The sequence below is a fragment of the Lolium perenne genome, chromosome 7 (genome assembly GCF_019359855.2).
Source record: "Lolium perenne isolate Kyuss_39 chromosome 7, Kyuss_2.0, whole genome shotgun sequence".
NCBI classification, from domain to species: domain Eukaryota; kingdom Viridiplantae; phylum Streptophyta; class Magnoliopsida; order Poales; family Poaceae; genus Lolium; species Lolium perenne.
Window position 1 is genome coordinate 31,828,416 of NC_067250.2, and position 72,089 is coordinate 31,900,504.

General features: G+C 44.8%; 1 protein-coding gene across 1 annotated transcript; it reads left to right on the forward strand.

Moving 5' to 3' along the window:
• The first annotated feature begins 17,102 nt into the window (after positions 1 to 17,102).
• LOC139833552 (uncharacterized) lies at positions 17,103 to 58,179 on the forward strand. Its single transcript, XM_071823853.1, has 4 exons — positions 17,103 to 17,131; positions 57,281 to 57,635; positions 57,845 to 57,980; positions 58,052 to 58,179. Exons 1-3 carry the CDS (start codon positions 17,103 to 17,105, stop codon positions 57,875 to 57,877), a joined length of 417 nt encoding a protein of 138 aa, XP_071679954.1. The 3' UTR covers positions 57,878 to 57,980; positions 58,052 to 58,179.
• Positions 58,180 to 72,089: the final 13,910 nt, after the last annotated feature.

Below are 72,089 nucleotides of genomic sequence, written 5' to 3' on the forward strand. Positions count from 1 at the left end.
AATTGTGCCAAGCAGGGCCATTAGTGTTCGGTGTTTGGTGGGAGGCAGGACACCTATTTACAAGTACGACTGTGAGTGTGTGCACACTAGAGGGTAATCATACATACTTATGGTTCATGATTCATGCACTTTTATTTAAAAATAATTAACATGTAAAAGGACCATATATTTCTTTGGTTCAAAATATTTAGTTTATCAGAATTTCTAAGAAGTGAACGGTCAGAATATAGAAAATAAAATAAACTAGTTGCTAGCCGCGGTCATTAAAATCGAGGGTGGATTGCAACTACCAAGTCTCACGTTGCCACGCGGCAACTCTTGACTCGTACGCTCCGCAAAATATTCGCTCGATATTGGAGTCCTAATTTACATACCAATATAAAAGGTTTGAGTCATAGTTAGCGGAAGGATCTGAACAGTCCATCCAACGACTACAACTCAATCCTCACTAATTCAGTTGTATATGCAACCTTATTTGGATGCAACTTTCAAAAAATAACCTTCAAAGTTCAAAAGTTCAATGCTATCATGCATTCACTAGGCTATTGAACAATATTGTTTCTTTTACTAGATCGCTCCATGGACGTGGATGATAGGATGATATGGTTTTTTTGAAGGGATATGATGATATGGTTTATTGTGTTAATTACTATCTGTTTGACCATATGTTTCACGAGTTATGCAATTTCCATGATTGTGATGACCTAATTTCAATGTCAGAGTTAAGTTGATAGTGTTTGATATGAATGGATAATTGAAACATGCATTTGTCGAGCACATATAACTTGAAGTTTGTCAAAATAAGTTGGATCAATGGTGATGTATGAGTGAATGCATCTATACAACACAGCCAGTTTTAAGAAATAGATTGCAATATTTTTTAATACTTCGATCAGCTCTTTAAGTTCCTCGGTTTGGAAATGTAGGACACACTTGCTTTCTAAAACTTTGATGATGTTGGATTCAAGCAATCTTGTATCGCATAATCACATTTGTTAATCTATGAGGGCATCTTTGAAACTCATGAATTCGAAAACATAGAAATTGAAGAAAAAAGTTTATAGGGTTGACATGTCAAATACACTGGATTCCTACAGCATCTTAGTACACATGCAAAAAGGATATACCTTTAGATGGTGCAGACGGTGTATCTTAGGGCATGTGCAATGGTTGATAAGATTGCCTTATCTTAGTCCTGCCACGTAAGCTAGATATAACAATAAAACATGATCTACAATGGGTTATTTTTTAGTCTTATCTTTCCTAATGAGACATCCTAAATTTATGGTGAGAGAGATTATGCTAAGAGGTGATCTCTTAGCTAAGAGAAGGCAAAGTCTTTTTTCATCTTTCATCTTTCTCTTTTCTCTACCTCAGCGTTTATCCTACATGACATTACTAAGATATCACCATTGTACATACCCTTAGAGGAACGAAAAGATAGAGAAAGATCTAGATAATGCACGACGCTAGATGTGCCTCTTAGTACAAATAAAATAATGTTTAATACTTTTGTGAAATGGGAGGCAAACACATTACGCAAAACTTAGTACGGAGCCCCCCTCTATAGAAAACAATAATTTTACAACCAAATCATGTATGCCAAAGAACCTGAAAAAGTTCATAATTAAAAAGTGAAATATTCCAATAAAAAGGAAAACATTCTACAATTCCAAGATAAATAACGCCTCAGATCTTAATCTTGAAAGAGCGTAGCAGGTGGAACAACCACACGTACCCACTTTAACAGATCGATCCATGGAGGTAACTTCTCAATTGGCAGGCTGAACGCTAGGTGTCTGCAGGCGTAATCAATTTCGTTAGCAAATTAGACTGCAGTCTCTTTCGTTATTTTGCAGTGGTTAGCTTGGCCTAATTTCGACCGTTGTAATCGACTTCTTGGCGCTTCTTCTTTAGCCAATCGATAGATAGATAATGTGCACGCAGTTCTGTTTGTCTGCATGCTAGAGTGACGGCAGACGATTCGTTTCCGGCAAGACAATAAGCATACACTACAAATGATTGGCATAATCTAAACAGATCCATAATCTGCACAGGACAAACACATCCATCATGCTATCCTTATCTGCGAATGCAGGAACGGTACCTTGACCACACGGATGGCCTCAATGTCCTCCAAACAAAAGGGAGACCAACCAACAAGATCAGCCCTACATATATATGCTTAGGGTTGCTTATGCTTAGCCAACTAACGACAGTTGCTCCATCACCCAGGCAGGGTCAACCAAGTTGTCATAGTCTCGTAGTCGTCGTGACCATGTTAGCTGAAGCCACGGCCAGTGCCAGTTGCAAGCAAGCAAGCTTGACGCCACAGCCAAGTGAGGTATACATAACAGAATTGTTAAGAACAAAAGAAGTTCAGAAAACATAGTTTTGGCATAGCAAAGAACAGCTACCAACCTCCGAACACAAAACCAAATATTCCGTGGAAATTGAAGGAATGTACATGACGTATTCCTTGCATACTATTGTATACAGAGATTCCTTGCTTGCATACTACTATAATTTAGGGCAATGAGACAGCCTATCCGCTTCTTTGTATACACGAATGGAGTATAAAAAAACCTGGCAATATATCCATTGTTCATCCTTGTAGTGGCACGGATGTACTGATGAATATAGGGCTTTTTCTCTTGCCACGTCGGTTAGTCTGGCTCAGTCAAATGGTCGCCTACCACTTTGGAGTTCATGCCTAACCTGTACGACTGCTAAGCCCACACATATATAACATACTGCCTGGCCGGTAAGTATACACAAATATTGACATTTTTTCAAAGGTGGGTTTAGTAGTAAGTGGTACTTTCTGAAAAATCTAACCGTTGGACGAAACTAATGCCTCATCTATCAGTCGCAGAACTATTTCAGTAATCTACCCCCCCCCCCCCCCCCCCGAGCACGGCGCTAAGGAAGGGACCGAAGTTATGTGCAGGTCGCTCCAATGAGTTTCGGCAGAAAATGGCTCAATGGGTTCTACGCGAATGAGTGTGGCATCAACGTAACCACGGCGCCGTCTGTTGACTGTTGTGGCGTTAACCTCACTTCAGCAACGATCATCCTTAGCGTTGGCCTGCACAACTTTAGCTCCAACATTGCTGACGCCAAAAACCAGGGATTAATTCCAAAATAGTTTCGTCCGGCGGCTGCATGGGGCATTACGCCCAGGGCCAGATTTGTCAAAAATACTAATAAGCGAGGATAAAATTATTGTATGTTGAAAAATATAGACAAGTATTCAGATAACTCTCGGATTACTGGGTGATAAATTTTGAGGTCAGAACTAAGATTGTCCAGGTATATATCCCTAATAAAAGCTATTTTTGACATGCTCGAGAAAAAAAACATTTCAATGCTTTTGTAGTAGAAGGAATCTTCACTTTTCGGTTCGGTGTGCGTGCAAGCAAGCAAACACGAAGTGAGTTTGCCGCGCGCCAAAAGTCGAGACCAATGGCCGATCGTAAACAAACCATACTCCGTGAACGTGTCTGTTCTAGAGCAAATCTAGCATAAAATTGGGACAGATTTGCGGTTTCACAGATAGACCATTCATCTGCAAGGCGAGAGCATTTGTCAGTTTCGAACCCGCCAGCTAGCCATACTTATCCCTCTTTACTCCTATTTCAGCCGCCACCCGCATCCTTGACCTAACTCTGCTTATGGAGACATCGGCGCCCTCCACCCTGCCTGAGACCGTACCGGATGCCACACTCGTTGTCGAGGCCGCCCGATGCCACATATAGGCTAGTTAGTATATAAAAATACTGCCATTTTTTAAAGGTGGGTTTAGTAATAACTAGTATGTTCTAATAAATCAAACGGTTGGGCGAAACTATTGCCTCATCTGCCCACCGGCAGAACTATTTCGGAATACAACCACCGAGTTCAGTGCTAACAAAAGAGCCGAAGTTGTGCAGGTCAGCTCCAAGGAGTTTCGGCAGAAAATGGCTCAATGGGTTCTACACCATGGGTGTAGCGCTGACCTACCTTTGGCGTCGTCTGGTGTGGCGCCGACCTCACTTTAGCTCCTATCATCCTTGCTTCATTGGCAACGGCCTACACAACTCGCTACCATCGAAATTCAAGGGTCGTCTGCCGGCCCAATAAGGTATTGTTTTCGCTAAGTGATAAGATTTGTCAAAAAAAAAATAGTACTAAGTGAGGATAAAATTATTGTGTGTTGATAAATATAGACAAGTATTCTGATAACTCGCAGGTTATTAGCTGTTAAATGTTGATGCCCGAACTAAGATTGTCTAAGTATATGTAACTAACAAAAGCTATTTTCGAAACACTCAACTGAACAAAATTCCGTTCATAAGATTAAAAAAACAATATCCAATGCCTTTGCAGTAGAAGGAATCTTCACTTTTCATCAGCAAACCCGGTTTGGTGGAGTGAGTCTGGTCTCTCGTGCTTAAATCCTCTTCGGTTTGCAAGATTTTAAAAAACGTAGTACTAATAGGAAATATTCTGAGGAATATAATCCTGTAAAATGCCTATGGAATTCGTTGGAACCAAAGATGATCTTAGCTTTTAAAGATGTGAAGATAGCGTTGGAGATTCGCTGCGGTGGGTTAACCGACCGCCCCTGTAGACTATCCTAGGCAGAATTCCGTGCTTCAGACATAATGCCCGGCGTGGAGCTAATTAATATGAACAAGCAGGTACAGTAGAGAAGACGTCCCAACAACGAGCTGACCAGTTCTGCATTCGCACTCGCACACAAACTGTGCGTGCCGGTTCAACAAGCCATATCCAGGTATTGTTTCTTGATTCGGAAACTAACCATTAATTGGCTACGTGTGAGTTGGCTCATTGTTAGCTGCGGTTGGTAGACAATTTTATACAGTACATGATAAACAATGAAAATACCATCAGAAAACATCGTCACGCGCTTGCCCTCAGATACATAATAAGGATAGAAAATTATGTAGAGGCTTGCTCCACTACAAGCCCTTCCCAAACTCAGTTTGAGCTCTTCCGTGATTAGCCAATCAATTAATTGTGAGCCAATATTATTCTATATTTAAATTCAGTATACCCATGTATGGGTATTACCGTACACCGCAAGGAAGTGTTCTTCTAGCGATTGTGGTTCATCGCCGCCATGATCTCATCTCTGCCCGTCACCGACGATCGTGTTTGCCGACTAGTTGATCTGCGTTGAGGCCAACCGCTCCTCCTTCGTCCTTATCACCTCTGGCGAAGGTGGTCGCGTAAACTCCGATCTAACCGTTCACAAGACAGTCCAGATGTTAGCCGCAAGACAGTCTAACGCGTGTCTAGCGAGACTGTCAAAAATGAAGTCAGCTGGCTAGTCTCTGTTGAATTGATGCACTAGCCAGCTATTTTAAAAATCCAACCTTATAGAAAGAGATAGGCTATTAGGTTAGATTAACAGGGAGACACTAGACGTGGGTAATCGGCAGGAGAAAGGTTATTTTAAGTACATTAAATAGTGAATTTTCGATAAAGGGAATATATTAATATCAAGAAGATACCAATTACACCCGGCCTCTGCAACAACGCACCACTCTAATGGCACTACGGATGCACACAACCAAAAAAAGAAAAGAAAACTAAGAAGCAAAAGTCCCGCTACAGTATCTCGGGCCTAACAACAGCAATACATCCACCGCCAAGACAACAACTGAATTACAGAGTCTCCAAAAAATTACGCCTCCAAGAAGGGAACAGTGCTTAAACGCCGTCGTCGCCCGATCAAAGATCTTAGGTTTTCACCCTGAAGATAGTCCCCGCTCTCAAAACAATGCCTCCACCAAGGCCATTGCCAAACACAACCAGTTAAGGCCAGACCTTGGGTTTTCACCCTGAAAGGTAGGACTCTGCACTTCACCTGTGTTGTCGCCCCCACTTTCATACCGCTGTTGTGAAGCCCGGAACACCAAGCAAGTCTCTCAACAGCGCGGAGACTTGAACCTCCCTTAGCTAGTCCTCCCCTCCGGCCTTCATGAAATTCTCTTCTTCCGACTTTCATCATGGATCCATAATCACTTGATGTCAACACAGAAAAAGAGCTTCGCGCCGCTCCCTTCAGAACCAATCGGTCGGAATAAAAGCATGGGTGCGCACGACCGAATACCTCCGATCCAGCAAACTCCAGGCAAAGCACTGTTACATTCACCGGCGGAGCCTTCCGGAACTCAACCCACCGGCTAGGTCACGAGTCCAGGCCTCCGGTAGGTCTTGCTCTTCACGCAAGAGAGGCCCTAGGACCGCCGCATTTATACAGGTCGGACCCCCACGTCGGCGACCATCCCGGGCTGGCCAAACCAACCCTCCACCGGCGACACCATCGCCGGCTTCCATGCCCCTCCATCTCGCCGCCTGATCGCGATGATAGATAAAAAGATCCACCACCACCAACCGCAGGCCGACCCTCTCCGGCGTAGAAGAGAGCCACCTCCTCCGTCGAACCCAAGGCTGCTGCCCCGGGCGCCCTCGTGACGCGGAAGAAGCCCGAGATCGCCTCCACGCACCGACGAGAGGCGGGGGGAGGGCCTGGCTGCCGCCCACCACCAGCCCCTGCCGGTGTGCTGCGGGTGGAAGCCTACGGGAGGGGAGGAGGGACCGCAGCGTAAGAGCCGCCGCCCATCACCATCCGCGCTGGCCGCCGCCGCGTGTGTCAAGGAGGGGAGAGCCCGTTGATACGTCTCAAACGTATCTATAATTTCTTATGTTCCATGCTACTTTTATGATGATACTCACATGTTTTATACACACTTTATGTCATTATTACGCATTTTCCGGCACTAACCTATTGACGAGATGCCGAAGAGCCAGTTGTTGTTTTCTGCTGTTTTTGGTTTCAGAAATCCTACAAAGGAAATATTCTCGGAATTGGACGAAATCAACGCCCAGGGTCTTATTTTTCCACGGAGCTTCCAGAAGACCGGAGAGCATACGAAGTGGGGCCACGAGGCGCCGCCACCATAGGGCCGCGCGGCCAGGGAGGGGCCCGCGCCGCCCTATGGTGTGGGCCCCTCGTTAGCCCCCCAACGCTGCCCTTCCTCCTAGTTATTCCCTCCGTCGCGAAAACCCTTTTACCGAGAGCCACGATACGGAAAACCTTCCAGAGACGCCGCCGCCGCCAATCCCATCTCGGGGGATTCAGGAGATCGCCTCCGGCACCCTGCCGGAGAGGAGAATCATCTCCCGGAGGACTCTTCATCACCATGATCGTCTCCGGATTGATGTGTGAGTAGTTCACCCCTGGACTATGACTCCATAGCAGTAGCTAGATGGTTGTCTTCTCCTCTTTGTGCTATCATGTTAGATCTTGTGAGCTGCCTATTGAAGGAGATATGCCCTAGAGGCAATAATAAAGTGGTTATTATTTATATCTTTATGTTTATGATAAATGTTTATATATCATGCTATAATTGTATTAACCGAAACATTAGTACATGTGTGATACGTAGACAAACAAAGAGTCCCTAGTATGCCTCTTAAACTAGCTTGTTGATTAATGGATGATTAGTTTCATAATCATGAACATTGGATGTTATTAATAACAAGGTTATATCATTGTATGAATGATGTAATGGACACACCCAATTAAGCGTAGCATAAGATCTCGTCATTAAGTTATTTGCTATAAGCTTTCGATACATAGTTACCTAGTCCTTATGACCATAAGATCATGTAAATCACTTATACAGGAAAGGTACTTTGATTACACCAAACGCCACTGCGTAAATGGGTGGTTATAAAGGTGGGATTAAGTATCCGGAAAGTATGAGTTGAGGCATATGGATCAACAGTGGGATTTGTCCATCCCGATGACGGATAGATATACTCTGGGCCCTCTTGGTGGAATGTCGTCTAATGTCTTGCAAGCATATGAATAAGTTCATAAGAGACCACATACCACGGTACGAGTAAAGAGTACTTGTCAGGAGACGAGGTTGAACAAGGTATAGAGTGATACCGAAGATCAAACCTCGGACAAGTAAAATATCGCGTGACAAAAGGAATTGGTATCGTATGTGAATGGTTCATTCGATCACTAAAGTCATCGTTGAATATGTGGGAGCCATTATGGATCTCCAGATCCCGCTATTGGTTATTGGTTGGAGTGAGTACTCAACCATGTCCGCATAGTTCACGAACCGTAGGGTGACACACTTAAAGTTGGATGTTGAAATGATAGAACTTGAATATGGAATGGAGTTCGAATATTTGTTCGGAGTCCCGGATGAGATCCCGGACATCACGAGGAGTTCCGGAATGGTCCGGAGAATAAGATTCATATATAGGATGTCATTTTTATGTGAATTAAAATGATCCGGAAGGTTCTATGGAAGGTTCTAGAAGGTTCTAGAAAAGTCCGGAAGAAACCACCAAGGAAGGTGGAGTCCTGGAGGGACTCCACCTCCATGGCCGGCCAACCCTAGAGGGGGAGGAGTCCCAAGTGGACTCCCCCTATGGGGGCCGGCCACCCCCCCACATGGAAGGGGGGAATCCCACCCCAAGTGGGATTCCCACCTTGGGTAGGTTTCCCTATCACATGAAAGGTTTTGGGTTCGGGTCTTATTCGGAGACTTGTAGTCCAACACTTGGGGCTTCCACCTATATAATGAGGGGCCAAGGGGAGGGGGCCGGCCACCCAAGAACCACAAGGTGGCCGCACCCCTATAGTGGCCGGCGCCCCCTCTCCCCAAACCCTAGCGGCCTCTCTCCTCCACCGCATCCCACACGCTTAGCGAAGCTCCGCCGGATTTCTCCACCACCACCGACACCACGCCGTCGTGCTGTCGGATTCAAGAGGAGCTACTACTTCCGCTGCCCACTGGAACGGGGAGGTGGACGTCGTCTTCATCAACAACCGAACGTGTGACCGAGTACGGAGGTGCTGCCCGTTCATGGCGCCGGAGGGATCGTGATCAAGATCTTCTATGCGCTTTTGCAAGCGGCAAGTGAACGTCTACCGCAGCAACAAGAGCCTCATCTTGTAGGCTTTGGAATCTCTTCAAGGGTGAGACTCGATAATCCCCTCGTTGCTACCGTCTTCTAGATTGCATCTTGGCTTGGATTGCGTGTTCGCGGTAGGAAATTTTTTGTTTTCTATGCAACGTTATCCTACAGTGGTATCAGAGCCGTGTCTATGCATAGATGGTTGCACGAGTAGAACACAATGATTTTGTGGGCGTTGATGCTCTTGTTATCTTTAGTTTGAGTACTTTGCATCTTTGTGGCATAGTGGGATGAAGCGGCTCGGACTAACTTTACATGACCGCGTTCATGAGACTTGTTCCTCGTTCGACATGCAACTTGTGTTGCATAAGAGGCTTTGCGGGTGTCTGTCTCTCCTACTATAGTGAAGATTCAATTTACTCTTCTATTGAAAACATTAGTATCAACGTTGTGGTTCATGTTCGTAGGTAGATTAGATCTCTCTCGAAAACCCTAAACCACGTAAAATATGCAAACCAAATTAGAGACGTCTAACTTGTTTTTGCAGGGTTTGGTGATGTGATATGGCCATAATGTGATGATGAATATGTATGAGATGATCATTATTGTATTGTGGCAACCGGCAGGAGCCTTATGGTTGTCTTTAAATTTCATGTTGAGTAGTATTTCAAAGTAGTTGTAATAGTTGCTACATGGAGGACAATCATGAAGACGGCGCCATTGACCTTGACGCTACGCCGACGATGATGGAGATCATGCCCGAAGATGATGGAGATCATGTCCGTGCTTTGGAGATGAAGATCAAAGGCGCAAAGACAAAAGGGCCATATCATATCACATATGAACTGCATGTGATGTTAATCCTTTTATGCATCTTATTTTGCTTAGATCGCGACGGTAGCATTATAAGATGATCCCTCACTAAAATCTCAAGATAATAAAGTGTTCATCCTTAGTAGCACCGTTACCAAGACTTGTCGGTTCGAAGCATCTCGTGATGATCAGGTGTGATAGAATCAACAAGTACATACAACGGGTGCAAGACAGTTTTGCACATGCGGATACTAAGGTGGCCTTGACGAGCCTAGCATGTACAGACATGGTCTCGGAACACGTGATACCGAAAGGTAGAGCATGAATCATATGGTTGATATGATGAACACTTTGAGTGTTCGCCATTGAAATCACACCTTGTCTCGTGATGATCGGACTTAGGTGCGGTGGATTTGGTTCGTGTGATCACTAAGACAATGCGAGGGATATTGTTTTGAGTGGGAGTTCACCTAGATTTTTAATTATGTTGAATTAAAATTTGAACTCAATTTGTCATAAACTTAGTCTAAACTTTTGCAAATATATGTTGTAGAGATGGCATCCCCAGTCAATTTTAACCAGTTCCTAGAGAAAGAAAAACTTAAGAGCAACGGTAGCAACTTCACCGACTGGTTCCGTCATGTGAGGATCTTCCTCTCTGGCGGAAATCTGCAATATGTGCTTGATGCACCGCTAGGTGACCCTCCTGCAGAAACTGAAACCGATGAAGTAAAAGCTGTTTACGAGACTCGGAAAACTCAGTACTCTCAAGTTCAGTGTGACATCCTGTGCAGTCTGGAATCCGATCTTCAAAAACGTTTTGAGCACCACGATCCTCATGAGTTGATGAAAGAGCTGAAAGCTATTTTTGAGACTCATGCGGCCGTGGAGTGCTATGAAGCATCGAAACATTTCTTCAGCTGTATGATGGAAGAAGGCAGCTCCGTTAGTGAGCACATGCTCGCCATGACCGGGCATGCGAAGAAACTCAGTGACTTGGGAATAGTGATTCCTAACAGACTGGCGATTAATCGTGTCCTTCAATCACTGCCACCAAAGTTACAAGAACTTTGTGATGAACTACAATATGCAGAACATGAACAAGGAGTTACCTGAACTCTTTGGCATGCTAAAAGCTGCTGAGATTGAGATCAAGAAAGAGCACCAAGTGTTGATGGTCAACAAGACCACCAGTTTCAAGAAACAGGGCAAGTCTAAGGGAAAATTCAAAAAAGGTGGCAAGAAAGCTGCCACGCCTCCTATGAAACCTAAGAATGGCCCTAAGCCTGATGCTGAGTGCTATTACTGCAAGGAGAAGGGACACTGGAAGCATAATTGCTCCAAGTATCTGGCTGATCTGAAGAGCGGCCTTGTCAAGAAGAAGAAAGAAGGTATATCTGATATACATGTTATAGATGTTTATCTCACTGGTTCTCGTTCTAGTACCTGGGTATTTGATACTGGTTCGGTTGCTCATATCTGTAACTCGAAATAGGAACTAAAGAATAAACGAAGACTATTGAAAGATGAAGTGACGATGCGCGTTGGAAACGGATCCAAGGTCAATGTGATCGCTGTCGGCACACTTCCTCTACATCTACCTTTGGGATTAGTTTTAAGCCTAAATAATTGTTATTTTGTACCCGCGTTGAGCATGAACATTATATCTGGATCTTGTTTAATGCAAGACGGTTATTCATTCAAGTCTGAGAATAATGGTTGTTCTATTTTTATGAATAATATCTTTTATGGTCGAGCACCAGAAAAGAATGGCTTATTTCTGTTAGATCTCGATAGTAGTGATACGCATATACATAACGTTGATGCTAAGCGAATTAAATTGAATGATAATTCTACTTATATGTGGCACTGTCGTCTTGTTCATATTGGAGTGAAACGCATGAAGAAACTCCATACTGATGGATTACTTGAATCACTTGACTTCGAGTCACTTGATAGATGCGAAGCATGTCTAATGGGTAAAATGACTAAGACTCCATTTTCTGGTATGATGGAGCGAGCTACTGACTTATTGGAAATCATACATACCGATGTGTGCGGACCAATGAGCATAGCATCGCGCGGTGGTTATCGTTATGTTGTAACCTTCACAGATGATCTGAGTAGATATGGGTATATCTATTTCATGAAACATAAATCCAAAACTTTCGAGATGTTTAAGGAATTTCAAAGTGAAGAAGAAAATCAACGTAACAAGAAGATTAAATTTCTACGATCTGATCGTGGAGGTGAATATCTGAGTTATGAGTTTGGCATGCATTTAAAGAAATGCGGAATACTTTCACAATTGACACCGCCGGGAACACCACAACGAAACGGTGTGTCCGAACGTCGTAATCGAACTCTCTTAGATATGGTTCGTTCTATGATGTCTCTTACTGATTTGCCGTTATCATTTTGGAGTTATGCATTAGAGACAACCGCATTCACTTTAAATAGAGCACCATCAAAATCCGTAGAAACGACACTGTATGAATTATGGTTTAATAAGAAACCTAAGCTGTCGTTCCTGAAAGTTTGGGGTTGCGAAGCCTATGTAAAGAAGTTACAACCGGACAAGCTAGAACCCAAAGCGGAGAAATGCGTCTTCATAGGATACCCTAAGGAAACTATAGGGTACACCTTCTATCACAGATCCGAAGGCAAAATCTTTGTTGCTAAGAATGGAACCTTTCTTGAGAAATAATTTCTCACTAAAGAAGTGACTGGAAGAAAAGTAGAACTCGATGAGATTGATGAATCTATACTCGTTGATCAGAGTAGCGCAGTACCGGAAGTTGTACCTGTACCGCCTACACCGGCAACAGAGGAAGCTAATGATAATGATCATGAAACTTCGAACGAGGAAACTACTGAACCTCGCAGATCGACAAGGGAACGTGCCACTCCTGATTGGTATGATCCTTGTCTAAATGTCATGATTGTGGATAACAATGATGAGGACCCTGCGACGTATGAAGAAGCGATGATGAGCCCAGATTCCAACAAATGGCAAGAAGCCATGAAATCCGGAATGGGATCCATGTATGATAACAAAGTATGGACTTTGGTAGACTTACCTGATAGCCGAAAAGCTGTCGAGAATAAATGGATCTTCAAGAGAAAAACAGATGCTGATGGTAATATTACTGTCTATAAAGCTCGACTTGTCGCAAAGGGTTTCCGACAAATTCAAGGAGTTGACTACGATGAGACTTTCTCACCTGTAGCGAAGCTAAAATCTGTGAGGATTTTGTTAGCAATAGCTGCATTTTTCGATTATGAGATTTGGCAGATGGATGTCAAAACGGCGTTGCTTAATGGAGACATTGAGGAAGAGTTGTATATGGTACAACCTAAAGGTTTTGTCGATCCTAAAAATGCTGACAAAGTATGCAAACTTCAGCGTTCAATCTATGGACTGAAGCAAGCATCGAGAAGTTGGAACCGACGCTTTGATAAGGTGATCAAAGACTTCGGGTTTATACAGTGTCATGGAGAGGCCTGTATTTACAAGAAAGTGAGTGGGAGCTCTGTAGCATTCCTGATATTATATGTAGATGACATATTATTGATCGGGAATGATATAGAACTATTAAGCAGTGTAAAAGGTTATTTGAATAATAGTTTTTCAATGAAAGACCTTGGTGAAGCATCGTATATATTAGGCATCAAGATTTATAGAGATAGATCAAAACGCCTAATAGGGCTATCACGGAGTACATATCTAGACAAGATTCTAAAGAAGTTTAGAATGGACGAAAGTAAGAAAGGGTTCTTACCTATGTTACCAGGCAAGGTCTTGAGTAAGACTCAAGGACCAGCTACGGCAGAAGAAAGAAAAAGGATGAGTAATATCCCCTATGCCTCGGCAGTAGGATCTATCATGTATGCCATGCTATGTACTAGACCGGATATAGCACATGCTGTTAGTTTGACTAGCAGATATCAAAGTGATCCAGGAATGGAACACTGGACAGCGGTCAAGAATATCCTGAAGTACTTGAAAAGAACTAAGGATATGTTTCTTTGTTATGGAGGTGACCAAGAGCTCATTGTGAACGGTTACACCGATGCAAGTTGGAACACTAATCCTGATGACTCTAAGTCACAGTCTGGGTACGTGTTTATATTGAATGGTGCTGCAGTAAGCTGGGCAAGCTCGAAGCAGTGCACGGTGGCGAAGTCTTCAACAGAATCAGAGTACATAGCGGCTTCAGAGGCTTCATCAGAAGCGGTATGGATGAAGAGGTTTGATACGTCTCCGACGTATCGATAATTTCTTGTGTTCCATGCCACATTATTGATGTTATCTACATGTTTTATGCACACTTTATGTCATATTCGTGCATTTTCTGGAACTAACCTATTAACAAGATGCCGAAGTGCCGATTCTTGTTTCTGCTGTTTTTGGTTTCAGAAATCCTAGTAACGAAATATTCTCGGAATTGGACGAAATCAACGCCCAGGGTCCTATTTTGCCACGAAGCTTCCAGAAGACCGAAGAGGAGACGAAGTGGGGCCACGAGGTGGCCACACCCTAGGGCGGCGCGGCCCAAGCCCTGGCCGCGCCGACCTGTGGTGTGGGGCCCTCGTGTGGCCCCCTGACCTGCCCTTCCGCCTACTTAAAGCCTCCGTCGCGAAACCCCCAGTACCGGGAGCCACGATACGGAAAACCTTCCAGAGACGCCGCCGCCGCCAATCCCATCTCAGGGGATTCAGGAGATCGCCTCCGGCACCCTGCCGGAGAGGGGAATCATCTCCCGGAGGACTCTACGCCGCCATGGTCGCCTCCGGAGTGATGAGTGAGTAGTCTACCCCTGGACTATGGGTCCATAGCAGTAGCTAGATGGTTGTCTTCTCCCCATTGTGCTTAATTGTCGGGTCTTGTGAGCTACCGAACATGATCAAGATCATCTATCTGTAATTCTATATGTTGTGTTTGTTGGGATCCGATGAATAGAGAATACTATGTTATGTTGATTATCAATTTATATCTATGTGTTGTTTATGATCTTGCATGCTCTCCGTTACTAGTAGATGCTCTGGCCAAGTAGATGCTTGTAACTCCAAGAGGGAGTATTTATGCTCGATAGTGGGTTCATGTCTCCGTGAATCTGGAGAAGTGACAGAAATCTCTAAGATTATGGATGTGCTGTTGCCACTAGGGATAAAACATTGGTGCTATGTTCGAGGATGTAGTTACTGATTACATTACGCACAATACTTAATGCAATTGTCTGTTGTTAGCAACTTAATACTGGAGGGGGTTCGGATGATAACCTGAAGGTGGACTTTTTAGGCATAGATGCATGCTGGATAGCGGTCTATGTACTTTGTCGTAATGCCCAATTAAATCTCACTATACTCATCATAATATGTATGTGCATGGTCATGCCTTCTTTATTTGTCAATTGCCCAACTGTAATTTGTTCACCCAACATGCTGTTTATCTTATGGGAGAGACACCTCTAGTGAACTGTGGACCCCGGTCCAATTCTCTATACTGAAATACAATCTACTGCAATACTGTTCTACTGTTTTCTGCAAACAATCATCTTCCACACAATACGGTTAATCCTTTGTTACAGCAAGCTGGTGAGATTGACAACCTCACTGTTTCGTTGGGGCAAAGTGTAACATCCCAAGAATTTCAAAATAAAACAAATGAATTTCACTAGTTCCAAATTTTGGAACCAACAAAAACTTTTATTAATTAAGTAGGATACATAGTGATCTTGCTTAATTCTTGTGCTATTGCTATGATTGCTTGTTATTAGTAATGGAAGTGATCTTAAACCCTAAACCTCACCCCTCTTTTCATCACCCAAGTTAAAATAAAATAAAAGGAAATTAAATAAGAAAAAGGTATATGTGCCTATGGCTATTTTTACAAAACTCTACCCTAAGCTTTTCTACTTTGCTTAGAGGTTTGGAAAACCTTCACACACCTTACTTAAGGCTTATCAAACCAAATCCAAGTGGTTTCCAAAGAAAATAAAAAGAAACTAAAAATGCCATAGAGGCATATGAGAGTAAAATAGCAAATTTGTGAATTTAAGGATCTTGACCCTAAGACATGTTGTGAATGGTTGGATTGCTTCTCTATACCATTTCAACACTCAACAACACCAATTGGGTCAAGCCAAGTCAAAGTAAAACACAAATGCAACATATGCATAGAGGCATATGTGACACATAGCCTTTTCACCAAATTCTTGCCCTATGACTTTAAACCTTGACCAAATGTTGGGAAACCATCTCTCAACCTATTATAACACTAAATTGACCCTAACCCATGTCCAAGTAAAGCAAGGTGAACCCTTTACAAAAATAATGAAAAGTGACACATCCCCTCTTATGTGTTATGGCCATTTTTGCAAATCTTTGAACAAGACCATTTGAATTGGTTTCAATGGTTGGAAAATGTTTCTAAACTAATAAGAACCACATTAGAGTCAACCAAAGTCAAATCAAATGGAGAGAAATCACATAGTGAGAAAATCCCCAAAATCCACTCACATACACTTAGCCAAATTTGCAAATCTTTAACCAAGGCCACCATTGCTTGATCTATTGCTTGTAGAATACTTATATATGATAAACAAACACATTTGCATCAAAGAAACAAGAATCAAATCAAAGGAAAACTCAAAAACCATCTCACATGTGATGATGGTCATTTGGGTGATTTTTAACATGATCCCCTCTTTACCCCTCTGGCTTTGACTTTTCCTCAACCAACCCTGGTCAACTATGACCATGTCATCCAAGACCATGTCAAGGTCAACAACTTTCATGTTGACCATCACTGCTGAAGTTGACCAGGTTGACCAGTAGAGAATTGCCAAGTGGAGACTTTGAATTAAAGAGAAGATGATCCACTTTTTGAAACTTTGCAAATCTTCACCAAAATGAACACCACCACTACCATTCCAACCCTTTATTTATATGATTAAGCTCCACCAAAAAGAAATCCAAAATTTGAACAAAAGCTTCATGCGGCCATTGTGTCGAGCACCTTGTGTGCATAATCTGGAAATCTTGTTACATGCTATTACACACTGGATTTTCGACTAAACCTTGCATGGTCAGAGGTGATCATCACTCCCCTACCTCCCCTGCATCTCTACATGTACTGCCTTGGTTGATTAAAGTGAGAAAAGGGGAGAGAAACCTCATGCCGTACCCATGCCGGCCATCCTCACTCCATTCCTCTCTGGCCTTCCCCTCTCACTTTCACCATGTCACAGAGCTCCCCTAGCACACAAGGACGACGCCTGTACCCTTCCCTAGCTCTCCAAGCCACAGCATTGGCCGAACCAGGCGCGCCCATGCACGCCCAGAACGTGCCAGGCACGCGGTGAGCGCGCCCAGACAACGTTCTGGACGCCGCAGTCCACGTCCTCGCCCCGACAGCCTCGTCCTCCCCTGCAAGGTCTAGAACTGCGTCGAGCACCGCCTCACCACCCTCTGCAAGCTAGACAGCGTCGCTAGCCTGCGGCCGCCGTGTCACCGTCGCCATCATCAAAACTCGGCCGCGCCATACCGAGAGCACTCGAGCGTCGCCTGCACGCCTCTGTCCACCATTTGACGTGCCGTCGCGCTCAATAGCTCCGCCTAGCAGTCGCCTACACGCCGCGCATCGTAGCTTGACCCTTCGCGCCTCAGAACGCCGGCGCCATGGACGACCTCCACGGGCACCCACAGCACTCACGCGCCACTATAAATAGAGGCCACCAGAGCACTCCTCTCTCACACCAATCTCTTCCCCTCTCATCACTGCCTCTCCTCGACCACCCAATTGAACCCCATCTCGCCGGAGCCGCCCCAATCGAAGGCTCGTTCCCGCCGGAGCCCGCGGACCCTCTACCTCGACTGGAGCCGCCCCGAGCCTCGCCGCTGTACCAGGAGCCTCTTCGTCCTCGCCAACGACGCCTCGCACCTCTCCCTCGACCGCCGGCGGCCCAGGACGCTCCCCGACCCCCAACCTCCGCCGCCAGCACGCCCTCCTCTCGCCGGAGAAGAAGACCCCCCTCAACCGCACGATTCACTTCTAATCCGACGGCCAACATTGACAGGTACCGCTTCGGTGAAGTAAAGTCGCTGACAGGTGGGACCTTATGTCAGCAGGCCCGAACCGTTACTGGGCCAGTTCCTTTATTCAAACCATTTAGGCCCATCTGTTCCCGCGCAGCCCAACACTTTAAATCCTGTATTAATTCATTTCAGCAGTTATTCAATTCTGGTCAGTGCTATAAATTAATTAGTTCAAATTCTACAAACCCAATTTTAGCAAATCCAAATGTTCTGGAAAGCTTATGATTTGCTCTAACTACCCCACTGGATTCAACCTCATATGTTGTGTAGTTTTTGAAAAGCAAAAATAACAAAACAGATACTTTTCTGTATTCAAATAAATCTTAAAAATCAACCAATTTGAATTTTGCAGTGAATCCAATTACAATAATTCACATTTAACAAACCCTAATTTACTATGTAAAAATATGATATGGGTTCTGTACATGATCATGGGCTAGAATCAAAATATTGGCTATGTAGTCAATACTAGCCCATTTAAACCATATCCAAATCTTAGAATTTAAATCTATGAGGTGTAGCACCTCATTTAAATCATTCTCACAAGTGATATGAAGTAAGGTGTTGACCTTTAAATGCTTAGGCTCATACTTGCCCACTTGTAGATTTTTAAATCTAAATAGTATTTAAATTGCAAAGGTTAATTAAAACACATGAGATGATGAATCTCATTTAAATCCCTTTTCTCAAATACTAAGTGTGAAGTGTTGACCTTGGTCAACATGGGATCATCCCTGGTTATTTGAGAGTATTAAATCACCTCAATAGTAGTTGTTATTTAAATTAGTTACAACTATGTGTTAAATCATGTGAGAGGTTTTACTCTCATTTAAATCTTGTTTTCAAGTAATTCAACATGAGGTAGTGACCATGGTCTATGTACTCTCATATTGAGTTATTTGGTGGCATTAAATCACTACCATGTTAGTATTAAATTGCATGAGGTATGGAACCTCATTTAAATCGTTTCCTCAAATGATAAGTATGAAGAGGTTGACTTTGGTCAACCTAGGTCATATATTATTCATAAGAGAAATTAAATCTTAAGAAGAATTCAATGAGAGGAAATTATTTCTCCAAACCAAAGATAAACCCTACTTCCAATTTTCAATGAGAGGAAATTATTTTCCTAATGTTAAATAAAGAAACCCTAGTATAATTTGTGAATAAATGTAAGTAGTGATGCTAGATCAATGGTGTGAGCCATTAAGGCTAATTAAGACTACTTAAGTGTTGTTTGGTGATTGTATCCTCGTATTCGTTTATAGACGCTAGTACCGGAGACTATCAAGAGGAAGAGGTCTTCTACCAAGAGGAAGAGCAAGAAAACTTTGATCACATCACCAATCAAGGCAAGCTAACACTCTTGCAAGGTTCCCTTGTGCAAAGCTCTACAAGAGCAAGGCACCATTACATTTTACTTTATGAACCAATCCCAAGTTTTTACTTTACAAGCTTTACTTGATTTCATTTATCAAAGTTACTTTTTGGTTTATGATCCACTTGGTTGAATTATAGAGTAGTACAAGAGCATCACACTTAGCCTAGCAAGCTCCAAGATACTTAGCACCCCTCATAACTAGTTGCTAGTGCTCAATATTACAAGTGACTACTCTAGTTGGGAACTTGTGAATTGAAATGACTTTGAAAACCTTGGAATGATGAGTCCTTCTATTGAGAGATTTTGAAGGTGAATATGACTGGTGAATGACTTGGTGAATTTTACAAAAACACTGATGGTTGGGTTCGGATGCGATACCATTCCAATTTTACAAGTACCCCCACAATACCTGAATCTGGGTAAGGCTTAGCTGGAAACTTATGTATTTTAGTATGGGTTCCCTCTGAACAAGCGTCATAGGGGTTATGCCGAGGCTGCCTCCGTACTGGTGAAGTGATGTGAAATGACGTGAAATGAGGTGAATGTCCGGCCCAAGCCCTGTGCAGTTCCGGGTTGTTGCGGTTTTCACCGGGAGGCCAAGCTCATGGGGAGAGGTGCCTATACTAGAGTATGTAAATGAAAGGTTAGGATTGGTAGTTCGCGTACTGCGTACGATAAATCAGGGCCGATTACCCCGACGAACTATTGCAATTGTTGTGGCACAAGTGTACACCCTCTGCAGAGTTAAACCTATTCGAATAGCCGCGTCCGCGGTTATGGACAGTTGGAAAGGCCATACTGTTCCGTCATCAGAATTTTTCTAAAAATATGAATGGTGACTTGTGATTTGAATTGAAAGGTGACTTTGACTTTGAATCACCACTGAGTTGTGGGAATGACACTAATGTTCCCACTTGAGTTAGTTATTTGAAAAGGGCTTTGATTATTAAAAGTGCTTATGAAATAAAACTGGCTTTATGCAAATAAAACTAGAGCTTAGAACCCCCTTACTATAGTTGATAGGTATTTTACCTTAGTATTAGTTTGCGGGTACTTTAAAGTACTCATGGCTGTGTCCCTGGCTATTCAAATGGCCAGACTATGAAGACGAGTACCAGACCCCGGGAGAAGGACAGCAGGACGTCTACGACAACTAGGATCACTCCTGACGTCAACAGTTGCCTGTGGAATAGATGGACTACTACTTCGCTACTTTCGCTTCCGCTATGTGTTATGTAATGAATAAATAGAACTTCTATTATTGTAATGAGACTGGATCATGTGATCCTTTATTTGTAAGACGATTATGGTATGTAATGAATGATGTGTTGTGATATCAATCTATTATGTCTCGCAAAAACAATATTCCTGGGATTGCGAGGAATGGCATAATAGGCATCTGGACTTAAAAATCCGGGTGTTGACAAGTTGGTATCAGAGCCATTGTTGACCTTAGGAGACCCTAGTTAGAATGGACGTCTGAAAATTTTAGTTTCAAAACAAATGAAATGACTATTTAAGAAAACTTATTCTCCCTCTTATCATTGAGATCTTTTTCAAATAAGAAAGTTATGCTCTATTCTTCTTATACTATTACCTAAAATTTTGACACACTTCTCTAACTTACTCATCATAATTCTTCACAGATGGAGTACAAATGGGAGTTCTATCAGCTTGGTCACGGAGGAAACCTGATGTTCGAGAAAGACTTGAAGCAACTAGTGGACTATCTAGGACGCCCGTACCCCGAGTTCTTCGGAACACCCCTCAACAATCACTCCGGAGGACCACCTCGGTGGGAAGTTTCTGCCGATCTACGAAGGAAGCCTGGAACCCCAATATGGGAAACCATATGGTTTTCTGTAACGGGAAACACTTGGAAGGAAGGACTAGTCAGAGCTATGCAAGAAGCAATTTCTCGTCTGTGTGGACAAAATGAGAACAAGATTAAGAACACTCGCTTCATCTACTACCCAAGACATGACCCCACCGGAAGACCGATGACCATGCCCCCGCACACGGAGATGAACCACTATGTAGCACACCTCGACTTCATGCTGTACAAGACCCGCAAGGAGTTAGACAACGCCCTCGCTTTCGCCAAGCACATTACCTGTGAAGACGAAGTATTCCCCCCTGAAGAGTAGTTTCATTTAAAGCACTTTCGTATGTGTGAGTTGTATCAGGATCCCCTTGTATCGTAGAGCGATGAATGGTTCTTCAAACCACCGGTGTGTTAGCTTTGTAATGTATGATGCTTGGTATGAATGAAAAAGTGTTGTTGGTTTTTACCCCCGCAACACTACTCAAGTTTTCAATATTATGAACTTTTTAAACTTAACAAAACAAACCATAGAAATTTCCCTCTTACCTTATCATCTACATCAATGTTCAGATGGCCCCTCCCAATCGCACCAACGACGCGATGATGCAATTGCTGCAAACCCTGCTTGCCGACCGAGAAGTCGAGAGAGCTGAACGCCAAGCCAACATTGCTGCACTGCAATGTATAGCTCGTAACAATCAAGGCCACGGAAACCACGATCACCCTGGATCGAAGCTGAAGAACTTTCAGCACACCAACCCTCCGATATTCAACAAGACTGAAGAGCCCCTTGATGCTGATGACTGGCTCCAGACCATGGAGAACAACCTCGAAGTTGCGGGAGTTGAAGCCGCAGAAAAAGTGCTGTTCGCCACCCACTATCTGTCAGGACCTGCCAGAGCCTGGTGGACAAGTGCCCGTGCAATGAATGCGGGACAGATGATGACATGGGAAGACTTCAAGCTGAAGTTCAGCAAATACCATGTGCCCCAAGGACTGATCAAGAAAATGAGAGACGAGTTCCGGGAACTCAAACAAGGAAGGATGTCCGTGGTGGAATACCGCGACAGGTTTCTTACTCTGTCGAGGTACGCCCCGGATGAGACCGACACCAACGAGAAGAGAAAGGAAAGATTTCTGAACGGACTGCATGACGAGATGCAAACTGTGTTAGTGAACATTCCGTTCGCTGACCTCGAAGCCCTAGTAGACTCAGCCATTCAGATGGAAGGGAAGCTGCATCAAGCCAACGAGAACCGCAAGAGAAGAATGATGAACCAGAATGGGCCCAACAATGCCCAGAAGTACCGCAACAACTCCTCTGGAGGATTCACCCCAAGATACAACAAGCCCCCTGCTCAGAATTATCGCCCCAACTACACCAACAACAACGGAGGACCCCCAAAGCCTGGAGGCAACAACAACAACAACAGCCACAACAACAACAACCACCACAACAGCAACAACAACAATGGAAACAACAACAACACCAATACTGCCCCAAGGACTGGAAGCAATGCTACCCCCGTCATCCCCAAAGACAAGTCCACCGTCAACTGCTACGAATGTGGAGTTGTGGGTCACTTCTCCAATGAGTGCCCCAAAAAGCTTGCCAGGATTGCCGCCAATACCGCTGCACCTGCCCAGCAACAGCGCCGCTTCGCAGGTAGACGGAACCAGAACAACAACAACGGCCGTCTCTACCACATGACTGCCACTGAAGCTCAGGAAGCACCCCAGACCATGCCAAGTATGTCTTCCTGTCCATAAAATGCTCAATCTCTCTTAGGAACCTACTTTTCTTAAAATCTCGGGACGAGATTTGTTTAAGGGGGAAGGGTTTGTAACATCCCAAGAATTTCAAAATAAAACAAATGAATTTCACTAGTTCCAAATTTTGGAACCAACAAAAACTTTTATTAATTAAGTAGGATACATAGTGATCTTGCTTAATTCTTGTGCTATTGCTATGATTGCTTGTTATTAGTAATGGAAGTGATCTTAAACCCTAAACCTCACCCCTCTTTTCATCACCCAAGTTAAAATAAAATAAAAGGAAATTAAATAAGAAAAAGGCATATGTGCCTATGGCTATTTTTACAAAACTCTACCCTAAGCTTTTCTACTTTGCTTAGAGGTTTGGAAAACCTTCACACACCTTACTTAAGGCTTATCAAACCAAATCCAAGTGGTTTCCAAAGAAAATAAAAAGAAACTAAAAATGCCATAGAGGCATATGAGAGTAAAATAGCAAATTTGTGAATTTAAGGATCTTGACCCTAAGACATGTTGTGAATGGTTGGATTGCTTCTCTATACCATTTCAACACTCAACAACACCAATTGGGTCAAGCCAAGTCAAAGTAAAACACAAATGCAACATATGCATAGAGGCATATGTGACACATAGCCTTTTCACCAAATTCTTGCCCTATGACTTTAAACCTTGACCAAATGTTGGGAAACCATCTCTCAACCTATTATAACACTAAATTGACCCTAACCCATGTCCAAGTAAAGCAAGGTGAACCCTTTACAAAAATAATGAAAAGTGACACATCCCCTCTTATGTGTTATGGCCATTTTTGCAAATCTTTGAACAAGACCATTTGAATTGGTTTCAATGGTTGGAAAATGTTTCTAAACTAATAAGAACCACATTAGAGTCAACCAAAGTCAAATCAAATGGAGAGAAATCACATAGTGAGAAAATCCCCAAAATCCACTCACATACACTTAGCCAAATTTGCAAATCTTTAACCAAGGCCACCATTGCTTGATCTATTGCTTGTAGAATACTTATATATGATAAACAAACACATTTGCATCAAAGAAACAAGAATCAAATCAAAGGAAAACTCAAAAACCATCTCACATGTGATGATGGTCATTTGGGTGATTTTTAACATGATCCCCTCTTTACCCCTCTGGCTTTGACTTTTCCTCAACCAACCCTGGTCAACTATGACCATGTCATCCAAGACCATGTCAAGGTCAACAACTTTCATGTTGACCATCACTGCTGAAGTTGACCAGGTTGACCAGTAGAGAATTGCCAAGTGGAGACTTTGAATTAAAGAGAAGATGATCCACTTTTTGAAACTTTGCAAATCTTCACCAAAATGAACACCACCACTACCATTCCAACCCTTTATTTATATGATTAAGCTCCACCAAAAAGAAATCCAAAATTTGAACAAAAGCTTCATGCGGCCATTGTGTCGAGCACCTTGTGTGCATAATCTGGAAATCTTGTTACATGCTATTACACACTGGATTTTCGACTAAACCTTGCATGGTCAGAGGTGATCATCACTCCCCTACCTCCCCTGCATCTCTACATGTACTGCCTTGGTTGATTAAAGTGAGAAAAGGGGAGAGAAACCTCATGCCGTACCCATGCCGGCCATCCTCACTCCATTCCTCTCTGGCCTTCCCCTCTCACTTTCACCATGTCACAGAGCTCCCCTAGCACACAAGGACGACGCCTGTACCCTTCCCTAGCTCTCCAAGCCATAGCATTGGCCGAACCAGGCGCGCCCATGCACGCCCAGAACATGCCAGGCACGCGGTGAGCGCGCCCAGACAACGTTCTGGACGCCGCAGTCCACGTCCTCGCCCCGACAGCCTCGTCCTCCCCTGCAAAGTCTAGAACTGCGTCGAGCACCGCCTCACCACCCTCTACAAGCTAGACAGCGTCGCTAGCCTGCGGCCGCCGTGTCACCGTCGCCATCATCAAAACTCGGCCGCGCCATACCGAGAGCACTCGAGCGTCGCCTGCACGCCTCTGTCCACCATTTGACGTGCCGTCGCGCTCAATAGCTCCGCCTAGCAGTCGCCTACACGCCGCGCATCGTAGCTTGACCCTTCGCGCCTCAGAACGCCGGCGCCATGGATGACCTCCACGGGCACCCACAGCACTCACGCGCCACTATAAATAGAGGCCACCAGAGCACTCCTCTCTCACACCAATCTCTTCCCCTCTCATCACTGCCTCTCCTCGACCACCCAATTGAACCCCATCTCGCCGGAGCCGCCCCAATCGAAGGCTCGTTCCCGCCGGAGCCCGCGGACCCTCTACCTCGACTGGAGCCGCCCCGAGCCTCGCCGCTGTACCAGGAGCCTCTTCGTCCTCGCCAACGACGCCTCGCACCTCTCCCTCGACCGCCGGCGGCCCAGGACGCTCCCCGACCCCCAACCTCCGCCGCCAGCACGCCCTCCTCTCGCCGGAGAAGAAGACCCCCCTCAACCGCACGATTCACTTCTAATCCGACGGCCAACATTGACAGGTACCGCTTCGGTGAAGTAAAGTCGCTGACAGGTGGGACCTTATGTCAGCAGGCCCGAACCGTTACTGGGCCAGTTCCTTTATTCAAACCATTTAGGCCCATCTGTTCCTGCGCAGCCCAACACTTTAAATCCTGTATTAATTCATTTCAGCAGTTATTCAATTCTGGTCAGTGCTATAAATTAATTAGTTCAAATTCTACAAACCCAATTTTAGCAAATCCAAATGTTCTGGAAAGCTTATGATTTGCTCTAACTACCCCACTGGATTCAACCTCATATGTGGTGTAGTTTTTGAAAAGCAAAAATAACAAAACAGATACTTTTCTGTATTCAAATAAATCTTAAAAATCAACCAATTTGAATTTTGCAGTGAATCCAATTGCAATAATTCACATTTAACAAACCCTAATTTACTATGTAAAAATATGATATGGGTTCTGTACATGATCATGGGCTAGAATCAAAATATTGGCTATGTAGTCAATACTAGCCCATTTAAACCATATCCAAATCTTAGAATTTAAATCTATGAGGTGTAGCACCCCATTTAAATCATTCTCACAAGTGATATGAAGTAAGGTGTTGACCTTTAAATGCTTAGGCTCATACTTGCCCACTTGTAGATTTTTAAATCTAAATAGTATTTAAATTGCAAAGGTTAATTAAAACACATGAGATGATGAATCTCATTTAAATCCCTTTTCTCAAATACTAAGTGTGAAGTGTTGACCTTGGTCAACATGGGATCATCCCTGGTTATTTGAGAGTATTAAATCACCTCAATAGTAGTTGTTATTTAAATTAGTTACAACTATGTGTTAAATCATATGAGAGGTTTTACTCTCATTTAAATCTTGTTTTCAAGTAATTCAACATGAGGTAGTGACCATGGTCTATGTACTCTCATATTGAGTTATTTGGTGGCATTAAATCACTACCATGTTAGTATTAAATTGCATGAGGTATGGAACCTCATTTAAATCATTTTCCTCAAATGATAAGTATGAAGAGGTTGACTTTGGTCAACCTAGGTCATATATTATTCATAAGAGAAATTAAATCTTAAGAAGAATTCAATGAGAGGAAATTATTTCTCCAAACCAAAGATAAACCCTACTTCCAATTTTCAATGAGAGGAAATTATTTTCCTAATGTTAAATAAAGAAACCCTAGTATAATTTGTGAATAAATGTAAGTAGTGATGCTAGATCAATGGTGTGAGCCATTAAGGCTAATTAAGACTACTTAAGTGTTGTTTGGTGATTGTATCCTCGTATTCGTTTATAGACGCTAGTACCGGAGACTATCAAGAGGAAGAGGTCTTCTACCAAGAGGAAGAGCAAGAAAACTTTGATCACATCACCAATCAAGGCAAGCTAACACTCTTGCAAGGTTCCCTTGTGCAAAGCTCTACAAGAGCAAGGCACCATTACATTTTACTTTATGAACCAATCCCAAGTTTTTACTTTACAAGCTTTACTTGATTTCATTTATCAAAGTTACTTTTTGGTTTATGATCCACTTGGTTGAATTATAGAGTAGTACAAGAGCATCACACTTAGCCTAGCAAGCTCCAAGATACTTAGCACCCCTCATAACTAGTTGCTAGTGCTCAATATTACAAGTGACTACTCTAGTTGGGAACTTGTGAATTGAAATGACTTTGAAAACCTTGGAATGATGAGTCCTTCTATTGAGAGATTTTGAAGGTGAATATGACTGGTGAATGACTTGGTGAATTTTACAAAAACACTGATGGTTGGGTTCGGATGCGATACCATTCCAATTTTACAAGTACCCCCACAATACCTGAATCTGGGTAAGGCTTAGCTGGAAACTTATGTATTTTAGTATGGGTTCCCTCTGAACAAGCGTCATAGGGGTTATGCCGAGGCTGCCTCCGTACTGGTGAAGTGATGTGAAATGACGTGAAATGAGGTGAATGTCCGGCCCAAGCCTGTGCGGTTCCGGGTTGATTGCGGTTTTCACCGGGAGGCCAAGCTCATGGGGAGAGGTGCCTATACTAGAGTATGTAAATGAAAGGTTAGGATTGGTAGTTCGCGTCTGCGTACGATAAATCAGGGCCGATTACTCCCCGACGAACTATTGCAATTGTTGTGGCACAAGTGTACACCCTCTGCAGAGTTAAACCTATTCGAATAGCCGCGTCCGCGGTTATGGACAGTTGGAAAGGCCATACTGTTCCGTCATCAGAATTTTTCTAAAAATATGAATGGTGACTTGTGATTTGAATTGAAAGGTGACTTTGACTTTGAATCACCACTGAGTTGTGGGAATGACACTAATGTTCCCACTTGAGTTAGTTATTTGAAAAGGGCTTTGATTATTAAAAGTGCTTATGAAATAAAACTGGCTTTATGCAAATAAAACTAGAGCTTAGAACCCCCTTACTATAGTTGATAGGTATTCTACCTTAGTATTAGTTTGCGAGTACTTTAAAGTACTCATGGCTGTGTCCCTGGCTATTCAAATGGCCAGACTATGAAGACGAGTACCAGACCCCGGGAGAAGGACAGCAGGACGTCTACGACAACTAGGATCACTCCTGACGTCAACAGCTGTTCCGTGGAATAGATGGACTACTACTTCGCTACTTTCGCTTCCGCTATGTGTTATGTAATGAATAAATAGAACTTCTATTATTGTAATGAGACTGGATCATGTGATCCTTTATTTGTAAGACGATTATGGTATGTAATGAATGATGTGTTGTGATATCAATCTATTATGTCTCGCAAAAACAATATTCCTGGGATTGCGAGGAATGGCATAATAGGCATCTGGACTTAAAAATCCGGGTGTTGACACAAAGTACTTTGGTTGTGTTGTGCAGGTTCCACGTTGGCGCCGGAATCCCTGGTGTTGCGCCGCACTACATCCCGCCGCCATCAACCTTCAACGTGCTTCTTGACTCCTACTGGTTCGATTAAACCTTGGTTTCTTACTGAGGGAAACTTGCCGCTGTGCGCATCACACCTTCCTCTTGGGGTTCCCAACGGACGTGTCAACTACACGCATCAAGCAAATTTCTGGCGCCGTTGCCGGGGAGATCAAGACACGCTGCAAGGGGAGTCTCCACTTCCCAATCTCTTTACTTTGTTTTTGTCTTGCTTAGTTTTATTTACTACTTTGTTTGCTGCACTAAATCAAAATACAAAAAAATTAGTTGCTAGTTTTACTTTATTTGCTATCTCGTTTGCTATATCAAAAACACAAAAAAAATTTAGTTACTTGCATTTACTTTATCTAGTTTGCTTTATTTACTGTTGCTAAAATGGCCACCCCTGAAAATACTAAGTTGTGTGACTTCACAACCACAAATAATAATGATTTCTTATGCACACCTATTGCTCCACCTGCTACTACAGCAGAATTCTTTGAAATTAAACCTGCTTTACTGAATCTTGTTATGCGAGAGCAATTTTGCAGTGTTAGTTCCGATGATGCTGCTGCCCATCTCAATAATTTTGTTGAATTGTGTGAAATGCAAAAATATAAAGATGTAGATGGTGACATTATAAAATTAAAATTGTTCCCTTTCTCATTAAGAGGAAGAGCTAAAGATTGGTTGCTATCTCTGCCTAAGAATAGTATTGATTCCTGGACTAAATGCAAGGATGCTTTTATTGGTAGATATTATCCCCCTACTAAAATTATATCTTTGAGGAGTAGCATAATGAATTTTAAACAATTAGATACTGAACATGTTGCACAAGCATGGGAAAGAATGAAATCTTTGGTTAAAAATTGCCCAACACATGGACTGACTACTTGGATGATCATCGAAACCTTCTATGTAGGACTAAATTTTTCTTCGCGGAATTTATTGGATTCAGCTGCTGGAGGTACCTTTATGTCCATCACTCTTGGTGAAGCAACAAAGCTTCTTGATAATATGATGATCAATTACTCTGAATGGCACACGGAAAGAGCTCCACAAGGTAAGAAGGTAAATTCTGTCGAAGAAACCTCTTCCTTGAGTGATAAGATCACTGTTTAAAAACTAGGCCGATTAAACGATTACTAGGCCGGTTAATCGCTACTAGGGGCTTGACCGTGTCGATTACCGTTAATCTCTTGTGTTAATCCTTTAGCCCGATTAATCAGTCCGAAAGTCCGATTACTAGGTATTTTCCCGATTAACTACCACACATGGTCAAAAAAGTTACAATATTTTCAATGCATGTCGTTAATACAGGCGCTACCCCTCCCCAATAAAGTAGATTTTGCGAAGCTCCCGCTTTATTGCAGCCTCCAGTAGCTTCATTTCCACTATTGCCAAATAGTTTCTTGCCCTCCCAGACCGTTACTCATAGTTTCCCAGACCTCGGATTACAAAAACTCAATAAAATTGATATTCTCGCTTCTAAGGTTGATAGTCTTGCTTCTGATGTTGATCTTTTGAAATCGAAAGTTATGCCTAATAGGGATATTGAAAATAAAATTGTTACTACAGCAAATGCCATCCAAGTTAGAATTAATGAGAATATAAGATTAATGGCTGAATTGCGTGCTAGGTGGGATAGAGAAGAAAATGAAAAACTAGCTAAAGAAAAAAATGTAGCTAAAGTTTGGACTATTACCACCACAAGCAATGTTGATTCTTCACATGTTGCTGCACCTCCTACTATTAATGGTAAAATAATTGGTGTTGGCAATGTTTCTACTCCTAGTGCAAAGCGTACAAAACTGCCTGAAATTGCTAAAACTGCTGAAACTGCCTGTGATAAAACTGCTGAAATTTTTTCCAACATTGGGGATGATGATCCCATTGCTTTAGATTATAATGGTTTGAATTTTGATGATTGCCACATCTCTGAAGTTATAAAGTTCTTGCAAAAAGTTGCTAAAAGTCCTAACGCAGTGCTATAAATTTGGCTTTCACGCAACATATTACAAATGCTCTCATAAAAGCTAGAGAAGAGAAATTAGAGCGCGAAGCCTCTGTTCCTAGAAAGCTAGAGGATGGTTGGGAGCCCATCATTAAGATAAAGGTTAAAGATTTTGATTGTAATGTTTTATGTGATCTTGGTGCAAGTATTTCGGTTATGCCTAAGAAAATTTATAATATGCTTGACTTGCCACCGCTGAAAAATTGTTATTTGGATGTTAATCTTGCTGATCATTCTACAAAGAAACCTTTGGGGAAAGTTGATAATGTTCGCATTACCGTTAACAATAACCTTGTTTCCGTTGATTTTGTTGTCTTGGATATTGAATGCAATGCATCTTGTCCCATTATATTGGGAAGACCTTTTCTTCGAACCGTTGGTGCTATCATTGATATGAAGGAAGGTAATATTAAATATCAATTTCCTCTCAAGAAAGGTATGGAACACTTCCCTAGAAAGAGAATGAAGTTACCTTTTGATTCTATTATTAGAACAAATTATGATGTTGACAATTCGTCTGTTGATAATACTTGATACACACTTTCTGCGCCTAGCTGAAAGGCGTTAAAGAAAAGCGCTTATGGGAGACAACCCATGTTTTTACTACAGTACTTGGTTTTTATTTTGTGTCTTGGAAGTTGTTTACTACTGTAGCAACCTCTCCTTATCTTAGTTTAGTGTTTTGTTGTGCCAAGTAAAGTCGTTGATAGTAAAGTTCATACTAGATTTGGATTACTGCGCAGAAACAGATTTCTTTGCTGTCACGAATCTGGGCTGTTTTCTCTGTAGGTAACTCAGAAAATTATGCCAATTTACGTGAGTAATCCTCAGATATGTACGCAACTTTCATTCAATTTGAGCATTTTCATTTGAGCAAGTCTGGTGCCTCGATAAAATTCGTCAATACGAACTGTTCTGTTTTGACAGATTCTGCCTTTTATTTCGCATTGCCTCTTTTGCTATGTTGGATGAATTTCTTTGATCCATTAATGTCCAGTAGCTTTATGCAATGTCCAGAAGTGTTAAGAATGATTGTGTCACCTCTGAACATGTTAATTTTTATTGTCCACTAACCCTCTAATGAGTTGTTCTAAGTTTGGTGTGGAGGAAGTTTTCAAGGATCAAGAGAGGGAGATGATACAATATGATCAAGGAGAGTGAAAGCTCTAAGCTTGGGGATGCCCCGGTGGTTCACCCCTGCATATTCTAAGAAGACTCAAGCGTCTAAGCTTGGGGATGCCCAAGGCATCCCCTTCTTCATCGACAACATTATCAGGTTCCTCCCCTGAAACTATATTTTTATTCCATCACATCTTATGTGCTTTTCTTGGAGCGTCGGTTTGTTTTTGTTTTTGTTTTGTTTGAATAAAATGGATCCTAGCATTCACCTTGTGGGAGAGAGACACGCTCCGCTGTAGCATATGGACAAGTATGTCCTTAGGCTCTACTCATAGTATTCACGGCGAAGTTTCTTCTTCGTTAAATTGTTATATGATTGGAATTGGAAAATGATACATGTAGTAAATTGCTATAATGTCTTGGATAATGTGATACTTGGCAATTGTTGTGCTCATGTTTAAACTCTTGCATCATATACTTTGCACCCATTAATGAAGAAATACATAGAGCATGCTAAAATTTGGTTTGCATATTTGGTCTCTCTAAGGTCTAGATAATTTCTAGTATTGAGTTTGAACAACAAGGAAGACGGTGTAGAGTCTTATAATGTTTACAATATGTCTTTTATGTGAGTTTTGCTGCGCCGTTCATCCTTGTGTTTGTTTCAAATAGCCTTGCTAGCCTAAACCTTGTATCGAGAGGGAATACTTCTCATGCATCCAAAATCCTTGAGCCAACCACTATGCCATTTGTGTCCACCATACCTACCTACTACATGGTATTTCTCCGTCATTCCAAAGTAAATTGCTTGAGTGCTACCTTTAAAATTCCATCATTCACCTTTGCAATATATAGCTCATGGGACAAATAGCTTAAAAACTATTGTGGTATTGAATATGTACTTATGCATTTTATCTCTTATTAAGTTGCTCGTGGTGCGATAACCATGTTCACTGGGGACGCCATCAATTATTCTTTGTTGAATATCATGTGAGTTGCTATGCATGTCCGTCTTGTCTGAAGTAAGAGAGATCTACCACCTTATGGTTAAGCATGCATATTGTTAGAGAAGAACATTGGGCCGCTAACTAAAGCCATGATTCATGGTGGAAGTTTCAGTTTTGGACATATATCCTCAATCTCATATGAGAATATTAATTGTTGTTACATGCTTATGCATAAAAGAGGAGTCCATTATCTGTTGTCTATGTTGTCCCGGTATGGATGTCTAAGTTGAGAATAATCAATAGCGAGAAATCCGATGCGAGCTTTCTCCTTAGACCTTTGTACAGGCGGCATAGAGGTACCCCTTTGTGACACTTGGTTAAAACATGTGCATTGCGATGATCCCGGTAGTCCAAGCTAATTAGGACAAGGTGCGGGCACTATTAGTATACTATGCATGAGGCTTGCAACTTGTAAGATATAATTTACATAACTCATATGCTTTATTACTACCGTTGACAAAATTGTTTCATGTTTTCAAAATCAAAGCTCTAGCACAAATATAGCAATCGATGCTTTTCCTCTATGGAGGACCATTCTTTTACTTTCATTGTTGAGTCAGTTCACCTATTTCTCTCCACCTCAAGAAACAAACACTTGTGTGAACTGTGCATTGATTCCTACATACTTGCATATTGCACTTATTATATTACTCTATGTTGACAATATCCATGAGATATACATGTTACAAGTTGAAAGCAACCGATCTTCCTTTGTGTTGCTTCAATGCTTCTACTATGAATTATTGCTTTATGAGTTAACTCTTATGCAAGACTTATTGATGCTTGTCTTGAAGTACTATTCATGAAAAGTCTTTGCTTTATGATTCACTTGTTTACTCATGTCATATACATTGTTTTGATCGCTGCATTCACTACATATGCTTTACAAATAGTATGATCAAGGTTATGATGGCATGTCACTCCAGAAATTATCTTTGTTATCGTTTTACCTGCTCGGGACGAGCAGAACTAAGCTTGGGGATGCTGATACGTCTCCGACGTATCGATAATTTCTTGTGTTCCATGCCACATTATTGATGTTATCTACATGTTTTATGCACACTTTATGTCATATTCGTGCATTTTCTGGAACTAACCTATTAACAAGATGCCGAAGTGCCAGTTGCTGTTTTGTGCTATTTTTGGTTTCAGAAATCCTAGTAACGAAATATTCTCGGAATTGGACGAAATCAACGCCCAGGGTCCTATTTTGCCACGAAGCTTCCAGAAGACCGAAGAGGAGACGAATTGGGGCCACGAGGTGGCCACACCCTAGGGCGGCGCGGCCCAAGCCCTGGCCGCGCCGACCTGTGGTGTGGGGCCCTTGTGTGGCCCCCTGACCTGCCCTTCCGCCTACTTAAAGCCTCCGTCGCGAAACCCCCAGTACCGGGAGCCACGATACGGAAAACCTTCCAGAGACGCCGCCGCCGCCAATCCCATCTCGGGGGATTCAGGAGATCGCCTCCGACACCCTGCCGGAGAGGGGAATCATCTCCAGGAGGACTCTACGCCGCCATGGTCGCCTCCGGAGTGATGAGTGAGTAGTCTACCCCTGGACTATGGGTCCATAGCAGTAGCTAGATGGTTGTCTTCTCCCCATTGTGCTTAATTGTCGGGTCTTGTGAGCTGCCGAACATGATCAAGATCATCTATCTGTAATTCTATATGTTGTGTTTGTTGGGATCCGATGAATAGAGAATACTATGTTATGTTGATTATCAATTTATATCTATGTGTTGTTTATGATCTTGCATGCTCTCCGTTACTAGTAGATGCTCTGGCCAAGTAGATGCTTGTAACTCCAAGAGGGAGTATTTATGCTCGATAGTGGGTTCATGTCTCCGTGAATCTGGGGAAGTGACAGAAATCTCTAAGATTATGGATGTGCTGTTGCCACTAGGGATAAAACATTGGTGCTATGTTCGAGGATGTAGTTACTGATTATATTACGCGCAATACTTAATGCAATTGTCTGTTGTTAGCAACTTAATACTGGAGGGGGTTCGGATGATAACCTGAAGGTGGACTTTTTAGGCATAGATGCATGCTGGATAGCGGTCTATGTACTTTGTCGTAATGCCCAATTAAATCTCACTATACTCATCATAATATGTGTGTGCATGGTCATGCCTTCTTTATTTGTCAATTGCCCAACTGTAATTTGTTCACCCAACATGCTGTTTATCTTATGGGAGAGACACCTCTAGTGAACTGTGGACCCCGGTCCAATTCTCTATACTGAAATACAATCTACTGCAATATTGTTCTACTGTTTTCTGCAAACAATCATCTTCCACACAATACGGTTAATCCTTTGTTACAGCAAGCCGGTGAGATTGACAACCTCACTGTTTCGTTGGGGCAAAGTACTTTGGTTGTGTTGTGCAGGTTCCACGTTGGCGCCGGAATCCCTGGTGTTGCGCCGCACTACATCCCGCCGCCATCAACCTTCAACGTGCTTCTTGACTCCTACTGGTTCGATTAAACCTTGGTTTCTTACTGAGGGAAACTTGCCGCTGTGCGCATCACACCTTCCTCTTGGGGTTCCCAACGGACGTGTCAACTACACGCATCAAGGTTCATTGTAGAGCTCGGTGTGGTTCCTAGTGCATTGGACCCATTAGTCATCTACTGTGACAACATGGGTGCCATCGCTAATGCACAAGAACCAAGGTCACACAAGAGGCTGAAGCATATCAAGCTGCGTTACCACTCGATTCGCGAGTACATCGAAGATGGAGAAGTAAAGATTTGCAAAGTACACACTGATCTGAATGTAGCAGATCCGTTGACTAAAGCTCTCCCTAGGGCAAAGCATGACCAACACCAGAATGCCATGGGTGTTAGGTATATTACAATGTAATCTAGATTATTGACTCTAGTGCAAGTGGGAGACTGAAGGAGATATGCCCTAGAGGCAATAATAAAGTGGTTATTATTTATATCTTTATGTTTATGATAAATGTTTATATATCATGCTATAATTGTATTAACCGAAACATTAGTACATGTGTGATATGTAGACAAACAAAGAGTCCCTAGTATGCCTCTTAAACTAGCTTGTTGATTAATGGATGATTAGTTTCATAATCATGAACATTGGATGTTATTAATAACAAGGTTATATCATTGTATGAATGATGTAATGGACACACCCAATTAAGCGTAGCATAAGATCTCGTCATTAAGTTATTTGCTATAAGCTTTCGATACATAGTTACCTAGTCCTTATGACCATGAGATCATGTAAATCACTTATACCGGAAAGGTACTTTGATTACACCAAACGCCACTGCGTAAATGGGTGGTTATAAAGGTGGGATTAAGTATCCGGAAAGTATGAGTTGAGGCATATGGATCAACAGTGGGATTTGTCCATCCCGATGACGGATAGATATACTCTGGGCCCTCTCGGTGGAATGTCGTCTAATGTCTTGCAAGCATATGAATAAGTTCATAAGAGACCACATACCACGGTACGAGTAAAGAGTACTTGTCAGGAGACGAGGTTGAACAAGGTATAGAGTGATACCGAAGATCAAACCTCGGACAAGTAAAATATCGCGTGACAAAAGGAATTGGTATCGTATGTGAATGGTTCATTCGATCACTAAAGTCATCGTTGAATATGTGGGAGCCATTATGGATCTCCAGATCCCGCTATTGGTTATTGGTTGGAGTGAGTACTCAACCATGTCCGCATAGTTCACGAACCGTAGGGTGACACACTTAAAGTTGGATATTGAAATGATAGAACTTGAATATGGAATGGAGTTCGAATATTTGTTCGGAGTCCCGGATGAGATCCCGGACATCACGAGGAGTTCCGGAATGGTCCGGAGAATAAGATTCATATATAGGATGTCATTTTTATGTCAATTAAAATGATCCGGAAGGTTCTATGGAAGGTTCTAGAAGGTTCTAGAAAAGTCCAGAAGAAACCACCAAGGAAGGGGACTCCACCTCCATGGCCGGCCAACCCTAGAGGGGGAGGAGTCCCAAGTGGGATTCCCACCTTGGGTAGGTTTCCCTATCACATGGAAGGTTTTGGGTTCGGGTCTTATTCGGAGACTTGTAGTCCAACACTTGGGGCTTCCACCTATATAATGAAGGGCCAAGGGGAGGGGGCCGGCCACCCAAGAACCACAAGATGGCCGCACCCCTATAGTGGCCGGCGCCCCCTCTCCCCAAACCCTAGCGGCCTCTCTCCTCCACCGCATCCCGCACGCTTAGCGAAGCTCCGCCGGATTTCTCCACCACCACCAACACCACGCCGTCGTGCTGTTGGATTCAAGAGGAGCTACTACTTCCGCTGCCCGCTGGAATGGGGAGGTGGACGTCGTCTTCATCAACAACCGAACGTGTGACCGAGTACGGAGGTGCTGCCCGTTCGTGGCGCCGGAGGGATCGTGATCAAGATCTTCTACGCGCTTTTGCAAGCGGCAAGTGAACGTCTACCGCAGCAACAAGAGCCTCATCTTGTAGGCTTTGGAATCTCTTCAAGGGTGAGACTCGATAATCCCCTCGTTGCTACCGTCTTCTAGATTGCATCTTGGCTTGGATTGCGTGTTCGCGGTAGGAAATTTTTTGTTTTCTATGCAACGTTATCCTACACCTATCATGATCAAGATCATCTATTTGTAATGCTACATGTTGTGTTTGTTGGGATCCAATGAATATGGAATACTATGTCAAGTTGATTATCAGTCTATCATATATGTGTTGTTTATGATCTTGCATGCTCTCCGTTGCTAGTAGAGGCTCTGGCCAAGTTGATACTTGTGACTCCAAGAGGGAGTATTTATGCTCGATAGTGGGTTCATGCCTCCATTGAATCTGGGACAGTGACAGAAAGTTCTAAGGTTGTGGATGTGTTGTTGCCACTAGGGATAAAACATCGATGCTTTGTCTAAGGATATTTGTGTTGATTACATTACGCACCATACTTAATGCAATTGTCTGTTGTTTGCAACTTAATACTGGAAGGGGTGCGGATGCTAACCCGAAGGTGGACTTTTTAGGCATAGATGCATGCTGGATAGCGGTCTATGTACTTTGTCGTAATGCCCGATTAAATCTCATAGTAGTCATCGTGATATGTATGTGCATTGTTATGCCCTCTTTATTTGTCAATTGCCCAACTATAATTTGTTCACCCAACATGCTATTTATCTTATTGGAGAGACACCACTAGTGAACTGTGGACCCCGGTCCATTCTTTTACATCTGAATACAATCTACTGCAATCATTGTTCTTTACTGTTCTTTGCAAACAAACATCATTTTCCACACCATACATTTAATCCTTTGTTTACAGCAAGCCGGTGAGATTGACAACCTCATTGTTAAGTTGGGGAAAAGTATTTGGATTGTGTTGTGTAGGTTCCACGTTGGCGCCGAAATCCCTGGTGTTGCGTCGCACTACACTCCGCCACCAACAACCTTCACGTGCTCCTTGACTCCTACTGGTTCGATAAACCTTGGTTTCTTACTGAGGGAAACTTGCTGCTGTACGCATCACACCTTGCACTTGGGATTCCCAACGGGCGTGTGCTTTACGCGTCAACAAGCTAAATTTCTGGCGCCGTTGCCGGGGAGATCAAGACACACTGCAAGGGGAGTCTCTCACATCCAATCTCTTTACTTTGTTTTTGTCTTGCTTTACTTTATTTTATTTACTGCTTTGTTTGTTTTCTTATATAAAAATACAAAAAATTAGTTACTTGCTTTACTTTATTTACTGTCTTGTTTGCGTTCTCCATATTAAAAACACAAAAAAGATTAGTTACTTGCATTCATTTTATCTAGTTTGCTTTATTTTACTATTGCTAAAATGGGTACTCCTGAGAATACTAAGTTGTGTGACTTCACAAGCACAAATAATAATGATTTCATATGCACACCTATTGCTCCACCTGCTACTACAGCAGAATTTTTTGAAATTAAACCTGCTTTACTGAATCTTGTTATGATAGAGCAATTTTCTGGTGTTAGTTCTGATGATGCTGCTGCCCATCTTAATAATTTTGTTGAAGTTTGTGAAATGCAAAAGTATAAGGATGTAGATGGTGACATTATAAAATTGAAATTGTTTCCTTTCTCCTTAAGAGGAAGAGCTAAAGATTGGTTGCTATCTTTGCCTAAGAATAGTATTGATTCATGTACTAAATGTAAGGATGCTTTCATTGGTAGATATTATCCTCCTGCTAAAATTATATCTTTGAGAAGTAGCATAATGAATTTTAAGCAATTGGATAATGAGCATGTTTCCCAAGCATGGGAAAGAATGAAATCTTTGGTGAAGAATTGCCCTACCCATGGACTGACTACTTGGATGATCATCCAAACCTTTTATGCAGGATTGAATTTTTCTTCGCGGAACTTATTGGATTCAGCTGCTGGAGGTACTTTTATGTCCATCACTTTAGGCGCCGCAACAAAGCTTCTTGATGATATGATGATCAACTACTCTGAATGGTACACTGAAAGGGCTCCACAAGGTAAGAAGGTAAATTCTGTTGAAGAAACCTCCTCCTTGAGTGATAAGATTGATGCTATTATGTCTATGCTTGTGAATGGTAGATCTAATGTTGATCCTAATAATGTTCCTTTAGCCTCATTGGTTGCTCAAGAAGAGCATGTTGATGTGAACTTCATTAAAAATAATAATTTTAACAACAATGCTTATAGGAATAATTCTGGTAACAACTATAGGCCATATCCTTCTAATAATGGTAATGGTTATGGTAATTCTTATGGTAATTCTTACAACAATAATAGGAGTGTACCCCTTGGTCTTGAATCCGTTCTTAAATAATTTATTAGTACACAAACTGCTTTTAACAAATCTGTTGAAGAAAAGCTTGGTAAAATTGATATTCTTGCTTCTAAGGTTGATAGTCTTGCTGCTGATGTTGATCTTTTGAAATTGAAAGTTATGCCTAATGAAACTAAAGATATTAAGTCATTTGCTACAGCAAACGCTATCAAAGTTCGAATTAATGAGAATATTAGATTGATGGCTGAATTGCATGCTAGGTGGGAAAAAGAGGAAAAATTTGCTAAAGAGAATAATATAGCTAAAGTTTGGACTATTACCACCACTAGTAATGTTGATGCTTCACATGTTGCTAAACCTCCTACTATCAATGGTAAAATAATTGGTGTTGGCAATGTTTCTACTCCTAATGCAAAGCGTGCAAAACTGCCTGAAACTGCTAAAACTGCTGAAACTGCTTGTGATAAAACTGCTGAAATTTTTCAAAATATTGGGGACAATAATCCCATTGCTTTAGATCATAATGGTTTAGATTTTGATGATTTTCATATCTTTGAAGTTATTAAGTTCTTACAAAAACTTGCTAGAAGTCCTAATGCTAGTGCTATAAATTTGGCCTTTACAAAACATATTACAAATGCTCTCATAAAAGCTAGAGAAGAGAAATTAAAACTTGAAACTTCTATTCCTAGGAAGTTGGAAGATGGTTGGGATCCCATCATTAAGATGAAGGTCAATGATTTTGATTGTAATGCTTTATGTGATCTTGGTTCAAGTATTTTCGTTATGCCTAAGAAAATCTATAATATGCTTGACTTGCCACCATTGAAAAATTGTTATTTGGATGTTAATCTTGCTGATAATTCTACAAAGAAACCTTTGGGGAGGATTGATAATGTACGGTTAACAATAACCTTGTCCCCGTTGATTTTATTGTCTTGGATATTGAATGCAATGCATCTTGTCCCATTATTTTGGGAAGACCTTTTCTTCGAACTGTTGGTGCTATTATTGATATGAAGGAAGGGAATATTAAGTATCAATTTCCTCTTAAGAAAGGTATGGAACACTTCCCTAGAAAGAGAATGAAGTTACCTTTTGATTCTATTATTAGAAAAAATTATGATGTTGATGCTTCATCTCTTGATAATACTTGATTCACACTTTCTGCGCCTAGCTGAAAGGCGTTAAAGAAAAGCGCTTATGGGAGACAACCCATTATTTTACTTCTGCACCTTTGTTTTATATTTGAGTCTTAGAAGTTGTTACTACTGTAGCAACCTCTCCTTATCTTTATTTTATTGCATTGTTCTGCCAAGTAAAGTCTTTGATAGTAAAGATGATACTAGATTTGGATTATTGCGCAGAAACAGATTTCTTACTGTCACGAAATTGAGCAGCCCCCTCTATAGGTAACTCAGAAAATTCTGCCAATTTACGTGCGAGATCCTCAGATATGTACGCAACTTTCATTCAATTTGAGAATTTTCATCTGAGCAAGTTAAGTGCCCCAGAAAAATTCATCTTTACGTACTGTTCTGTTTTGACAGATTCTGTCTTTTATTTCGCATTGCCTATTTTGCTATGTTTGATGGATTTCTTTGTTCCATTTACTTTCAGTAGCTTTATACAATGTCCAGAAGTGTTAAGAATGATTATGTCACCTCTGAATATGTGAATTTTTGATTATGCACTAACCCTCTAATGAGTTTGTTTTGAGTTTGGTGTGGAGGAAGTTTTCAAGGATCAAGAGAGGAGGATGATACAATATGATCAAGGAGAGTGAAAACTCTAAGCTTGGGGATGCCCCCGTGGTTCATCCCTGCATATTTCAAGAAGACTCAAGCATCTAAGCTTGCGGATGCCCAAGGCATCCCCTTCTTCATCGACAACTTATCAGGTCACCTCTAGTGAAACTGTATTTTTATTCCGTCACATCTTATGTGCTTTACTTGGAGCGTCTTTATGTTTTTATTTTTTGTTTGTGTTTGAATAAAATCGGATCCTAGCATTCTTTGTGTGGGAGAGAGACAGGCTCCCCTGTTGCATATGAACACATGTGTTCTTTTAGCTTTACTCTTAATGTTCATGGCGAAGGTTGAAACTGCTTCGTTCATTGTTATATGGTTGGAAACAGAAAATGCTGCATGTGGTAATTGGTATATTGTCTTGAATAATTTGATACTTGGCAATTGTTGTGCTCAAATAGATCATGTTTAAGCTCTTGCATCATATACTTTGCACCTATTAATGAAGAAATACCATAGAGCTTGTTGAAATTTGGTTTGCATGATTGGTCTCTCTAAAGTCTAGATATTTTCTGGTGAGGTGTTTGAACAAAAAGGAAGACAGTGTAGAGTCTTATAATGCTTACAATATGTTCTTATGTAAGTTTTGTTATACCGGTTCATACTTGTGTTTGCTTCAAACAACCATGCTAGCCTAAGCCTTGTATTGAGAGGGAATACTTCTCGTGCATCCAAAACCTTGAGCTGAAAATATGCCATTTGTGTCCACCATACCTACCTACTACATGGTATTTGTCTGCCATTCCAAAGTAAATTGCTTGAGTGCTACCTCTAAAATTCCATTCCTTTGTCTTTGCAATATATAGCTCATGGGAAAAATAGCTTAAAAACTATTGTGATGAAGAATATGTTGCTTATGTATCTTATTTCTTATAAGTTTCTTGTTGAGCGGTAACCATGTTTCTGGGGACGCCATCAACTATTTCACCTTTGTTGAATATCATGTGAGTTGCTATGCATGTTCGTCTTGTCTGAAGTAAGGGTGATTTATCATGATCAAATGGTTTGAGTATGCATATTGTTAGAGAAGAACATTGGGCCGCTAACTAAAGCCATGAACCATGGTGGAAGTTTCAGTTTGAACATCAATCATCAATCTCTTATGAGAACATTATCTGTTGTTGAATGCTTATGCATTAAAGAGGAGTCCATTATCTGTTTTCTATGTTGTCCCGGTATGGATGTCTAAGTTGAGAATAATCAAAAGCGAGAAATCCAATGCGAACTTTCTCCTTAGACCTTTGTACAGGCGGCATAGAGGTACCCCTTTGTGACACTTGGTTGAAACATATGTTATGCAATGATAATCCATGTAAATCCAAGCTAATTAGACAAGGTGCGGGCACTATTGGTATACTATGCATGAGGCTTGCAACTTATAAGATATCTTATGCATAACACATATGAATTATTACTATCATTGACAAAATTGTTTTTATGTTTTCAAAATAAAAGATCTAGCACAAATATAGCAATCCATGCTTCCCTCTGCGAAGGGCCTTTCTTTTACTTTATGTTGAGTCAGTTTACCTACTTCTTTCTATCTTAGAAGCAAACACTTGTGTCAACTGTGTGCATTGATTCCTACATACTTGCTTATTTGCATTCATCATATACTACTTTGTGTTGACAATTATCCATGAGATAAACATGTTGAAGTTGAAAGCAACCGCTGAAACTTATATCTTCCTTTGTGTTGCTTCAAAGCTTTCTACTAAGAATCTATTGCTTTATGAGTTAACTCCTATGCAAGTCTTATTGATGCTTGTCTTGAAAGTACTATTCATGAAAAGTCTTTGCTATATGATTCAGTTGTTTAAATCATTGTCTTTACCATTGCTTCGAATCACTTCATTCATCTCATATGCTTTACAATAGTATTGATCAAGATTATGATAGCATGTCACTTCAGAAATTATCCTTGTTATCGTTTACCTACTCGAGGGCGAGTAGGAACTAAGCTTGGGGATGCTTGATACGTCTCAAACGTATCTATAATTTCTTATGTTCCATGCTACTTTTATGATGATACTCACATGTTTTATACACACTTTATGTCATTATTACGCATTTTCCGGCACTAACCTATTGACGAGATGCCGAAGAGCCAGTTGCTGTTTTCTGCTGTTTTTGGTTTCAGAAATCCTAGAAAGGAAATATTCTTGGAATTGGACGAAATCAACGCCCAGTGTCTTATTTTTCCACGGAGCTTCCAGAAGACCGGAGAGCATACGAAGTGGGGCCACGAGGAGCCGCCACCATAGGGCCGCGCGGCCAAGGAGGGTCCCGCGCCGCCCTATGGTGTGGGCCCCTCGTCAGCCCCCCGACGCTGCCCTTCCGCCTATTTATTCCCTCCATCGCGAAAACCCTTTTACCGAGAGCCACGATACGGAAAACCTTCCAGAGACGCCGCCGCCGCCAATCCCATCTCGGGGGATTCAGGAGATCGCCTCCGGCACCCTGCCGGAGAGGGGAATCATCTCCCGGAGGACTCTTCATCACCATGATCGCCTCCGGATTGATGTGTGAGTAGTTCACCCCTGGACTATGGGTCCATAGCAGTAGCTAGATGGTTGTCTTCTCCTCATTGTGCTATCATGTTAGATCTTGTGAGCTGCCTATCATAATCAAGATCATTTATTTGTAATGCTACATGTTGTGTTTGTTGGGATCCGATGAATATGGAATACTATGTCAAGTTGATTATCAATCTATCATATATGTGTTGTTTATGATCTTGCATGCTCTCCGTTGCTAGTAGAGGCTCTGGCCAAGTTGATACTTGTGACTCCAAGAGGGAGTATTTATGCTCGATAGTGGGTTCATGTCTCCATTGAATCTGGGACAGTGACAGAAAGTTCTAAGGTTGTGGATGTGTTGTTGCAACTAGGGATAAAACATCGATGCTTTGTCTAATGATATTTGTGTTGATTACATTACGCACCATACTTAATGCAATTGTCTGTTGTTTGCAACTTAATACTGGAAGGGGTGCGGATGCTAACCCGAAGGTGGACTTTTTAGGCATAGATGCATGCTGGATAGCGGTCTATGTACATTGTCGTAATGCCCGATTAAATCTCATAGTAGTCATCGTGATATGTATGTGCATTGTTATGCCCTCTTTATTTGTCAATTCCCAACTGTAATTTGTTCACCCAACATGCTATTTATCTTATTGGAGAGACACCACTAGTGAATTGTGGACCCCGGTCCATTCTTTTACATCTGAATACAATCTACTGCAATCATTGTTCTTTACTGTTCTTTGCAAACAAATATCATTTTCCACACCATACATTTAATCATTTGTTTACAGCAAGCCGGTGAGATTGACAACCTCACTGTTAAGTTGGGGCAAAGTATTTGGATTGTGTTGTGCAGGTTCCACGTTGGCGCCGGAATCCCTGGTGTTGCGCCGCACTACACTCCGCCACCAACAACCTTCACGTGCTCCTTGACTCCTACTGGTTCGATAAACCTTGGTTTCTTACTGAGGGAAACTTGCTGCTGTACGCATCACACCTTTCACTTGGGTTCCCAATGGGCGTGTGCTTTACGCGTCAACACCCGTCCACCGCCCCCCACGTCGGCGAGGAAAGGCCCCCGCCGCCGCCACGCCCCGAGGGTCTTTGCCCCGGCGGCGCTACCGGCGGCGGCGGCGGTTAGGGTTGGGGATGGGTTCGGGAGAGGAGGGGGTTCGGGGTCTCCTGCAAGTTCCATCAACGCAGCCTAGTTTAAATAGTGAATTAGCCAGAACTTAAACTTAAGACCACCTAGTTTTGTTAAAATATTGAATTAATGCACCATCCATCTATTTTAACTGGTTGAAAACCCAATGTCTGGCCTTAACTGGTTGTGCCTGACAATGATCTTGTTGGAGGCAATGTTTTGAGAGCGGAGACTATCTTTAGGGTGAAAATCTAAGATCTTTGATCGGGCGACGACGATGCTGGTGCACTATTCTCTTCTTGGAGGCGTTGCTTTTGGAGAGTCCAGGTGTTGTCTTGGTGGTAGATGTATTGTTGTTGCTAGACCTGGGATACCGTGGCCGGACTTAAATCCATCTATTTCAAAATTCCAAACTGATAAAAAGAGCCATCCTATATAGTATAGTTTAATGTCTCGAGCCGGGCAAGCTGCCAGCCAGACTATAGTCGTTATCCTTATCGTACTTAATCCCCGAAGTTGCTAATTCATTACCAAGCTTATTGCGACCTTGCTACTTCTGAGCGTTGAACTCTCCCGAAGTTGCTAATTCATGACCAAGCTTATTGCGACCTTGCTACTTCTGAGCGTTGAACTCTCTATTCCCGGTGACTTTATTTCAAACCCTATTGGCAGGACTATACTAGTTTACTTGCATATCTCGGCACAATCACAATCTGGGCTAATCTGCTTGCACGTCCTAGGGGGATTCTAGTTCAGTTCCGAGGGGGCTGTCACATAATTAATTGTGCCAAAAAATTATATCCAAATAATCACATAACTAATTGTGCCAAAAAAAATCTGTCCAAATAACAAAATGAATGTTAGTAATATTTGTTATCTCTTAAGCTGGCGTATGCTTGTTCTAAAAAGAAAATATCAAGCTAGTCAACTCTCTACACCTAATCGTGCTGACCTGCTTAACTCAGTTTCTGCCGCCATGCCGTTAATAATTACCTTAATGCAAGAGGATTCCATGCAGCGATCCGTTGTGGGAAAGGCGAATTTTTAAAATAATACAATTTTTATTAATTTTGAAAATAATAGATGTTTTGAAGAAATTTGAAAATAGAATTCAGTCGGTGGCTCGTGGGCCGGCAGACACCTGTCGGCCGACTGGATTCTATTTTTAAAATCTCTCCAAAATGAGTATTATTTATGATTCTTTTAAAAAACATATTATTTTAAAAAATCGCATCGGAAAGAAGGTATTAGCCCAGTGTATTTCGTGTTTTTGTACTCCCTCCATTCCATATAGAATGTCTAAGATTTGTCAAAATTTAGATGTATCTAGAAGTTATTTAAAGTCTAGATACATCTAAGTTTTGAAAAAATCTCAGACAATCTTCGTGAGACGAAGGGAGTATATGGCATTCTTGAACGAAGGAGCATTGCAGAAGTATCATCCGTAAAAACTTATACTTGTGGGCTTTCTTGGCAGCAAACAAAGAAAATATTTCGCCGTGATAAATCTCATGTCGACAAATAATTGCGCTGGATAGGTGGTAAGATAAACCAATGTTAGTTAATGCCCCACAGTAGGCACCTCCCTCGCCGACCAAGTCAGTCGTGTTTCGTTCATATCCTCGCCGATTTGCATTGGTATAAGGAGCAACTGGACATCATCTTGCGGGAAAGGAGGGCACCACTGGTGGCAAGTTCAACTCCATCGGCGACGAGCTCGACACCAACGGAGATGTCGGCTACCACGGAGGGAGCGCCTACCACCGCAGCGGATCTCCACTGCCATTTGATTTCGGATTCATGTAACATGTGGCCAGAACTGCAACTTTTTTTTTGGTTCGCCTTACAGCGAGTGGGGCGAGAGCGATGAACTAGCTGCGGAGAAGGAATTAATTCAAACGTGCGGGTAGAAAGACCGTTTTGAGCTCGTGCATGATTGCGGCTAGAAATCGACGCCTCTCCATAAACCAGCGGCCGGCAAAACGGTTTTAGCGGAGGTCGTATGGAGGGGGCGGTTGAAGATGCTATGGGTTTCTCTTGTGCCTTGATCCGATCGTGGTAAGTTACTCCCTCTCTCACAGTTTGTATGCGTGCATGTATCGCTAGGTCGCAAATTTGATCAAGTTAGCATTAGTTATACGTTATAAAAATTATATCATCAGAAAATTTAGATGTTCTATTTTCTGATGATATAATTTTTACATTATATAATTTAAATTATATAGGTTAAATTGGCAATCTAGTGATACGAGAAAGATTAGTAAACTGAGACGGAGGGGTAGTATAAAGTGTCCTTTGTCGAAAAAAGGAAAATCTACTAGCAGTAAATTAGAGAAGAGACATGACAGTGGCTTACGCTGGAGAGGTCGAGGCCATGCGCTTTGCTTCATACGGGGTGTGTCGGTAGAGTAGAGTAGAGGTGACGCATGGTTTGCGGATTGGCGTCGGTGAAAATGCGTTCGAGTTCACTTACGGGGCGAGACCAAACGGCGAACGCACACGGCACACCTGATGGAATGAAGATCCATCCATCCAGACCCGACCAGCCGCAGCAGGTGGGCCCGTGTGGTGGAGTCGCTGGCTGCGCTCGCCTGCATCCGTTGACTGGACGCCCACACCACACTCCACTCACAGCATCACAGGCGTCACGCACCACAAGCCACGCGCCGATATAGACGCTGTACCGCGCGCAGGCACCACGGTCAAAACCATGGCACCATTTCTCCAATATTTATTGTCTGCTTCAGAGACATCTCGGTCAAATCGTGAAGACCGCAAACCCAAATGATGGATTTGCCACCCCACCAGAACAAAAGATGGCGCGCGCGGCCAGAGCTGCAAAAAGACGATGGATTGGTTTCACATGCGTCTTTTGAGAGATCCAGTACACGGGGTTGTTGTGAATGTGATACATGCATGTCGCCCTGGCCCTGGGGAGGTGATGAACTGATGATGCACCTAGTGACATCGGATCATGGCCAATAGACTTGGTTTGGCCGAACCACCATTTCCTCACACTGACGCCGGCTGCTGGCCATCCTGGTGGTGCCGGCGGCCGGCTAGGCGGCGGCGTGGCGCGCTCGATCCCTATGTCCAAACCCTGTTTCGGGTGATCGAGATCGGACGGTACTCAGTTAGGTGGAATTCTGGAAAAAAAACATTTTATGTTTTATTATTTGGGTAAAAAAATTATCACACATGGACAATACAAAAATAAGAATCAAAATTTTCTGCATCCACCACCCGCCATAGGGCCGGGGCGAATATCCTGCGTGAGGCTGACAACGGCGACACTTCTGCGCGCCTTCACGTTCTTGGAGGCATCATCATGCCACCGTCGATGCTTCCCCGCTTCGAACATTGAGGAGCGGGGGGCTAGATCCTGTCGGCAGATCGAGTGGCGGCAGTGTGGCTATGTTGTTCCTTTCCTACCTAGGAGTCAGTGGAGTGCTTGGTGCGGTAGTTGGAGTCGGCGTTGGCCGCCGCTCTGGCGGTGGGCTCCCAAGACGTTATGTACACCGTTGCCAGCACTTTTTCTGCGAGCAGTGCGTCAACTTTATGAATTCGGATAAGAATATAACATCATCAGTTAGCACCGTTACACGTAGTACCACGTCCTTCAGCTACCGATAGGTGGGCTGGACTCTTAGGTGATGGCCAAAGAGGAAGATGACGACCACACCCTCACTTGAAATGGGGATAACGCGACTGGTCGTGGCGTCATCAGTGGAGGTGAGGAAGAAAATTTAGGGCTTAGGAGGTGCGTTGCGGGTGGGGTTCATCAGATACAACAATAGAAGGTTAGATACAGGGGGCTACTTCACCCACTACCCCTGTATCGACGGCTTCTTCTTCACCAGCTGGTTCTCCGCCGCGCTCGCCCACTTCTTCGCCAGCCTCCTTGCAGCAGCCTTCACCCACGGTCCCTCCTCCGCTCGTTCAGCCGACGGTGAGGAGGAGTGGGAGGTTTGCTCTTTCGGAGGATGGGGTGTAGGATCACGTTGCATAGAAAACAAAAATTTTCCTACCGCGAACACGCAATCCAAGCCAAGATGCAATCTAGAAGACGGTAGCAACGAGGGGTTTATCGAGTCTCACCCTTGAAGAGATTTCAAAGCCTACAAGAGGAGGCTCTTGTTGCTGCGGTAGACGTTCACTTGACGCTTGCAAAAGCGCGTAGAAGATCTTGATCACGATCGCTTCCGGCGCCACGAACAGGCAGCACCTCCGTACTCGGTCACACGTTCGGTTGTTGATGAAGACGACGTCCACCTCCCCGTTCCAGCGGGCAGCGGAAGTAGTAGCTCCTCTTGAATCCGACAGCACGACGGCGTGGTGTTGGTGGTGGTGGAGAAGTCCGGCGGAGCTTCGCTAAGCGTGCGGGACGTGGTGGAGGAGAGAGGCCGCTAGGGTTTGGGGAGAGGGGGCGCCGGCCACTATAGGGGTGCGGCCACCTTGTGGTTCTTGGGTGGCCGGCCCCCTCCCCTTGGCCCCTCATTATATAGGTGGAACCCCAAGTGTTGGTCTCCAAGTCTTCGAATAAGACCCGAACAAAAAACCTTCCATATGGTGGGGAAACCTACCCAAGCTAGGACTCCCACTAGAGGTGGGAGTTCCACCTCCCATATGGGGGGGTGGCCGGCCCCCTAAGGGGGAGTCCACTTGGGACTCCACCCCCACTAGGGTTGGCCGGCCATGGAGGTGGAGTCCCATGTGGATTCCACCTTCCTTGGTGGTTTCTTCCGGACTTTTCTAGAACCTTCTAGAACCTTCCATAGAACCTTCCGCGTCATTTTAATTCACATAAAATGACATCCTATATATGAATCTTATTCTCCGGACCATTCCGGAACTCCTCGTGATGTCCGGGATCTCATCCGGGACTCCGAACAAATATTCGAACTCCATTCCATATTCAAGTTCTACCATTTCAACATCCAACTTTAAGTGTGTCACCCTACGGTTCGTGAACTATGCGGACATGGTTGAGTACTCACTCCGACCAATAACCAATAGCGGGATCTGGAGATCCATAATGGCTCCCACATATTCAACGATGACTTTAGTGATCGAATGAACCATTCACATACAATACCAATTCCCTTTGTCACGCGATATTTTACTTGTCCGAGGTTTGATCTTCGGTATCACTCTATACCTTGTTCAACCTCGTCTCCTGACAAGTACTCTTTACTCGTACCGTGGTATGTGGTCTCTTATGAACTTATTCATATGCTTGCAAGACATTAGACGACATTCCACCGAGAGGGCCCAGAGTATATCTATCCGTCATCGGGATGGACAAATCCCACTGTTGATCCATATGCCTCAACTCATACTTTCCGGATACTTAATCCCACCTTTATAACCACCCATTTACGCAGTGGCGTTTGGTGTAATCAAAGTACCTTTCCGGTATAAGTGATTTACATGATCTCATGGTCATAAGGACTAGGTAACTATGTATCGAAAGCTTATAGCAAATAACTTAATGACGAGATCTTATGCTACGCTTAATTGGGTGTGTCCATTACATCATTCTTACAATGATATAACCTTGTTATTAATAACATCCAATGTTCATGATTATGAAACTAATCATCCATTAATCAACAAGCTAGTTTAAGAGGCATACTAGGGACTTCTTGTTTGTCTACATATCACACATGTACTAATGTTTCGGTTAATATAATTATAGCATGATATATAAACATTTATCATAAACATAAAGATATAAATAATAACCACTTTATTATTGCCTCTAGGGTATATCTCCTTCAGTCTCCCACTTGCACTAGAGTCAATAATCTAGATTACATTGTAATATACCTAACACCCATGGCATTCTGGTGTTGGTCATGCTTTGCCCTAGGGAGAGCTTTAGTCAACGGATCTGCTACATTCAGATCAGTGTGTACTTTGCAAATCTTTACTTCTCCATCTTCGATGTACTCGCGAATCGAGTGGTAACGCAGCTTGATATGCTTCAGCCTCTTGTGTGACCTTGGCTCTTGTGCATTGGCGATGGCACCCATGTTATCACAATAAATGATTAATGGGTCCAATGCACTACGAACCACACCGAGCTCTACAATGAACCTCTTCATCCATACCGCTTCTGATGAAGCCTCTGAAGCCGCTATGTACTCGATTCTCGTTGAAGACTTCGCCACCGTGCACTACTTCGAGCTTGCCCACCATCGATGCACCATTCAATATAAACACGTACCCAGATTGTGACTTAGAGTCATCAGGATCAGTGTTCCAACTTGCATCGGTGTAACCACTTACAACGAGCTCTTGGTCACCTCCATAACAAAGAAACATATCCTTAGTTCTTTTCAAGTACTTCAGGATATTCTTGACCGCTGTCCAGTGTTCCATTCCTGGATCACTTTGATATCTGCTAGTCAAACTAACAGCATGTGCTATATCCGGTCTAGTACATAGCATGGCATACATGATAGATCCTATTGCCGAGGCATAGGGGATTTTACTCATCCTTTCTCTTTCTTCTGCCGTAGCCGGTCCTTGAGTCTTACTCAAGACTTTGCCTCGGTAACATAGGTAAGAACCCTTTCTTACTTTCGTCCATTCTAAACTTCTTTAGAATCTTGTCCAGATATGTACTCTGTGATAGCCCTATTAGGCGTCTTGATCTATCTCTATAAATCTTGATGCCTAATATATACGATGCTTCACCAAGGTCTTTCATTGAAAAACTATTATTCAAATAACCTTTAACACTGCTTAATAGTTCTATATCATTCCCGATCAATAATATGTCATCTACATATAATATCAGGAATGCTACAGAGCTCCCACTCACTTTCTTGTAAATACAGGCCTCTCCATGACACTGTATAAACCCGAAGTCTTTGATCACCTTATCAAAGCGTCGGTTCCAACTTCTCGATGCTTGCTTCAGTCCATAGATTGAACGCTGAAGTTTGCATACTTTGTCAGCATTTTTAGGATCGACAAAACCTTTGGGTTGTACCATATACAACTCTTCCTCACTGTCTCCATTAAGGAACGCCGTTTTGACATCCTTCTCGCCAAATCTCATAATCGAAAAATGCAGCTATTGCTAACAAAATCCTCACAGATTTTAGCTTCGCTACAGGTGAGAAAGTCTCATCGTAGTCAACTCCTTGAATTTGTCGGAAACCCTTTGCGACAAGTCGAGCTTTATAGACAGTAATATTACCATCAGCATCTGTTTTTCTCTTGAAGATCCATTTATTTTTGACAGCCTTTCGGCTATCAGGTAAGTCTACCAAAGTCCATACTTTGTTATCATACATGGATCCCATTTCGGATTTCATGGTTTCTTGCCATTTGTTGGAATCTGGGCTCATCATCGCTTCTTCATACGTCGCAGGGTCCTCATCATTGTTATCCACAATCATGACATTTAGACAAGGATCATACCAATCAGGAGTGGCACGTTCCCTTGTCGATCTGCGAGGTTCAGTAGTTTCCTCATTCGAAGTTTCATGATCATTATCATTAGCTTCCTCTATTGCCGGTGTAGGCGATGCAGTACAACTTCCGCATCGCGCTACTATGATCAACGAGTATAGATTCATCAATCTCATCGAGTTCTACTTTTCTTCCAGTCACTTCTTTAGTGAGAAATTCTTTCTCAAGAAAGGTTCCATTCTTAGCAACAAAGATTTTGCCTTCGGATCTGTGATAGAAAGTGTACCCTATAGTTTCCTTAGGGTATCCTATGAAGACGCATTTCTCCGCTTTGGGTTCTAGCTTGTCCGATTGTAACTTCTTTACATAGGCTTCGCAACCCCAAACTTTCAGGAACGACAGCTTAGGTTTCTTATTAAACCATAATTCATATGGTGTCGTTTCTACGGATTTTGATGGTGCTCTATTTAAAGTGAATGCGGCTGTCTCTAATGCATAACTCCAAAATGATAACGGCAAATCAGTAAGAGACATCATAGAACGAACCATATCTAAGAGAGTTCGATTACGACGTTCGGACACACCGTTTCGTTGAGGTGTTCCCGGCGGTGTCAATTGTGAAAGTATTCCGCATTTCTTTAAATGCATGCCAAACTCATAACTCAGATATTCACCTCCACGATCAGATCGTAGAAATTTAATCTTCTTGTTACGTTGATTTTCTACTTCACTTTGAAATTCCTTAAACTTTTCGAAAGTTTCGGATTTATGTTTCATGAAATAGATATACCCATATCTACTCAGATCATCTGTGAAGGTTAGAACATAACGATAACCACCGCGCGATGCTACGCTCATTGGTCCGCACACATCGGTATGTATGATTTCCAATAAGTCAGTAGCTCGCTCCATCATACCAGAAAATGGAGTCTTAGTCATTTTACCCATTAGACATGCTTCGCATCTATCAAGTGACTCAAAGTCAAGTGATTCAAGTAATCCATCAGTATGGAGTTTCTTCATGCGTTTCACTCCAATATGACCAAGACGATAGTGCCACATATAAGTAGAATTATCATTCAATTTAATTCGCTTAGCATCAACGTTATGTATATGCGTATCACTACTATCGAGATCTAACAGAAATAAGCCATTCTTTTGTGGTGCTCGACCATAAAAGATATTATTCATAAAAATAGAACAACCATTATTCTCAGACTTGAATGAATAACCGTCTTGCATTAAACAAGATCCAGATATAATGTTCATGCTCAACGCAGGTACATAATAACAATTATTTAGGCTTAAAACTAATCCCGAAGGTAGATGTAGAGGAAGTGTGCCGACTGCGATCACACTGACCTTGGATCCGTTTCCAACGCGCATCATCACTTCATCTTTCAGCAGTTGTCGTTTATTCTTTAGTTCCTGTTTCGAGTTACAAATATGAGCAACCGAACCAGTATCAAATACCCAGGTACTAGTACGAGAACCAGTGAGATAAACATCTATAACATGTATATCAAATATACCTTCTTTCTTCTTCTTGACAAGGCCGCTCTTCAGATCAGCCAGATACTTGGAGCAATTACGCTTCCAGTGTCCCTTCTCCTTGCAGTAATAGCACTCAGCATCAGGCTTAGGGCCGTTCTTAGGTTTCACAGGAGGCGTGGCAGCTTTCTTGCCACCCTTCTTGAATTTTCCCTTAGACTTGCCCTATTTCTTGAAACTGGTGGTCTTGTTGACCATCAACACTTGGTGCTCTTTCTTGATCTCAATCTCAGCAGCTTTTAGCATGCCAAAGAGTTCAGGTAACTCCTTGTTCATGTTCTGCATATTGTAGTTCATCACGAAGTTCTTGTAACTTGGTGGCAGTGATTGAAGGACACGATTAATCCCCAGTCTGTTAGGAATCACTATTCCCAAGTCACTGAGTTTCTTCGCATGCCCGGTCATGGCGAGCATGTCGTTGCCTAATCGACGGTACCCCGGAGGAGGGATCCTCACGAGGGGGAGAAGAAGTAGGGGCCATAGGGCGGAGTGCTCTCGGGACGGTGGTACGCGAGTTACCCAGCTTCGGAACACCTGCACGATGACAGGGCCTACTGCTGCTTGTCTGGAATTATCTGGGTGCTTTCGCGTTGTTACAATGAGTTGAGGTTGTGCCTCTAGGGCTCCCGGGATCCGGCTTATAAAGGCACACGGATCTAGGGTTTTACATGGAGAGTCCTAGCCGGATTACAGATAGCCTAGCTACGGTACAATATCTTGCCGTGCACGTCACGGATCCGCCTTCCATACACGTCGTACTGGATCCGGGTTCCTCATGGGCCTCCCTGGATCCGGGTCACTCCTAGGTCGGTACGGATCCGGCCTGCTGATCCTGGGCTGGACTTCTTCCTTCATGATCAACAAAGAATCGGGCCGCCCGATGGGCCACATGCCTCATCACCGTCTGTGGGCCACCCGGGCTTGCCGGATCTAGGCACTGTCGATGGTACACCCATGAAGTATACCCACAACAGTAGCCCCCAGAGTTCTCCGAGTTTCCCCTGCGGTTTCCGACTTGCTGGTCCATCATGATCTCCGGCAAACGTTGGTAACGCGGAGAAACTTGAAGAGCTCCAACTTTGCATTTTCTTCTTTTTCCAACTTATAGCCGGAAAATGCTCCCATCCCGAGGGACTTCATCCATCGACGTTCCAAAGAACATTTCCGGGTTACTCCCTGCTTGAACGTAAGCCAATCTTATCTTCACAGAATCACCCGGAATCTTAAAAGACTCTAACGGTTTCGGAAATCCTTCATCTTCAGATCATGCTTAACAACGGAAGTTCCGTATTTCGCGCACAACTTCCTCATTTCCGCGCTAAAGTTTCGCAGATGCAAATCTTCAGCCGGAATTTTCGGGAGTGCATGGTTAAGTTACCTCCACGTCGTTTTACCGCATTTGACCTAAACACGTGTCATCCATCCAACGGCGCGACCGTTCAGTTTCCACCGTTGGATCCGGATCCCGAATCTCCGAGCGCGGCCTATAAATACCCCGCGGCCCGGTAAAAATTCATTCTTTCACCCCCTCTCACCACATCGTCTTCCTCCTCGCGCCGCGCCGCCCGCCATATCTTGATTCCGGCGAACTTCGCCCCGGTGAACTTCGAGTGCCGCCGTACCAAGGCTTCCCTCGCCCCAAGATTCTCACGTTTGAACGGGAAACTTGCTCCGCCGCCGATTCGTGGTCACGCGGGCCGATTTCCTTCAAGTTCGGCGACCTCATCTTCCGCCGGAGCTCCGTCGCACCACCGCGCCATTAGCGGTAAGTACGCCGGACTCGTAGAAGACAACCTAGTGTAGAAGATAGGCTTAGTGATCCGGGTACTCAGACACTTTGTATGGGTGCAGCCGGAAGCATGCCACTCGAATCGTCACTTTGCACTGGTAGCTCTTCGAGTAGCCCGGATCCCAACCAAATAGAACCCATATGCCCGGATCCTATATCATTCCTGCCACCGTATGTTTCCGACATCGACTAGCTCAACCTTTTTCCGCATCTTCCAAAGCACCGCTCCAAGCCGGATCCCTACCCTCCAAGAGCTCCAAGAAGAACTCGAGGGACAAGCTCGGATGGCAGCAAAGGTGCAGTGGAGGCGGAAAACAAGAGGGCGTCCAAGGCCCGGATCCGTGAAGGAGAACGAGGTCAATGGTGGCCTTGCGCAACCACCGACGTGGAGCTTAGAGAGCTCCGTAACGAGGGAATGATCTCCTCACACCGGAGTTTCGTTCGTGACCCGACGCCCCCAAGCCAGAAGCCGGAGAAGTTGTCATGACCAAGGCTTGGGTGGAACGCGGACTTTCACTCCCTTGTTCGGAATTTTTTCTCTCCATCCTCAACACCTACGGGCTCCAGCCCCACAACATTTGCCCCAATTCATACCTTCTCTTGTCCAACTTCGTGACTCTCTGCGAAGGACATCTTGGGATCCGGCCAGATGTCAAGTTGTGGCAATTCTTTTTCCGAGTGAAGAAAGAAACTAAGGACAAAGCAATGGTGAACTGCGGAAGCATGACGTTTATGCTCCGCCCTAATCGTATGTATCCTCCCCACGATTCACACGAGTCCGTCCGGTACTGGAACGCCGGATGGTTCTACGAGAAGAATGCTCCTGTTCCGGATGTCCACGAAGGCCTTCCCCAGTTCGTCAACGAACCTCCGGAAGAACTTGCAAGCTGGAGCTTCGTCCCTCCACTCGCCCTGACTCCAACCTTGGAGAAAGCTGCGCGGAGAATCTCCTGGCTAGTCCACGACGGACTTACCGGAGCCCAGCTTACACTTAGCTGGTTTTCCCGGAGAATCCAGCCCCTTCGCTACAACGCGCGGTTGATGTGCTCTTACACCGGGGCGGATGATCTTCTCCGGGTTACCCGCCATGATCTTCCGGCTGACTCTCTGAAAAGAAGACTCAAGACGCTGGTGAAGATTCCGAGGGGCCAACAGGTCCCGGAACTGTTCAAGGATATCTACACGAACGATCAGTGTCCTCCGGTAAGCTTTGTTCTTTCCGTTGCTTCAAACTTCACAAGGATAACTCTAACTTCGGTTCATTTTCCTTCCAGCTCAATACTTTGGCAGAGGACAACTTCCGCACCATCATTCGCGTCCCCGTTACCAGCGACACGGCGGAGGAGGCTCCGGAAGACGACGAGGAGGAAGAGGACCAGGCACCCCGCAAGGCGGCCCCTCGACCTACAAAGCGTCCCCGCGCCAAGGCTCCCGGCTCGGGCCGGAGCTAGCGGCGAGGCCTCCGCCAAGAAGCCAAAGACGACGAAACCACCTCCGCTTGACTCAAGGAAGGCGGAGCGTGCGCGTCTACGGATGCTCTCGACGGCTGGCCAGGGCACACGCCCCATCATTCCCGGTGCCCCGTGAGTTTCCGAGCATGATGCGATTTTTACTTAGCGAAATTATTTCTTGTCTAAACCCTTTCACTTGTTTGCAGGAATCCGAAAACCGCTGCCACGCGGACCACCAGCCAGGAACCCATCACGAAGTATATGAAGAAATCTCCGGCTGTTGGTCCCTCTACTCCAGTTCCACCCAGCGCTTCCCACCCAACTCCTCAACCGTCGCCTCCTCAGGCTGACCCATCTCCCCCGCCTGCCGCAAACACTCCACCGGAGATAATTCCGGTTAGCAGCGGGCACCTGGAGGAAGAAGATCCCAAGGCAAAAAGCCCTGCCCAAGAAGAGGCGGGAACACAAGGCCAAGGAGATGCGGAAGTCACTTCCGAGAAGGCTGGAGAGGGCGCTGGCGACATAGTCGTTTTTCCGAAGAACTTCGGAGATCCGGCGGACACCACTTCCACCCCCAAGGCGTATGCCACCAAGTTTTTTAACAAGCTGACTGAGGCGGAGAAGTGGGAACTTGAACAAGACCTGCTCAACGCCATGCTGAACAACGCCTGGGGGAAGCCGGATTCCAGGACATCGGAGATCCAGGACTTCAAGAAAAACATTGGCCAGTTCTGCGATCAACTTATCTGCAAGCAAAAGGTACTCCCCAGTAGCCCCCAAGCATGTAGGCGAAAACTCAAAAAGTAGTTAGCGCTTAAATGCTTAGAGAAAAATTACTTCCGGGAAAGTTTTTTAGAATGGACCAGTAGCCCCCAAGCATTATGGCGGAAAAGTTCCGGCAATGATGCTTTAAAAGAAACCACTGCTACAGGCGGAATTTTTACTCCTGCACTGTTTAAATTTTACAGGAACAGCAGGCGCTGCACTACGAGCTGCACTAGAACATTGCCCTGCAGCGCCGCGTTACTCTGAGTCAGGCGGAAAATATCCGGACCCTGAAGGATGAGAATGCGGAACTGGCTAAACAACTGGCAGACGCCCAAGGTTGGTTCCCGCCTTCTTCATTATTAACCAAATTCCGACTTCAAATTTGCTGTTAACGTATATTATTATAGGCGCATCCTCCTCCCTTGCAACAGCTTCGACTGAACTTGAGAACCTGCGCTCCTCGTACCAAGAATTGGAGACGAAGCTAAAGGAGGCGGAACTTAAGAGGGAGCAGGCCGAAAAGCAGCTGGCGGAGAAAACTCCGAGCATATCGGGGAGAAGGGCGAGCTGGAGCTGAAAAAGAATGCCGACAGCGAGACCATCAGAGGCAGCAAAAGGAGCTCAACGGACTCCGGAAATTTATGGAGACAATGAGCAGCACTGGGACTTGCTCAATGAGAACATCTTGGGTATGATATCGGAACCTTGTCAAGATATTTGCTCCGATTCTTTTTACTTTGCGCTCAAATTGCATGCTTATATCCTGATTATCTTTTTATGTAGAGCCGCTTGGGTACCCGGAACAGCGCCGGAATTTATTCCCACGAGACGATCTTCTGCAACTCGCGGGTGATGACTGCAAGGATCTCATCTCCGCCTCCCGCAAAATATGCCATAATTTGAACATCAAAAGGAGCCGCACTTGTGACGTGCGCAAGCTTATTGGTAAGATGGACGTTCTGCCGGAGCTGGTGACTGATCTACAAGCATCTTCAGCCCGAGGCGTAGCTGCAATGGCCTTGACCATGTGCCTAGCACATACTCCGGGTCTTGATCTTGATGAAGTGACCACGGGCGTTCCTCCGGATGCGGACGTCGGCGAGCTGCTGGATGCAGTGAGCGGCTACGACACCCGCATCGCGCGCAGGATCCGGCACGAGGAATTCTACGACAAGGTCGTCCTCGCTGCTGACGAGGCCTTAGAAGCGGAACTTTTGAAGGATCTCGATGCCCAGGCGCGACCTGCGGAATCCGGAACCGAGTTTACCTGGACCAGCTCCAAGGATGCGCCCCAAGAAGAACCCAAGACCAGCACTGCTGCTTCCGAAGAAAAGGAAAGTGAAGAAGACGTATCTTCTCCGGCCGAAGGCGCCAAGGAACAAGATCCAGAGGGCAAAACTTCTCCGGCTAAGGGGGAGTGAGAACTTTTATTCCTGCGGTAAAAGCAATGCATCATTTTGGCCCCAGCGAGGGTTTTGTAATAAGACTTTAAATTCTTAAGTAGCTAGGAACGAAACAATTATGCATGGGGCGGAAACACTTATCCTGCTATCCGTTAAATATTATGTGCATGTTTCGTTTTATGTCGGAAAGCAAGTGCTGACTTCGTTATTTTCCGGCTTGCTCGTTTGACCTTCCACGAGCCGGAAAACCTTAGCCGGAAACGCTCGCCAGCGGCGACGAAGCCCAATGGCAGTCCGTCCATAACCGTGGAAACAAGCCCCCAGGCATAGGTGCCGGAAATCGCTACTAGGAATCCACGAGTTCGCAACAGATAACAACTTTATCAGAAAACTTAGGCTTACGTCCTAAAGGACGATTTTGAAAATCACAACTTCATACACGCCTAGGCGGAAAAAATCCAGCTCTGCGGTTTTAGTTGGAAAATATACACAATCTAAAATGAACAAGTAAAGGAGGTAAAAGACTCAAAAGAGTGAACCAGAAGCTTTATTTCATTGATCATGTATAACTATTACAGAGTTTAGAACTCGGAAAATATATGCTAAGTGTAGAAAGGACGTAGCTGTGCGATATTCCAAGGGCGATCTGTTTCATCGTAGATGTCATCCGGATCCTCACGCTTGCGTTTCCGGTGCCAGTTAGCAGGTCTATCCCTTAACTCGCGGAAATCAACAAGGTAGTACGACCCGTTATGAAGCACTTTGCTAACGACGAAGGGTCCTTCCCATGGAGATTGCAGCTTATGGTCTTTCACCTGTCGAAGGCGGAGGACCAGGTCTCCTGCCATAAAGGAGCGTTTCCGAACTCGACGACCGTGGATAACGTCGGAGCTTTTGTCGATAGATGGCGGATCTCTGATCTGCTAAGTTCCGAGCTTCCTCGATCAGGTCCACAGATAGCTGTCTTGCCTCGTCAGCTGTTTCTTCATTGTAGGCGGAAACTCGCGGTGAATCGTGGATGATGTCGGAGGGAAGTACGGCTTCGGATCCGTATACCAGGAAAAAAGGGGTAAACCCTGTTGATCTGTTAGGGGTAGTTCGTAAACTCCACAGAACAGCCTCCAACTCATCAGCCCAAGCTCCGGCTGCTCGTCGCAGCGGTCCTTCAAGGCGTGGTTTAATTCCTGATAATATTAGGCCGTTAGCCCTTTCAACCTGACCATTGGACTGTGGATGAGCCACAGATGCGAGGTCCAGTCGTATCCCCATTGTCTCACAATAATCCCTCAATTCTCCTTGAGCAAAGTTCGTGCCATTATCTGTGATTATGCTGTGCGGGATGCCGAATCTCATCACGAGGCTGCAGACGAATTTTAGTGCCGTAGCACCGTCGGCTTTTCTCACCGGCTTAGCCTCGATCCATTTGTCGAACTTGTCAACGACCAGGAGGTACTCAAAACCGCCAGAGATGATTTTTTAACTTACCAACCATATCAAGCCCCTGCACCGCAAATGGCCAGGTGATAGGTATGGTCTTCAGCTCTTGGGCTGGAGCGTTTGGTTGAGTAGCGTAGTACCGACAACCTCGGCAGGTCTTGACTATTTTATCAGCGTCTTCTTTAGTCTGTAAGCCAATAGAAACCTAACCGAAAAGCTTTTGCAACGAGTGATCCGGGAGCGGCGTGATGCCCGCAGCCCTCGCGTGGATCTCTACGAGGATTTCAATGCCGTCTTGATTGGAGACGCATTTAAGAAATACCCCCGCTGCACTTCGTTTGTAGAGCTGTCCATCAACTATTGTGTAGGTTCGTGCTTCGCTCGACGATTCGTCGTGCGAGGACCTCGTCCTCCGGCAACTTCTGATCGATGAGGTAGTCCAGGAAAGGCTGGGTCCAGGCCGGAATGATAGCCATCACTTCCTAGCCGGAGACACCGCCACCTCTGGGTTTTCCGGGTTAGCGCCTTAATCGAGGGTATCCGGAGATGCTCCAGGAAAATGCCGGGCGGAATTGGTTTCCGCCGGATCCGAGCTTGGATAGCATGTCCGCCGCCGTGTTATCGTCTCTCCCGACGTACTTGACTTCGTATCCGAGGAAGCTCTTGGCAATCTCGTCAACTTCGTCTCGTAGGCCGCCATGACGGAATTTCGGCGTTCTGTGTTCCGGCTACTTGTTGTGCCACCAGGTCGGAATCTCCACAAAGCATATGATGTGCTTGATCCCTATTTCTTTAGCGATGCGCAGACCGTGTAGTAGAGCCTCATATTCCGCCATGTTGTTGGTAGCTTCGAAGTGGATCTGCAGAACATACTGCAATTCTTCTCCGGTAGGGGACTTCAGGGTGACTCCGGCTCCTGAGCCTTGATGCTGCTTGGATCCGTCGAAGTGCATGACCCATGTTTCTGGTTCCGGCTCCGGACTTGCATCCGGAGCTTCTGTCCAATCTGCAACGAAATCTGCCGGAACCTGAGATTTTACCGCAGTCCTTGGCTTGTAAGCGATGTCGAAGGCGGATAATTCGATGCCCCATTTAGCCGTACGTCTGTTGCGTCGGCGTTGTTGAGAATTGTTGACAGCGGAGCCTTGCTCACGATCACATCGGATGCTCTTGGAAATAATGCCTCAACTTCCGGCTGCCTAGGAACACGCCATAAGCTAGCTTCTGAAAGTGAGGATATCTCTGTTTTGATTCCGTCAGCACCTCGCTAATGTAGTAGACAGGTCTCTGGACGTCATATTCATGACCTTCTTCCTTTCGCTCCACCACGATGACGAGGCTGATGACCTTGTTGGTAGCTGCCAGGTAAAGGAGCATTGGCTCTGACTCTGCTGGGGCTGCCAAGATAGGAGGGGAGGTAAGTATTTCCTTCAACCCTCGAAGAGCTGCATCGGCCGCATCATCCTGCACAAACTTGTCTGCTTTCTTCAGCAGCTTGTACAGAGGTAGTGCCTTCTCGCCAAGACGGCTAACAAACCCATCGATTGCCGCAACACAACCAGCTAGTCGTTGCACATCTTTGAGACAAGTTGGCCTTTTGATGCACAGGATTGCCTTGATCTTTTCCGGGTTAACCTCAATGCCTCTCGTGAGAGACTATGAAGCCGAGGAGTTTTCCTACTGGCACGCCAAAGACGCACTTTAGCGGATTCAACATCATCTTGTACCTGCGGAGGTTGTCGAAGGTTTCGGTGAGAACGCTGAACAAGTCGGATCCTTTCCGGGTCATGACCGCGATGTCGTCGACGTAAGCGTGAACGTTACGTCCAATTTGGTCCTTCGTGCACCGCTGCATCGTACGTTGATAAGTAGCACCTGCGTTTTTCAAACCAAAAGGCATAGTAACATAGCAGTAAGTACCAAAGGGGGTAATGAATGAAGTCGCCTTTTGGTCGGATTCCTTCATCCGGATCTGATGATACCCGGAATACGCATCAAGAAAACACAGAGTTCCGCCCCGCCGTCGAATCAATGACTTGGTCAATGCGCGGCAAGGGGAACGGATCCTTAGGGCAATGTTTGTTCTAGGCTGATTAATCGATGGTCATTGTTAGTATTTCAGTGTTCTTTTTGGGTACAAGGACGGGATTCGCGACCCAATCGGTATGGATAACTTCTATTACAAAACCTGCTTCTAGTAACTTTGCTAGTTCCATTCCTATGGCGCGGCGCTTCTTATCTCCAAAGCGTCGCATAGCTTGCTTCACCGGTTTGGCCCCCGGATTTATGTTGAGGTAGTGCTCGGCGAGTTCCCTAGGTACTCCGGACATGTCAGAAGGTTGCCATGCGAAGATATCCATGTTAGCGCGGAGGAACTCGACGAGCGCTTTCCTATTTGGGGTCCATGTTGGCTCCGACCGAAACCTGCTTGGAAGAGTCACCTGGGATGAGGTCATGCTTCTTGGTTTCGTCGAAGGCTTGAAGGAGGTTTTCTGCTCGGAGATTTGCTTCTTGGTGGTCTGCATGTCGCCGGATCCACCGCGGCTCTATAGCCTTTCAGCTCTTCTCCGGATATCACAGACTCGCGAAGGCGGCTTCGCCTAACTCGCACTCATGAGCCTTTTTGTAGTCTCCGGATACGGTAATCATACCTTTAGGACCCGGAATCTTGAGCTTGTTGTAGATGTAGCACGCTCTTGCGTGGAACTTGTGGTAGGTGGGCCTGCCGAAGATGACGTGGTAGGAGCTCTTGAAGGGCACAACTTCAAACGTGATCTTCTCTTCGCGGAAATTATGAACATCGCCAAAAGCCACGGGAAGTGTGATGCTGCCGAGGAGTTCGCCTTCTTACCCGGAACCACGCCATGAAACTCGGTGGTACTGTGTTTGAGCTGTTCCTTGGTGAGGTTCATCCGCTCTAGAGTCTCCAGTACATGATGTTCAAAGCTAGCTCCACCATCCATGAGGCACTTGGAGAAGTCATACCCATCGATGCGGGGACTTACAACCAAGGCGTAGCATTCCTTCGGCACAATTGCGGGATGATCCTTCCGATCAAATGTGCACGGGATTTCCGACCACCGACGTATCGCGGCACAGCCGAACTATGGCGTTCAGGATCCGGGTAGCTGACTTGGAGGCGCGCATCGTTGGGGTTCCGAGGAAAGTGTGGTAAGCCCCCACGCTCTTTTGTCGAATGGGTTGGATTTTCTCGCGGATCCTGCCTTGGGATCCGGCGAGTTATCATCCTCATCCATCGCCTCGGAACTATCGTCCTCCTTGTCCTTGTTCTTGCCCTTGCCACCTTTTCCGCGAGGGCGGTGCTTCCGGGCGCGCTTGTATCCGGCCTCCGGGTCGTTCTTTAGATCATTGACCCACTTGCGCTTGCGGTTGGTATGAGTGGACTTCCCCGTAACCGGATCCAGATGGGCCAGTGCAGGGCATGTCTCTCGTACTCCTCATAGGTTTGCGGTGCGCGGGATCCGGCAGCAGTGACCTCGGAGGTATGCTGCTGACCCCTGCCGGCTCCGCCTCCGCGTCCGCGTCCTCTTCCGCCTCCTGGACCTCCGCGTTGAAACGCCATGGCGACCATCTCGGATCCGCCACTCTTCTGGTCATCAGGGTTCTTGCGTTTATGGCTGCTGCTGCCGCCGTTGTCACGGTTCTTCTTTTGTTGGTGCAGGGGGATTGCTGTGGCTGCGAGATCACCGCCTGCGTCGTCATCGGCGGCAGTGTGATCGCTAGCGATGGTGATCATGTCATCCAACGTCGGTTGATTTGCATTGACCATGCAGGTTAGCTTGTGTCGCAGCAATCCTCCTCGCTGCAAGCCCCCAATGAAGGCGTGCATTGCTGTGCGGTTGTCAACGTTCTCGCACTCGTTTCTGCATGCCAACCATCGGGTGAGGAAATTCCTTGATGTTTCGCCCTTCTTCTGGATGCAAGCCTGTAGGTCGCTTGTTGTGGCAGGTCTTTTGTAGGTGCCCCTGAAGTGTTTCTCAAAAGCGTTCTTCAGGTCGAACCAGCAAAAGATGGAGTTCTTCTCGAGGTCACTGAGCCAGATCCGGGCTGGTCCTACAAGGTACAACTGGAGCATGCGGCAGGCGATGTTAGGGGTTCCTCCGGCGAAGGTTACAGCATTGTAGTAATCCTCGATCCAGGTATCCGGCCTTTCGGTGCCATCATAGTGCTTCAGATTTCCGGGTAGCTTGAGGTTCATCCTTGGCTTTGGTTCCTCTCGAATCATCCTGCCAAAGCACTTCGGGCCAATGTAGTCGGTTCAGATTCGTTAAGGCGGTCCCGCGCGTCGCGCGAGCCGTGGCGAGGAGACTTTGAGCGAGAGCGAGATCTCCGGCCATTGCCTCCGCCTCCACCTCCGCCGCCGCCACCGCTAGGTGGTGGGGAGGAGACCTGCGAGGTGGGCGGTTCTGACTTCTTGCTTCCGCCATCCGAATCTCCTCGGCCTTCCCGGTGCCGACTCCGGCTCCGTGGCTGCCTTCGCCTTGGCGCTGGCTGCCCCGGTCGTTCCGGCGAGGCTCCGGTCACGGCTCCGACGAGGCTCGGGTCCCGGCTCCGACGAGGTTCGGATCGCGGTTCCGGCGAGGCTCGGACCGCGGTCTTCATTCCGACTCCTCCGGGCTCGGGCTCATGAACATTGTTCTGATTCCGGCGAGGTTCCGGCGAGCGCTCCCTGTTTCTGTTTCTTGGCGGCACGTTGTCGCGGATAACAAGCGCACCATGCCCTACGGGCCTGGTGTTTCCGGCTGGACTACGGCGGCGAGGGGGTCGCGGGTAACCGTTGGGTGGAGGTGAGGGGTTGCGGTATTTGTCTCTTCCGGAGTACATCGCGTCCTTTCCCTTCCTTGGATCCGACGGAGGCGTCTCGTGGACGGAACGGGGATCGGATTTGGGTGCTCCCTGGCCCTTCTTCTCGCGCTCCGACGATCCGGTGTGCGATTCATCGTCCTTCGCGCGGTAGATACACGCTTATCCGGATTGGATTCCAACTGCGCGAAGTATCTCGCCTTGTTCTGCTGCTGCATTGCTGAAGCGACAAGTGTGCGGAGATAGTTGATGTCAACTTCTTCGTCCTTCTTCTTCAGCAATTCCGCAGCTTTCGCATGTTGTCCTTTGGAGTTTCCAGCTGGCCGGTGATCTCGGGCGTGTTGAAGGGTATTCTGCGAGGCGGAATTGCTTCTCTAACAATTCGATCGGCCTCCGCCTCGCGCATAGGTCATCTTTACCTCCCACTCAGCCCTCATGCTCTTGACCTGCTCGAGTGTGGCAGCAATCTCGCGGTCCCGTCTCTCGAAGTTTTCCGTCCGTGCCGCATGATCTGCCCTTCCTATCCTTAACGCAGCTTCGGTATCGGCGAGCCTCTTGGCTGTGGCCAGCATTTCCTTCCGGCGGTCTCTAGGGCCTCCAGGATCTGCGGCGTCGCCCGGGGTTAAAGGTGTGTTAAGAACTGCTCGCGCGGCCACCTCCTCTCGCCGACAAGATTTCCCCGAGGGAGAATCCCTTTGGGGTCGCACTCGAGACATTGGAGATCCTTGATGGGATGGTTGGGGGTCGATTGGCTGACTTGGTCTTCGGATCCAGCTTTGTCCCGGGCCGCTACCGTTGCGAGAACCTCGCTTGGGCTGGGCGGAGTCGACTTCAGGCTGATCGCCGTATCTCGTACTCCCTTATCTTGCGAACGAAGTCATCAGATTCCGTGGACGGGGTGTCGCCGGAAATTGGGCTCAGATTGCCCAAAATCGACTCTTCAACCGGAGCTTCGCTTTCTCCGACAAGCTGAGCCTGATCCGGATCTGCGCCGCTTCCGGTGCCTCTACTCGCTCGGGACCAGCTCCGTCTTCTTGAGGGGCGGTTCCGGCGGTATGGGCCAAGAAGTGTACGAAGTGGCACCTCTCGTTTCTAACACTCGGGAAACCTGTGCGGATCTGCATTGGTCTTCCACCTTTGTTTCTGCTCGGGGCGGATTGGGTGGGCTTTGAAATTTCCAGATCCGAGGCGGAATCTTCCTTGGGAAGCTCCTGCATCTCAGATCGGATCTTCGCGACAGCGTCCAGCTCTGCGGCGGTCGCGTCTGCGTTACTTACCAGTGGGTTTCCGTCGGAATCGACGGTTTCCCCGATGAAGATGTGAATGCCGCCAATTGGGACGATGGAGAGCTTGACGGGGTTTGTCCTAGCCGGAATCCAGCACTCATCCGGAGGGACGATCGGCAGATTTCCGGCGTAAAGGACGCGCCCCACAGCGATGGTGTCGTCGTAGCTTCCCATGGCGGAACCCTCCCGGTTCCGGCCTCCAGACGCCACAGGCCCCACGGTGGGCGCCAACTGTCGTTGCCTAATCGACGGTACCCCGGAGGAGGGATCCTCACGAGGGGGAGAAGAAGTAGGGGCCATAGGGCGGAGTGCTCTCGGGACGGTGGTACGCGAGTTACCCAGCTTCGGAACACCTGCACGATGACAGGGCCTACTGCTGCTTGTCTGGAATTATCTGGGTGCTTTCGCGTTGTTACAATGAGTTGAGGTTGTGCCTCTAGGGCTCCCGGGATCCGGCTTATAAAGGCACACGGATCTAGGGTTTTACATGGAGAGTCCTAGCCGGATTACAGATAGCCTAGCTACGGTACAATATCTTGCCGTGCACGCCACGGATCCGCCTTCCATACACGTCGTACTGGATCCGGGTTCCTCATGGGCCTCCCTGGATCCGGGTCACTCCTAGGTCGGTACGGATCCGGCCTGCTGATCCTGGGCTGGACTTCTTCCTTCATGATCAACAGCAACTGGGCCGCCCGATGGGCCACATGCCTCATCACCGTCTGTGGGCCACCCGGGCTTGCCGGATCTAGGCACTGTCGATGGTACACCCATGAAGTATACCCACAACAGAGCATGTGCTCACTAACGGAGCTACCTTCTTCCATCATGCAGCTGAAGAATTGTTTCGATGCTTCATAGCATTCCACGGCCGCATGAGTCTCAAAAATAGCTTTCAGCTCTTTTATCAACTCATGAGGATCTTGGTGCTCAAAATGTTTTTGAAGATCGGATTCCAGACTGCACAGGATGGCACACTGAACTTGAGAGTACCAATTTTTTCGAGTCTCGTAAACAGCTTTTACTTCATCGGTTTCAGTTTCTGCAGGAGGGTCACTTAGCGATGCATCAAGCACATATTGCAGATTTCCGCCAGAGAGGAAAATCCTCACATGACGGAACCAGTCAGTGAAGTTGCTACCGTTGCTCTTAAGTTTCTCTTTCTCTAGGAACTGGTTAAAATTGATTGGGGACGCCATCTCTACAACATATATTTGCAAAAATTTAGACTAAGTTTATGACAAATTAAGTTCAAATTTTAATTCAACATAATTAAAAATCTAGGTGAACTCCCACTCAAAACAATATCCCTCGCATTGTCTTAGTGATCACACGAACCAAATCCACCGCACCTAAGCCCGATCATCACGAGATAAGGTGTGATTTCAATGGCGAACACTCAAAGTGTTCATCATATCAACCATATGATTCATGCTCTACCTTTCGGTATCACGTGTTCCGAGACCATGTCTGTACATGCTAGGCTCGTCAAGGCCACCTTAGTATCCGCATGTGCAAAACTGTCTTGCACCCGTTGTATGTACTTGTTGATTCTATCACACCCGATCATCACGAGATGCTTCGAACCGACAAGACTTGGTAACGGTGCTACTAAGGATGAACACTTTATTATCTTGAGATTTTAGTGAGGGATCATCTTATAATGCTACCGTCGCGATCTAAGCAAAATAAGATGCATAAAAGGATTAACATCACATGCAGTTCATATGTGATATGATATGGCCCTTTTGTCTTTGCGCCTTTGATCTTCATCTCCAAAGCACGGACATGATCTCCATCATCTTCGGGCATGATCTCCATCATCGTCGGCGTAGCGTCAAGGTCAATGGCGCCGTCTTCATGATTGTCCTCCATGTAGCAACTATTACAACTACTTTGAAATACTACTCAACATGAAATTTAAAGACAACCATAAGGCTCCTGCCGGTTGCCACAATACAATAATGATCATCTCATACATATTCATCATCACATTATGGCCATATCACATCACCAAACCCTGCAAAAACAAGTTAGACGTCTCTAATTTGGTTTGCATATTTTACGTGGTTTAGGGTTTTCGAGACAGATCTAATCTACCTACGAACATGAACCACAACGTTGATACTAATGTTTTCAATAGAGGAGTAAATTGAATCTTCACTATAGTAGGAGAGACAGACACCCGCAAAGCCTCTTATGCAATACAAGTTGCATGTCGAACGAGGAACAAGTCTCATGAACGCGGTCATGTAAAGTTAGTCCGAGCCGCTTCATCCCACTATGCCACAAAGATGCAAAGTACTCAAACTAAAGATAACAAGAGCATCAACGCCCACAAAACCATTGTGTTCTACTCGTGCAACCATCTATGCATAGACACGGCTCTGATACCACTGTAGGATAACGTTGCATAGAAAACAAAAAATTTCCTACCGCGAACACGCAATCCAAGCCAAGATGCAATCTAGAAGACGGTAGCAACGAGGGGTTTATCGAGTCCCACCCTTGAAGAGATTCCAAAGCCTACAAGAGGAGGCTCTTGTTGCTGCGGTAGACGTTCACTTGCCGCTTGCAAAAGCGCGTAGAAGATCTTGATCACGATCGCTTCCGGCGCCACGAACAGGCAGCACCTCCGTACTCGGTCACACGTTCGGTTGTTGATGAAGACGACCTCCACCTCCCCGTTCCAGCGGGCAGCGGAAGTAGTAGCTCCTCTTGAATCCGACAGCACGACGGCGTGGTGTCGGTGGTGGTGGAGAAGTCCGGCGGAGCTTCGCTAAGCGTGCGGGACGTGGTGGAGGAGAGAGGCCGCTAGGGTTTGGGGAGAGGGGGTACCGGCCACTATAGGGGTGCGGCCACCTTGTGGTTCTTGGGTGGCTGGCCCCCTCCCCTTGGCCCCTCATTATATAGGTGGAACCCCAAGTGTTGGTCTCCAAGTCTTCGAATAAGACCCGAACAAAAAACCTTCCATATGGTGGGGAAACCTACCCAAGCTAGGACTCCCACTAGAGGTGGGAGTTCCACCTCCCATATGGGGGGGTGGCCGGCCCCCTAAGGGGGAGTCCACTTGGGACTCCACCCCCACTAGGGTTGGCCGGCCATGGAGGTGGAGTCCCATGTGGACTCCACCTTCCTTGGTGGTTTCTTCCGGACTTTTCTAGAACCTTCTAGAACCTTCCATAGAACCTTCCGCGTCATTTTAATTCACATAAAATGACATCCTATATATGAATCTTATTCTCCGGACCATTCCGGAACTCCTCGTGATGTCCGGGATCTCATCCGGGACTCCGAACAAATATTCGAACTCCATTCCATATTCAAGTTCTACCATTTCAACATCCAACTTTAAGTGTGTCACCCTACGGTTCGTGAACTATGCGGACATGGTTGAGTACTCACTCCGACCAATAACCAATAGCGGGATCTGGAGATCCATAATGGCTCCCACATATTCAACGATGACTTTAGTGATCGAATGAACCATTCACATACAATACCAATTCCCTTTGTCACGCGATATTTTACTTGTCCGAGGTTTGATCTTCGGTATCACTCTATACCTTGTTCAACCTCGTCTCCTGACAAGTACTCTTTACTCGTACCGTGGTATGTGGTCTCTTATGAACTTATTCATATGCTTGCAAGACATTAGACGACATTCCACCGAGAGGGCCCAGAGTATATCTATCCGTCATCGGGATGGACAAATCCCACTGTTGATCCATATGCCTCAACTCATACTTTCCGGATACTTAATCCCACCTTTATAACCACCCATTTACGCAGTGGCGTTTGGTGTAATCAAAGTACCTTTCCGGTATAAGTGATTTACATGATCTCATGGTCATAAGGACTAGGTAACTATGTATCGAAAGCTTATAGCAAATAACTTAATGACGAGATCTTATGCTACGCTTAATTGGGTGTGTCCATTACATCATTCTTACAATGATATAACCTTGTTATTAATAACATCCAATGTTCATGATTATGAAACTAATCATCCATTAATCAACAAGCTAGTTTAAGAGGCATACTAGGGACTTCTTGTTTGTCTACATATCACACATGTACTAATGTTTCGGTTAATACAATTATGGCATGATATATAAACATTTATCATAAACATAAAGATATAAATAATAACCACTTTATTATTGCCTCTAGGACATATCTCCTTCATGGGGCGGGGGCGACGGATGAGGACGTGATGCAGCGAGCCATGCGACGCAAGGCGGAGATGAACCTTGACACGGCAGGTATTAAACAACCGTCTAAGTCTTTTGTTTCTTTTTCAGATACTCGTATTTCTTCTAATTTGAGTAGCCTAGGGGTTTCCTTGGGTAGTAGGTCTGACGAGATTTCTGTTTCGGCTAATGTGTTGAGACAAACGGAGCTTGACCGTTTAACGGTTGCTCCGAATGTCTCCACTGGGCCTGAAACGGCAATTATAGACGATGATGAAGATGATGACATCCTAGATGGTCAAATTCTCTCGGCTATAATTGGCAACATTTCAGAAGTTGATTTAGAACACGCGGAGCTTAGTTCTGATTTACAAGTGTCCGAACGTGGTTCTCGATCATCGGCTGGAAAGAAATCTCGAAGGTATGGCAAGAACTATAAATCTAAAATAGTTTCTCGATGAATGGCATGTTCCGGAATAGCAGAGGTCTTCGCGACTTGGCTAAGCATTCCCACATTGCTGATGGTTGTAGAGATTATGATTTAGATTTTCTTGCTATATCGGAGACGGGTAGGCGAAATTTCTCTCAAAGTTTTCTCGACCGTTTGTCGGGCGGGATTAACTTTCAGTGGTTTTCTCGCCCGCCCCGTGGTAGGTCAGGGGGCATTTTACTTGGCGTCCGCATAGACACCATGACCATCTTGGCTAGTTCTGATGGAGAGTATCAGATTAAGCTCGACATTCAGAATAAAGCAGACGGTTTCGTGTGGAGTCTGGTTGCTGTGTATGGTGCCGCCCAGGAGGTGTTTAAGGCTGACTTTTTACGTGAGTTGGTAAACCTTACAAAGGATAATCCTTACCCGATTTTAATCGGAGGTGATTTTAATTTGTTGAGGTTTCCTCATGAGAAAAGTAAAGGCCGCTTTGATGGTCATTGGCCTTTCTTGTTCAACGCTGTCATCGACAGCCTTGATTTAAGAGAGGTGTTTATGACTGGTCGATAGTTTACTTGGGCAAACAGCTTGCCGGAGCCCACATACGAGAAACTAGATCGCGTGTTGATGGATACCGATTGGGAAAATAAATACCCTATGGTGTCAGTCCATGCACTAGAACGTATTGAAAAACTGTCCGACCATGCTCCCATACTTTTAACCACTGGAAATCCTAGACCCGTTTGTAAACGGCCGTTCAAATTTGAACTTGGCTGGTTATATCGAGAGGGATTTCATGATATGGTTAGAAGGGTTTGGGAAAGACCAGTCGGGGGGAGTACGCCTATTTTGAGATGGAATAATAAAAT

What these genes read in the sequence shown, in the direction of transcription:
- LOC139833552 (XM_071823853.1), top strand. Translation starts at nt 17,103, where the DNA reads ATGCACGCCCAGAACGTGCCAGGCACGCG. An exon ending in CAGAACGTGCCAGGCACGCG is followed by an intron (nt 17,132 to 57,280) that starts GTGAGCGCGCCC and finishes TCCGGTTAGCAG; the next exon opens with CGGGCACCTGGAGGAAGAAG. An exon ending in AACTTATCTGCAAGCAAAAG is followed by an intron (nt 57,636 to 57,844) that starts GTACTCCCCAGT and finishes TAAATTTTACAG; the next exon opens with GAACAGCAGGCGCTGCACTA.